Source organism: Oncorhynchus mykiss, chromosome 28, assembly GCF_013265735.2.
Source record: "Oncorhynchus mykiss isolate Arlee chromosome 28, USDA_OmykA_1.1, whole genome shotgun sequence".
In the NCBI taxonomy this organism is placed as follows: Eukaryota; Metazoa; Chordata; class Actinopteri; order Salmoniformes; family Salmonidae; genus Oncorhynchus; species Oncorhynchus mykiss.
In genome coordinates, this window is record NC_048592.1 from 30946936 (window position 1) to 31018762 (window position 71827).

The following is a 71827-nucleotide window of genomic DNA, read 5'->3' on the forward strand; positions in this document are numbered from 1 at the left end:
TGGTATGGCTTAAAGATTGCTGTACACCAGCAGAACCCATCTAACTTGAAGGAGATGGAGCAGTTTTGCCTTGAAGAATGGGCAAAAATCCCAGTGGCTAGATGTGCCAAGCTTATCGCAAAATACCCCAAGAGACTTGCAGCTGTAATTGCTGCAAAAGTTGGCTCTACAAAGTATTGACTTTGGGGGTGTGAATAGTTATGCACGCTCAAGTTTTTCTTTTTTTCACAATTTGCATCTTCAAAGTGGTAGGCATGTTGTGCAAATCAAATGATACAAACCCCCCAAAATCCATTTTAATTCCAGGTTATAAGACAACAAAATAGGAAAAATGCCAAAGGAGATGAATATATTCGCAAGTCACTGTATATACAAATTAAATACTGTATTATTAACTACAGTTAAAAAACTGTGTTGTTCTTCCAGACTGTGTCACGCCCTGACTGTAGAGAGCCTTTTTATGTCTCTATTTGGTTTGGTCAGGGTGTGATTTGGGGTGGGCATTCTATGTTTCGCTTTCTATGATTTGGTGTTTCTATGTCTTGGCCGGGTATGGTTCTCAATCAGGGACAGCTGTCTATCGTTGTCTCTGATTGGGAACCATACTTAGGTAGACCTTTTTCCCTCCTTTCTTGGTGGGAAGTTGACTTTGTTTATGGCACATAGCCTTTAGCTTCATGGTTTGTTTTGTAGTGTTTATTGTTTTGTTTTGTTCTGTGTCTTTTTTCCTAAATAAAGGAATATGTACGCTCACCACGCTGCACCTTGGTCCCCCTCCTTCAACAGCCGTGACAGACTGTTGTGTTTTTGTGAACATTACTGCAGTATTTACTTCAGTGTTTTTTGCGGATAATACTGTAGTACCCTACTTCCGGCGCCGACAGAGATGGCCGCCTCGCTTCGCGTTCCTAGGAAACTATGCAGTTTTTTGTTTTTTTACGTGTTATTTCTTACATTGGTACCCCAGGTCATCTTAGGTGTCATTACATACAGTCGAGAAGAACTACTGAACATAAGAGCAGCGTCAACTCACCATCAGTACGACCAAGAATATGACTTTCGCGAAGCGGATCCTGTGCTCTGCCTTTCACCCAGGACAACGGAATGGATCCCAGCCGGCGACCCAAAAAAACGACTTCGTAAAAGGGGGAAACGGAGCGGTCTTCTGGTCAGACTCCGGAGACGGGCACATCGTGCACCACTCCCTAGCATTCTTCTCGCCAATGTCCAGTCTCTTGACAACAAGGTTGATGAAATCCGAGCAAGGGTAGCATTCCAGAGGGACATCAGAGACTGTAACGTTCTTTGCTTCACGGAAACATGGCTCACTGGAGAGACGCTATCGGAGTCGGTGCAGCCAGCTGGTTTCTCCACGCATCGCGCAGACAGAAACAAACATCTTTCTGGTAAGAAGAGGTGCGGGGGCGTATGCTTCATGGTTAACGTGACGTGGTGTGATCATAACAACATACAGGTACTCAAGTCCTTCTGTTCACCTGATTTAGAATTCCTCACAATCAAATGTCGACCGCATTATCTACCAAGGGAATTCTCTTCGATTATAATCACAGCCGTATATATTCCCCCCCAAGCAGACACATCGATGGATCTGAACAAACTTTATTTGACTCTTTGCAAACTGGAATCCATTTATCCGGAGGCTGCATTCATTGTAGCTGGGGATTTTAACAAGGCTAATCTGAAAACAAGACTCCCTAAATTTTATCAGCATATCGATTGCGCAACCAGGGCTGGAAAAACCTTGGATCACTGCTATTCTAACTTCCGCGACGCATATAAGGCCCTGCCCCGCCCTCCTTTCGGAAAAGCTGACCACGACTCCATTTTGTTGATCCCTGCCTACAGACAGAAACTAAAACAAGAAGCTCCCGCTCTGAGGTCTGTACAACGCTGGTCCGACCAATCTGATTCCACACTCCAAGACTGCTTCCATCACGTGGACTGGGATATGTTTCGTATTGCGTCAGACAACAACATTGACGAATACGCTGATTCGGTGAGCGAGTTCATTAGAACGTGCGTTGAAAATGTCATTCCCATAGCAACGATTAAAACATTCCCAAACCAGAAACCGTGGATTGATGGCAGCATTCGCGTGAAACTGAAAGCCCGAACCACTGCTTTTAATCAGGGAAAGGTGACCGGAAACATGACCGAATACAAACAGTGTAACTATTCCCTCCGCAAGGCAATCAAACAAGCTAAGCGTCAGTATAGAGACAAAGTAGAATCTCAATTCAACGGCTCAGACACAAGAGGTATGTGGCAGGGTCTACAGTCAATCACGGATTACAAAAAGAAAACCAGCCCTGTCACGGACCAGGATGTCTTGCTCCCAGGCAGACTAAACAACTTTTTTGCCCGCTTTGAGGACAATACAGTGCCACTGACACGGCCCGCAACTAAAACATGCGGACTCTCCTTCGCAAGGCTGCAGGCCCAGACGGCATCCCCAGCCGCGCCCTCAGAGCATGCGCAGACCAGCTGGCTGGTGTGTTTACGGACATATTCAATCAATCCCTATCCCAGTCTGTTGTTCCCACATGCTTCAAGAGGGCCACCATTGTTCCTGTTCCCAAGAAAGCTAAGGTAACTGAGCTAAACGACTACCGCCCCGTAGCACTCACTTCCGTCATCATGAAGTGCTTTGAGAGACTAGTCAAGGACCATATCACCTCCACCCTACCTGACACCCTAGACCCACTCCAATTTGCTTACCGCCCAAATAGGTCCACAGACGATGCAATCTCAACCACACTGCACACTGCCCTAACCCATCTGGACAAGAGGAATACCTATGTGAGAATGCTGTTCATCGACTACAGCTCGGCATTTAACACCATAGTGCCCTCCAAGCTCGTCATCAAGCTCGAGACCCTGGGTCTCGACCCCGCCCTGTGCAACTGGGTACTGGACTTCCTGACAGGCTGCCCCCAGGTGGTGAGGGTAGGCAATAACATTTCCACCCCGCTGATCCTCAACACTGGGGCCCTACAAGGGTGCGTTCTGAGCCCTCTCCTGTACTCCCTGTTCACCCACGACTGCGTGGCCATGCACGCCTCCAACTCAATCATCAAGTTTGCGGACGACACAACAGTGGTAGGCTTGATTACCAACAACGACGAGACGGCCTACAGGGAGGAGGTGAGGGCCCTCGGAGTGTGGTGTCAGGAAAATAACCTCACACTGCACGTCAACAAAACTAAGGAGATGATTGTGGACTTCAGGAAACAGCAGAGGGAACACCCCCCTATCCACATCGATGGAACAGTAGTGGAGAGGGTAGTAAGTTTTAAGTTCCTCGGCGTACACATCACAGACAAACTGAATTGGTCCACCCACACAGACAGCATCGTGAAGAAGGCGCAGCAGCGCCTCTTCAACCTCAGGAGGCTGAAGAAATTCGGCTTGTCACCAAAAGCACTCCAGGACACCTACACCACCCGATGTCACAGGAAGGCCATAAAGATCATCAAGGACAACAACCACCCGAGCCACTGCCTGTTCACCCCGCTATCATCCAGAAGGCGAGATCAGTACAGGTGCATCAAAGCTGGGACCGAGAGACTGAAAAACAGCTTCTATCTCAAGGCCATCAGACTGTTAAACAGCCACCACTAACATTGAGCGGCTGCTGCCAACACACTGACTCAACTCCAGCCACTTTAATAATGGGAATTGATGGGAAATTATGTAAAATATATCACTAGCCACTTTAAACAATGCTACCTAATATAATGTTTACATACCCTACATTATTCATCTCATATGTATATGTATATACTGTACTCTATATCATCTACTGCATCTTTATGTAATACATGTATCACTAGCCACTTTAACTATGCCACTTTGTTTACATACTAATCTCATATGTATATACTGCACTCGATACCATCTACTGCATCTTGCCTATGCCGCTCTGTACCATCACTCATTCATATATCTTTATGTACATATTCTTTATCCCCTTACACTTGTGTCTATAAGGTAGTAGTTTTGGAATTGTTAGCTAGATTACTTGTTGGTTATTACTGCATTGTCGGAACTAGAAGCACAAGCATTTCGCTACACTCGCATTAACATCTGCTAACCATGTGTATGTGACAAATTAAATTTGATTTGATTTGATTTATTTACTACAGTATTCTACACATTTCTACATTAAATACTACACACATGATCGAGGAGTACTACAGTATTCTACAGTAAATGACAGTTTACAAAATAATTCTATAGTATGTACTTTAGTATTACATGGTAAACTAGTATTTTTTCATATGGGAATAAATGAATGAATTATATTGATTGATTCTTTTGATTCTTTTTGCTATTCCTTTTTCTAGCATTCTCTCTCATGTGAAGGTGTGAGGAAATATAATCTTCATTCCTCTTTATTCCTTCCTCCTCATTTCTCTCTCACTCTGAACAAGCCAGTACAGTGTTTACAGAAAGCCCCCTTCTAGATTGAATAGAGAGTACATGTGAGTGTTAACCTTTGGTTATGTGAGGGGCTCTGCAGGGCACATGTCTATAGAGGCGCTCTCTCCTCAAAACAAACATAGATGCCTACAGCTCCTCCTCTATCTAAAGACAATCTTCTGTTTGGATATGAGGGCTGAGTCACATCTCGACATCCACTTTTTCCATTCATCATTGAAAGGAGAGTGGTTTGTTCTTAAGCAACTGGTGATGGTGAATACAAATGGAAGAAGCTCTGTGAAATATTGAATGTGGACAGACGGTGCACTACTCTCTCCATTAAATTATATATTGCATTCAGATTGCAAGGACAATTTCTGGTCACAACCATCTTCATCAGACATCGTTGAGGAAGCCATCTCATTTGAATGGCTAAGCTTTTATATGTACCTCATTTCAACATGCAAATGATGTACAGAATTCAATATTGTCCAGGCTTCGCTTTGTACCTATCTTTTCATGCAGGTTGACATTTAATGTCGTGAGTTGCCCCGGGAACTGAGCACTTTCCACTAGATGGGCCACCTGCAAAATCATAATTGGCTATATATCGTTAAAATTCATGAAAACTACAAATATATTTTTGGTCTTAATTTAAGGTTAGTGTTAGGCAAAAGGTTAGCAGTGGGGATAAGGTTATGATTCGGGTTTAAAATCAGATTTTATGACTTTGTGGCTGTTCCAGCTAATGACTATTTTGCAGAGCTGCCTCCAGTACACGAGTCATCCCAATAAATGTCAACTAATGAAATGGGTTATACACTGCTGCTTCATCACAAGTCAATCAAGGCTGGTAAAGAGCCACACAATCACTCAAAGAACTCAGATCAAACAATGATTGAAATGTCAACCCGCCTGGTCTCTACAGCTTTAAAGGCCCAGTGCTGTTACGGTGCGTGAATGAGGACCCAAAAGCGAATCAACTTAAACAGAGCTTCTTTAATTACCAAACATAGGTAGGCTCAGATGGACCGGCAGATTCCGACAGGACAGGACAAGGTTACAGCAAACATGACGACAGTCTGGTTCAGGCATGAATGACACAAACAAACAAGAATCCGACAAGGACAGGAGCAGAAACAGAGAGAGATATTGGGACCTAATCAGAGGGAAAAAAGGGAACAGGTGGGGAACGGGGTGAATGGGTAGTTAGAGGAGACAAGGGACAGCTGGGGGAAAGCGGGGGGAGAAAAGGTAACCTAACACGACCAGCAGAGGGAGACAGGGTGAAGGGAAAGGACAGAGACAAGACAACATGACAGTACATGACAAGTGCAGTCAAAAATGTGAATTCCTGTGTTTTATATACACTACATGACCAAAAGTATGTGTATACCTGCTCATCAAACAACTCATTGCAAAATCATTGGCATTAATATGGAGTTGTTCCCCCCTTTGCTGCTATAACAGCCTCCATTTTTCGAGGAAGGCTTTCCACTAGATATTGGAACATAGCTGCGAGGACTTGCTTCCTTTCAGCCATTAGTGCATTAGTGAGGTCAGGTACTGATGTTTGGCGATTAGGCCTGGCTGTTCCAATTCATCCCAAAGGTGTTTGATGGGGTTGAGGTCAGGGCTTTGTGCAGGCCAGTCAATTTCTTCCACACCGATCTCGACAAACCATTTCTGTATGGACCTCGCTTTGTGCATGGGGCATTGCCATGCTGAAACAGGAAAGGGCCTTCCCCAAACTGTCGCCACAAAGCTGGCAGCACTGAATCGTCTAGAATCTCATTGTATGTTGTAGCATTAAGATTTCCCTTCTGTGGAACTTAGGGGCCTAGCCCGAACCATGAAAAACAGCCCCAGACCATAATTCCTCCTCTACCAAACTTTACAGTTGGCGCTATGCAATTGGGCAGGTATCGTTCTCCTGGCATCCACGAAACCCAGAGTTGTCCGTTGGACTGCGAGATGGTGAAGCGTGATATATCACTCCAGGGAACGCTTTTCCACAGCTCCAGAGTCCAATGGAGGCAAGCTTTACACCACTCCAGCTGACGCTTGGCATTGCGCATGGTGATCTTAGACTTGTGTGCAGCTGCTAGGCCATGGATGCCCATTTCATGAAGCTTCTGACGAACAGTTATTGAAGTTGCTTCCAGAGGCAATTTGGAAGTCGGTAGTGAGTGTTGCAACCGAGTTACACGCTTCAGTACTCGGCTGTCCCGTTTTGGTGAGCTTGTGTGGCCTACCTCTGAGCAGTTGTTGCTCCTAGACGTTTCCACTTCACAGTAGCAGCACTTACAGTTGACCGGGGCAGGGCAGAAATTTGAGGAATCGACTTGTTGGAAAAATGACATCCTATGACGGTGCCACACAGAGTTCTACTGCCAATGTTTGTCTTTGGAGATTTGCAATGGCCGTGTGCTCGATTTTATACACCTTTAAGCAACGGTGTGGCTGAAATAGCCAAATCCACTCATTTGAAGGGGTGTCCACATAGCTTTGGTCATGTAGTGTATTTATTTCCACACTATGAGGTTGGATAATGCCTTTTTAGTGTAAGAGCTGTTTAAAAAGACCGCCTGACATTTCAGCCTGTTTTGGTGGGATGCAGTTTTGGCCTGCCTGGTGATATCACTAGGTGGTAAATTAGTTAATAGATCAATAATACCCTTTACACACACAGAACAATAGCAGCAATAGATCATTTAAAAAAGTGCTGATTCAGAAGCATCTGTACCTTTTCAGACAGCAGAATTCGGCTCTGACACATAATGTTCTTATCATGTTTCAGGTAAGACCCAAACACAGACTGTTGAAGTAACCATGTTTATTACAGCAACAGGGGCAGGCAAACGACAAGTCAAGGCAGGCAGTGGTCGATAATCAAGAGTAGTGGGGCAACGGTACTGGACGTCAAGCAGGCTCAGGGTCAGGGCGGGCAGAAAAGGTCAAAACCGGAAGAATCAATAGGCAGGAACAGAGGGAAAAAAACACTGGTAGGCTTGACGAAACAAAAACGAACTGGTAACAGACAGAGAAACCAGGTATAAGTACCCAGGGGATAATGAGGAAAATGGGCGACACCCGAGGGAAGTGACAGATCAGGGCGTGACAGTTCTATTGTTTCCCTGACAACTTTAAACGTTGCTGATTGATGTGCTGCTGTGTTGTTTTTTTATATTAGGGTAACTAGATTAGTTTTCTTTTCTACTAAATGTATTGGTAAGTCATTGTACAGTTGAAGTCGGAAGTTTACATACACTTAGGTTGGAGTCATTAAAACTAATTTTTCTAACACTCCACAAATTTCTTGATAACAAATTATAGTCTTGTCAAGTCGGTTAGGACATCTACTTCGTGCACGACACAAGTCATTTTTCCAACAATTATTTACAGACAGATTATTTCTTAGAACTTATAATTCACTGTATCACAATTCCAGTGGGTCAGAAGTTTACATACACTATAAGTTGACTGGCTTTAGAAGCTTCTGATAGGCTAACTGACATCATTTGAGTCAATTGGAGGTGTACCTGTGGATGTATTTCAAGGCCTAGCTTCAAACTCTGTGCCTCTTTGCTTGACATCATGGGAAAATCAAAAGAAATCAGCCAAGACCTCAGAAATATTTTTGTAGACCTCCACAAGTCTGGTTCATCCTTGGGAGCAATTTCCAAATGCCTGAAGGTAGTATGCAAGTATGAACACCATGGGACCACGCAGCCGTCATACCGCTCAGGAAGGACTCGTGTTATGTCTCCTAGAGATGAACGTACTTTGGTGCAAAAAGTGCAAATCAATCCCAGAACAACAGCAAAAGACCCTGTGAAGACGCTGGAGGAAACAGGGACAAAAGTATCTATATCCACAGTAAAACAAGTCCTATATCGACATAACCTGAAAGGCCGCTCAGCAAAGAAGAAGCCACTGCTCCAAAACCGCCATAAAAAAGCCAGACTACGGTTTGCAACTGCACTTGGGGACAAAGATCGTACTTTTTGGAGAAATGTCCTCTGGTCTGATGAAACAAAAATAGAACTGTTTGGCCATAATGACCATCGTTATGTTTGGGGGGGGAAAGGGGGGGGTCGGAGAACACTAGCTCCAGAGGAGGTTTCGTGTCGGCATTTAATTATTTTTTTTAAACCTTACAGACAAACAAACGTGTCGTAGCTTAGGTGCTTTCAAGACACCACATTCCATAAATCTGAAAGGGGCATAAGAACAAGAGCTCCAAACCTCTGCCAATAAGAGCTAGTTTTCAGTTTTCCCCTCCCCGATGAATCGGACCCCTCCCAGACAGTCCTAGTAAAATGCTTTCTTGAGAAATTGCTCTTTGCTAAGAAGCTATTTTTGTTTCTTTTTGACCATTTTAATTGAAAACACTCACCGTAAGGTACTTAATTGTTACCCAGAAAGGGTTTGATATTGAGATTAAAACGTCTGCATTGGACCTTGAACACCAACCTTGTAGGCATGGCCCTAACTTGTGTGCTCTCTGTCACCTCTGGCCACATGGCAAATGGCCAGTTGAGAGGACAAAATGTCTCTCTCTTGCACACAGTATCCAGTAGACTGACTGTCTAATAGGATAATATTACTGCAGCCACGTTTGGTATCTATCTGCATCTCTGATGCTATCTATATGGATGGAAGATGTCTGTGGTTACCCTTAGTTACGCAGAGTGAACTTGACGACACTGTATGCAAGGATCTCTTTTGTCCCTTCAGGAATGCTGTCTCAGTCTCTATTCTAGCCAGACCACCTTTCTTAGAGGATGTTGGCTGGTTTAATCTGATTGCATATCTTAATTTTTCTTATCTTTGGTTTGGTCTGTGATTGGTCAAAAACTGATTTTGAAAAACTGATTTTGAATATAAACAAGTCAGAAATGGAAATGGAAACAAAATATTTTCTTCACTCTCTTGCACCAGTTATCTGCTCTGCAGAAAGGTTGTATGGACATGTCTCGACCTTCTTGACCTTTGTGCTGTTGTCTGTGCCCAATAATGTTTTACCATGTTTTGTGCTGCTACCATGTTGTTCTTCTGCCATGTTGTGCTGCTACCATGTTGACATGTTGTGTTTCTACCATGTTGTTGATATGTTGTGTTGCTACCATGCTGTGTTGTTGTCTTAGGTTTCTCTTTATGTGGTGTTGTAATGTCTTTCTTGTCATGATGTGTATTTTGTCCTATATTTCGATTTCATTTTTAATTCCTGCCCCCGTCCCTGCAGGAGGCCTTTTGTCTTTTGTTCTTAACTGACTTGCCTCGTTAAATAAAGGTTAAATAAAATAAATAAAAACATATCTCTTGTAGGCTGCTCGGCCTTCGGCATGAGTCGGCCTGTTATGTTCATTCTTTGCTTTGTAACTGTGAGATCTTCATGCCTAGAATAATGCCGTGTAAAGCTTTTTTTTTTTTTATTCTCACCTTTATTTAACCAGGTAAGCTAGTTGAGAACAAGTTCTCATTTGCAACTGCGACCTGGCCAAGATAAAGCATAGCAGTTCGACACATACAACAACACAGAGTTACACATGGAATGAACAAAACATACAGTCAATAATACAGTAGAAAAAAAAGTAAACAAAGTCTATATACAGTGAGTGCAAATAAGGTCAAATAAGGGAGTTATGGCAATAAATAGGCCATGGTGGCGAAATAATTACAATATAGCAATTAAACACTGGAATGGTAGATGTGTAGAAGATGAATGTGCAAGTAGAGATACTGAGGTGCAAAGGAACAAAATAAATAATACAGTATGGGGATGAGGTAGATAGATGGGCTGTATACAGATGGGTTATGAACAGGTGCAGTGGTCTGTGAGCTGCTCTGACAGCTGGTTCTTAAAGCTAGTGAGGGAGATGGGAATCTCCAGCTTCAGTGATTTTTGCAGCTCGTTCCAGTCAGTGGCAGCAGAGAACTGGAAGGAAAGGTGACCAAAGGAGGAATTGGCTTTGGGGTTGACCAGTGAGATTTTCCTGCTGGAGAGTGTGCTACGAGTGGGTGCTGCTATGGTGACCAGCGAGCTGAGATAGGGCGGGGCTTTACCTAGCAGAGACTTGTAGATAACCTGTAGCCAGTGGGTTTGGCGACGAGTATTAAGCGAGGGCCAGCCAACGAGAGCGTACAGGTCGCAGTGGTGGGTAGTATATGGGGCTTTGGTGACAAAACGGATGGCACTGTGATAGACTACATCCAGTTTGCTGAGTAGAGTGTTGGAGGCTATTTTATAGATGACATCGACGAAATCAAGGATCGGTGGGATGGTCAGTTTTACGAGGGTATGTTTGGCAGCATGAGTGAAGGAAGCTTTGTTGTGAAATAGGAAGCCGATTCTAGATTTAACTTTTGATTGGAGATGCTTAATGTGAGTCTGGAAGAAGAGTTTGCAGTCTAGCCAGACACCTAGGTATTTGTAGTTATCCACATATTCTAAGTTAGAGCCGTTCAGAGTAGTGATACAGGATGGGCGGGCAGGTTGAATAGCATGCATTTAGTTTTATTTGCGTTTAAGAGCAGTTGGAGGCCATGGAAGGAGAGTTGTATGGCATTGAAGCTTGTCTGGAGGTTAGTTAACACAGTGTCCAAAGAAGGGCCAGAAGTATACAGAATGGTGTTGTCTGCGTAGAGGTTGATTAGAGAATCATCAGCAGCAAGAGCGACATCATTGATGTATACAGAGAAGAGAGTCGGCCCGAGAATTGAACCCTGTGGCACCCCCATAGAGACTGCCAGAGGTCCGGACAACAGGCCCTCCGATTTGACACACTGAGCTCTATCAGAAAAGTAGTTGGTGAACCAGGCGAGGCAATCATTTGAGAAACCAAGGCTGTTGAGTCTGCCAATAAGAATGTGGTGATTGACAGAGTCGAAAGCCTTGGCCAGGTCGATGAATACAGCTGCACAGTAATGTCTCTTATCGATGGCGGTTATGATATCGTTAAGGACCTTGAGCGTGGCTGAGGTGCACCCATGACCAGCTCGGAAACCAGATTGCATAGCGGAGAAGGTACGACGTGATTCAAAATGGTCAGTAATCTGTTTGTTAACTTGGCTTTCGAAGACCTTAGAAAGACAGGGTAGGATAGATATGGGTCTGTAACAGTTTGGATCTAGAGCGTCTCCCCCTTTGAAGAGGGGGATGACCGCGGCAGCTTTCCAATCTTTGGGAATCTCAGACGATGTGAAAGAGAGTTGAACAGGCTGGTAATAGAGGTTGCAACAATTTCGGCAGATAATTTAAGAAAGAGGGTCCAGAATGTCTAGCCCGGCTGATTTGTAGGGGTCCAGATTTTGCAGTTCTTTCAGAACATCAGCTATCTGGATATGGGTGAAGGAGAAATGGTGGGGGCTTGGGCGGGTTGAGGTGGAGGGTGCCGGGCAGTTGACCGGGGTAGGGGTAGCCAGGTGGAAAGCATGGCCAGCCGTAGAGAAATGCTTATTGAAATTCAATTATAGTGGATTTGTCGGTTGTAACAGTGTTTCCTAGCCTCAGAGCAGTGGGTAGCTGGGATGAGGTTCTCTTATTCTCCATGGACTTTACAGTGTCCCAGAACGTTTTTGAGTTTGTACTGCAGGATGCAAATTTATATTTAAAAAAAGCTACCCTTAGCTTTCCTAACTGCCTGTGTATATTGGTTCCTAACTTCCCTGAAAAGTTGCGTATCATGGGAGCTATTCGATGCTAATGCAGAATGCCTCAGGATGTTTTTGTGCTGGTCAAGGGCAGACATGTCTGGAATGAACCCCATTTTTTGAATGGGGCATGCCTATTTAAGATGGTGAGGAAGGCACTTTTAAAGAATAACCCGGCATCCTCTACTGACGGGATGAGGTCAATGTCGTTCCAGGACACCCCGGCCAGGTCGATTAGAAAGGCCTGCTCGCAGAAGTGTTTTAGGGAGCGTTTGACAGTGATGAGGGGTGGTCGTTTGCTCGCAGACCCATTACGGATGCAGGCAATGAGGCAGTGATCGCTAAGATCTTGGTTGAATACAGCAGTGTATTTGGAGGGGGAGTTAGTTAGGATGATATCTATGAGGGTGCCCGTGTTTACGGATTTGGGGTTATATCTGGTAGGTTCATTGATAAATTGTGTGAGATTGAGGGCATCAATCTTAGATTGTAGGATGGCCGGGGTGTTAAGCATGTCCCAGTTTAGGTCACCTAGCAGCACGAGCTCAGAAGATAGATGGGGGGCAATCAAATCACATGGTGTCGAGGGCACAGCTGGGGGCAGAGGGTGGTCTATAGCAAGCGGCAACGGTGAGAGACTTGTTTCTGGAAAGGTTAATTTTTAGAAGTAGAAGCTCAAATTGTTTGGGTACAGACCTGGATAGTAAGAGAGAACTCTGCAGGTTATCGTTGCAGTAAATTGCAACACCGCCCCCTTTGGCAGTTCTATCTTGTCGGAAAATGTTATAGTTAGGAATGGAAATGTCAAGGTTTTTGGTGGTCTTCCTAGGCTAGGACATCCGGATTGGTGGAGTGTGCTAGGGCAGTGAATAAAACAAACTTAGGGAGGAGGCTTCTAATGTTAACATGCATGAAACCAAGGCTTTTACGGTTGCAGAAGTCAACAAATGAGAGCGCCTGGGGGATGGGAGTGAAGGTTGACACTGCAGGGCCTGGATTAACCTCTACATCACCAGAGGAACAGAGGAGGAGTAGGATAAGGTTATGGCTAAAGGCTAACAGAACTGGACGCCTAGTACGTTCAGAACAGAGAGTAAAAGAAGCAGATTTCTGGGCACGGTAGAATATATTCAAGGCATAATGTACAGACAAAGGTATAGTAGGATGTGAATACAGTGGGGGTAAACCTGTGCATATAGTGATAATGAGAGAGATATTGTCTCTAGAAATAGCATTTAAACCAGGTGATGTCACTGCGTGTGTGGGGGGTGGGACTAAATTGTTAGCTGAGGCGTGTTGAGCAGTGCTAGAGGCTCTACAGTGAAATAAAACAATAGTTACAAACCAGAACAGCAATCGACACGGCATGGTGACGTTAGGGAAAGACATGCGTAGCCGGGTGATCATAAAAGTCCAGTGCGTGGCTTCAGGCAGCTAGCGGCACGGGCTAGCAGGCTAACAGAACGGCCTTAGAGGGATGACGTGACGGAGGGAAGTCTGTTGTGGCCCCCTCGTGCAGCTACATCAGATCAGCAGGGCTCCGTGTGGTAAACCAGGCCAATTGGCTAAATATGTGTAGTGGCCGAAGAAATATGTCCGAAGGGCCTCTTAAGCCAGCAGTCCAATGTGTTTCAGATAGCTAGCAGGTCGCAGATTAGTGGCTGTGTGTTCAGGGGTCGTTAGCTGCTATAATTCCAGGTGGAAAAAAAATATTAAAAAATAATCATAATAAAAATAAAATAAAAATTCAAAAAAATAGGTTCAGAGCTTGCGGTAGGAATCCGGAGATATCGAGAAGAATAAGTCCGACTAGGTCTGGTTTGAGTCGCGCTGTACAGACTGGCGAGAGTTGTCCGGGATAAAGGTAGCTGATGACCACTGGCAAAGGATAGCTGACTGCTAGCTAGTGGCTTCGGAATGTAATTCGATGGGCCTCGTAAGCCAAGCTTGTTAATGCTTTGTAACTGAGATCTTCATGTCTAGAATAATTCTTTGTAAAGCTTGTTAATGCTTTTTAACTGAAGCATTATGCTTTGTGCTTTAATTCATTTTACAACGTTATTAAATATTTGCCTTTGACATAGACAATTCTTATTCCTTTCTTGGCTTTTCTATTACTGTAACTCAGCTATAGTAGGTTTTGATCATATTAAATGCATGATTTTATTATGGGTCGCATGTGTGAGATACTGTATATAATAAATATTACCTCACTACAACCACACCAAAATGACTTTCCCCTGTGGTTAAACCATGTAGTAATTATCTGTTCATGTTGGATTTATAAAATTAGGAAATGTAAGTACGTCAGCAGCCTTTCCTGTAATGGATGAGCAAGTGGCTAGTCTGGGGGCAAAATGGAAATTGAGTTTTTGTTTCGTAGCCTCAAGACTCACTCTTGCTGTATTCTGAAAGGGAAGCTAAGCCACCGAAATAAAAACACTGCTCTTAATGAAACAGCCACTAATGCACATTGCCATTGCAAAAGGAAAGAGCAAATTGGCCATTTAATTGAATGAGGTAAATCACTTTCAACTCATGAGCAGGAAATCCATTAAAGGTCCCTCTGAATACAGCTACAATCATTAGCACAGGCTTATTTGTGCAGCTTCTCTTCTCTCGCACATTAAGTACATTTCCAGTACGGCTTCTGGGTTGAGAAACTTCCTGACCTGAATTCTTGTTGATGTTCTTTTTTTGCTGTACTTTTACCCCTTTTTTGTGATATCCAATTGGTAGTTACAGTCTTGTCCCATTGCTGCAACTCCCCTACGGACTCCAAAACATTACCCTGCCAAGCCGCACTGCTTCTTGACACACTGCTCGCTTAACCCGGAAGCCAGCCGCACCGACGTGTCAGAGGAAACACAGTCCAGTTGGCGACCAAAGTCAGTTTGGAGGTGCCCGAAGTCAGTTTGGAGGTGCCCGAAGTCAGTTTGGAGGTGCCCGAAGTCAGTTTGGAGGTGCCCGAAGTCAGCTTGGAGGCGACCAAAGTCAGCTTGCAGGCGCACGAAGTCAGCTTGCAGGTGCCCGAAGTCAGCTTGCAGGCGCCCGAAGTCAGCTTGCAGGCGCACGGCCCGCAACAAGGAGTTTCTATAGTGCGATGGGACAAGGAAATCCCACCCGGCCAAACCCTCCCCTAACCCGGGCGACGCTGGGCCAATTGTGCGCCGCCTCGTGGGTCTCCCAGTCACTGCTAGGCTATGGCACAGACTGGGATCGAACCCGGGTCTGTAGTGACGCCTCAAGCACTGCAAATGGAGTGACCTTAGACCGCTGCGCCACTCAGGAGGCTAAAGAGGATGTTCTTGACAACAGAAATGTATTATGGTTGAAGGAGGGCAAAGGATTTAAACGTCTACTCTTCAAGTGGATATGGATATGGATACTGAAAAGCCATTAGGTTGTCCCAAGTGCTTACACATAAACTTTGCAGTACAGTCACAGGCTGTGTCCCCAATGACACCCTATTCCCTCTATACTAGTACACTACTTTTGACCAGAGCCTTATGGGGCATGGTTAAAAGTAGTGCACTATATAGGGAATAGGGTGTCATTTAGGATGAAGACACAGTCACACTGTCCCCATGCTAGATCATATTCTCCCTAGGCAAATAAACACTGTCCATTATGTGTCATAGCATGGTAACTAATGGGCTATTGTGTGTGTCATTAATATGGTATCTTGATTCTTGTGACAATGTTTAATAATTCAGATGATTAACTATGGATATGTGACTCTCAAATTATGCCATAGGTAAATAAATGCATAGTGGTATTTGGGAGGATATATTCTGAAAAAATACAGAGTGCTCCCACTGGTTGTATAGGCTATTACATAAAGCTACTTAAATGTTGTGGCGTTTGATGTACATTGTTGTTATGCTCATTGACATTACAGGATTAACATTAGCCAGGTCATGATTTCTCATGTTACCTAATATCATGACACAAAGCCTTTCCCTTTCTGGGTTGGATGCAGTCTACAACACATACCTGGCCATTCATGTGACCCAGGCACCAGTGGGAATATAATGGGCTAATAACTCATGCACTAGCAGTGCAGAGGTTCCTAGTATTTTCATTATGGGCACCCTGAATTATTTTTACAAAAACAATATGTGAAATTGATCAAATGTGAAATAGGGCTCCCTGGAGGAAAATGTTGGGAACCCCTGCCATAACCAATACCCTTCTAATTCACTACAGTAATTTTATAGAACCTAACCGGTTCCAAATGGCAAAAGTAAAATCAATACCGGTACCCTTATCTCTTCTCTCTCCTAACTGGATTTTGTCTTCCACTCTCCCAATTTCTTCTTTCTCTCTTCTTCCTCCCTCCTCATCGCTTCCTGTTTTGCTCTATCCATCTCTTTCACTCCATTTCCCCTCAGGTTCCCTAAAGACATTCATAATGAGCTGTACAGTAAACAGCTGGGGTGCAGAATGGGTGGGAAATAGGTGTGGGAGGAGGGGGAAGAGAGGGTGATTTCCCAGAATCATAATCCGTCAATACCTAGGCTATCACAATTCATGGCCCCTGTCCAATGCCCAAACACTGATAATCACTCGTGCCTGGAAATTCTCGCCAGCCTACGCACAGGCATTGTGGTTTACAGAAAGCACAGGTATGCAGAATTGATGAATGGCCTGCTGCCATATGAGCTGAGTGGTCATAAATATAATTGTGGGAGGACAGGTGGACGTATCAAACTTGGATGCTGAGCAACAAAGTAATCAGGGAAGTTGTGCTTATAACTTATTTGGTAATTTCCTGACAGTATTTTGTGCACCATCAAAATGTGAAAATAGCGTAGCCTACCGGATTATTGGATGTTATGGTGGGTGGGAATGTTAAAAAAGAAAAGACGTTCCGGTGTACGTTCGGCTATTGAATAGCCTATTCACATTGATGTTCTATTTACTGCAGTTTTGCTACTACGGTGTTGTAGGGGGGACATACATAACAGTGGACGTACAGGGCATTGTATCAGACATGCAGAGGGCCTAGAAACCTATGCAACATTAGTGGATGATGATGAGGAACAGAGAAATCAGAGGTTATTAGACAGTTTCAAGGAAAACAAAATTACGTTTCCAAATAAATTACAAAAGTTAGCATTTTCATTTTTCTGTTCCTAAATAAATATAAATCATTCCTGTTTTGAGTGCAGGAGTTTCTCATCTGCCTGAGCAACTCAGTGAGCCTGAAAAATAAAGACAAAAAAGGATGAAACAGTTCACAACATCATCTTTTTAATATTCTGTGTTGACAGCATGTGTTGCAACAATATTAGAGAACTGAAATACAGAATAACAGTACAACAGTGACTAGTAATGCTTACAGGCTCCTTCTCCTTTCCTCTGCTCCTCTCTCAGTGCTCTCCAGAGTCCATGGATGCAGCCGGTTCCTACAGTCTTCTTCCTCCCACCTGTAGCAGTGGAGCCTTAGGATATATGGTTTCCAATTTGCATAAAGTCCAGTGAAGTTCCTTGAGGGCTGTTGTGGTATCGGCTTGAGGGGGGATATACACGGCTGTGACTATATTCAAAGAGAATTATCTGGGGAGATAATAAGGTCTGCATTTGATAGTGAGGTATTCTAGGTCGGATGAACAAAAGGACTTGAGTTTGTGTATGTTATCACACCAGGAGTCATTAATCATGAAACATACACCGCCGCCCTTCTTTTTCCAGTATAGGCATACTCCTCACCATAGGGAAGCCCATGGGTTCCTTCTTGTCAAGGTCATTAAGGTAAAAAAAAAAAAAAAAACTCTTAATTGAGATCCGGTCATTCAAATATAATTCAGACGGCCCTCTCTGTCATACAGAACTCAACTTTTATCCATACAGTTCGATCACGCAGTACTGCGACATTATTCAAGCAAAATTGGAGAGAAAAAAACTAAGGGGCACTTCAGAAGAATGACATGCAAACATGTAGGATACTTTACAATAAAATGCAATAGGCCCACTGATTGATCATTTAATAGCCAAAATTGTGCAAAGTATTTTGATCATAAAATAAAATATGTTTTGCAAACAACATTTTTTTCTGCATTTCTATTGTTCTTCATTTAAAGCGCCAACCAATTGTGGTTGGGCTGGAACAAAAGCCTACACTCTCTCTCCGTGTTTAGCTCTACTGCCGTTTTGCAGAGGGATTGTCATCTCTCTTGGAGACATAGCATAGGCCTATTGTTTTTTAAAAATGTTTATAAACACATTTTCTCTAGAACAAGGCAAAACAGATGTATGTTATAGAACACGACTGTAAAGAGATAGAGATATGCAGATTAGAAATATGCTGAGCAAGCGGATTAGGTGCGTTGATTGATTTTGCTGAAAACCAGTGAAGGGGGAACGTCAAATTCAAATCGAGAAGATAATCTGTACCGGCTCACATTTAAACTAAGCATCGTCCAGAAACATAGCCATACATGTTTTTTCTTTGTAATCATGATTGGAATTTTTAAAACCAAACGAATGGCCCACTATCTACCCGGTTTTAATCGGTGGGCCGAGGTATCTCCAAAATGAACGCTTCGCAAATACTGAAATACATGAAGTATGGCTCCACAATCGCAGCAATTGGTGGGTATGGCAAATGTATGGGCGGGGTCATTTACGTCAAATGGCATTACGAGTCTTTCATTGGTTAAATCCTTTAAAGGACCCTGCTGTTACTGGTCAAAATATGTTGCGCTGCCATTGGTTTATATTACAAACACCGACAGTTTTGAAAACTGCATTTTACTTCAGAAAGCACGAACTACAACGCAAGGCATCAATCTTTGCTCTAGCTACATTTTTATTCAAAGAGGTAAATCAAGTTACTACATCGAATTCTGGAGCGACCCTGTGTGTTTGTTAATCTGTTTTTCATGCATGGTACGTTTAAAGTATATTTTAATGTTTTGTTGCATGCATCTCTAGCCAAAGGATCCACTATTTGCTTTCAATCGAAACCCAGATGGCTAGTAGGTAGCCAAATATTGATTTACTTGCAGACGTGTATTGATTAAATAATTTACAAAACAGCCGTGGCATTTAGGGTCCAGTTGATTACGTTATCTAGCTGGTGTAAGATGTGCGATTCGTTTGATCAGTGTTCATTGTTTGTTTCATGTGACTTTTACCTCTTCTAACATTAGAGCCCGCACATTGTTACAATGATGCAAGGGGACGACGGTGCCCAGCTCCAGTGCAGTGTCGTGGTGGAGCGCCTGAACTCCTCTGGCCAGGCCACCAAACGCCAAGTCATCCGGAAGGCAGCTGTTCTTCTCGGTCGCAACGAGTTCCAGGAGATAATCCTGCGCGTGCACAACGGCAAAGTGACCGAAAGTTACACGCTCAAAGAGTTCCAGCTTTTTACCCGGTTTGCTAAGGATGGCAAGTGCACCGTCAAACTGCTCCCCGAAAACGTCCAAGTGCTCATCTCTGACTGCCCGCCCCACCTACTAAACATTTTCCTGAAGACCTTGAGTATCAAACACCAGGCCTGGCAGACTAGCAAACCTATGACAGACCGAGAGAAGCTGAAAGCCTGTCTGCCCCGCAGCTTCGAGACCATCAGCCCATTACAGCAGAAGGATGTACAGAAGGCCAATGAGCTGAGGAGCAAAGTGAATGCACCAGTGCTCTCTAAAGGTCTGGTAGTGAGGACTGGTAATAAGATGACAGGAGGACCACCGGGACAGCAGGTTAAGAGACAAAGGACGGACTGTGACTCTAGCCCAGTGAGTTGAGTTCATATCCTCAGTGACTTTGTCATTGCTCCCCAAGCTGATATTCAACCTGGTTTGCACTTAACAACCCTGGTAGTGGGAATGCATTGCATGCCATTCAGCCTAGTCTATCACTGATTTGGTTTCGTTAGACATAAGATTGGTTTGATGTCCAACATTTTGTTAGTTGTTAGGCTAGTCCTTGAAGTTATTTATTATGCTCCGTCTTCAGTTGAAGGCACTCCACCCAAGCAAAAAGCCCACCCTGTCTCTACCGGCGGCACGGAAGTTGAACAAAGAACAAGCCGCTGTCCTCAGTGCTGTGTTGAGTGGGAAGAATGTTTTCTTCACCGGCAGTGCAGGTATCTACCTTCCATTCCAAGCTGAAGTCATTACTTTCATTGTATGAGTTTGATTCATACAATGACTCATACATTCAGGACCCCCACATAGTGTTTTGGGCTATTCAAGACTGTTCTGTCTTTTTGTTCAGGCACAGGGAAGTCCTTCCTGTTGAAGAGGATTGTGGGCTCTCTGCCGCCCAAAAGCACTTACGCCACGGCCAGCACGGGCGTGGCGGCGTGTCACATCGGGGGGACAACGCTACACAACTTTGCTGGTTAGTCACCACACCACCGAATAGGAGCGAGCTGTCTGTCTAGAAATGGCAGTCTCAACTCTAACAGTTGTTTCAATTGACACATTGTGATAGTCCCCGTAGTTAGCTTCACAAAATGGTTTACTGCCGGTTACCAGAACTGTACTGGGAGCCTTTAGTGGAGGGTTGGCTGAACACCCTCATCTTGCTATCTTTCACCTTCTCTATTTCCTTGTCTCATTCTCACCTTTTCCAAATTCTCTTTAACCTTGTCTTACCCCATTCTTGTCTCTGTCTCAGGTATCGGGTCAGGCTCCGCCCCTCTGGAGCAGTGTATAGAGCTGGCCCAGAGGCCCGGGGTCCTGCAGCACTGGACTAGCTGTCGCCACCTCATCATCGACGAGATCTCCATGGTTGAGGCCCAGTTTTTCGACAAGCTGGAGGCCATAGCCAGGTACTAGAATCACCACCCACTCGCACCCTATAGAATTTAGTGTTGTATTATAAAATTAAGTTGCCAGTCCCATTGTTTCAATACACAATTGTAAGAATTATGTACACGTATCAACCGACGTGTTTCTATTCGAGTTCATTGTGTGTAATTCTGCTATGATTTCTTCCATTGACATGTCGTTGCGCCAGGTGTCTGAGGAGGTCCACAGAGCCGTTTGGAGGAATCCATCTGATAGTGTGTGGGGACTTCCTCCAGCTGCCCCCGATCTCCAAGGAAAAGGACAAGGCCACGTTCTGCTTCCAGGTCAGAAAGCCTGGTGATAATGGTGACATGTCATGATAATGCTCCACTGACTCCCACCTTGAGCTTTTCTCATTACAGCATGTCAGTCTCTAGCCATGTTGGGATTCTAACACAGAAGCTTGTGTACATGTGAATAATTAATGCATTACTAGTATCCCTGGCAGATTTGGGGTAAACCTTTGAGTTATGTTTAACTTGTACAGTATTTCAAGTTGTTGTCTAAGATACCTGATATGATGAAGAGCGCACCATACATTGAAAATGCTGACCTCGTGTTGACCTCTAGTCTAGAAGCTGGCGGAAGTGCATCCATCTGAACATGGAGCTGACTGAGGTGCGCAGACAGACTGACCAGTCTTTCATCTCCCTCCTGCAGGCAGTGAGGGTGGGCAGGTACAGTACGCTGAGCAGTGGACACTAGGCAGCCATTTTGGATGTCTGTTCTGGGCTTTTTCAATGGGTGTATCTCAATAGTCTGATGCAGCTTCCTCTCCTTGTCACATGAAATGCAAGATTGGTAAAATTCATGCTTTCACAAAATGTGACTTGGAACGAGAGGAGAGAGCCACTTTATAGACCGTTAAGAAGCACCCAGTGTGCCACCAACCAACTGATATCCATGGTCTCGTGACAAAATGCCAGTTCTACAGTATACCATATAGAGTTTGAGCAATTTAGTAAAATGGAATCCTAATCATGCAATATTCTAAATCATTGTATTTTCAATGTCCATCATTAAATCCCAGAGTCACAGAGGAAGTCACTGCCAAGTTGATAAAGAGCGCTTATCACAAGATCGAGCGGGATGGTATCCTGGCAACCAGGCTTTGCACTCACAAGGACGATGTAGAGCTCACTAACGACAACAAGCTCCAGCAGCTGCCAGGTTTGGTGTTTTTCTTCTATTTTTGATCATTTTAATGACTTATTGCCTACAGTTCTTCCGTTGTTGTGAAACAAACTGTTGCCTTGAGGCAAGTGACAATTGGCCATTATTGTATGTCTCAGGCTTGAGTCAGCTCCTGACAGGGCTGGTCCAAGCCTCTAAGTGACTGAAGCGACCGCTTGGGGCCCCATGAACACTAGGAGGCCCCAGACCAAAGCATTTTATAAATAAGCCACTGACTTTTAGTCACTCACTCAGATATATTAACATGGCGTAAGTCATGTGAAAATTTTTAGAATTGCAGGAAATTATTTTGATTAACCTTTGCTGTCAAGAGCAGTGGAGACCACAGATGTTTTGCTCGCTAGGTGGGGGGGGGGCAACAATTTTGCTTAAGGCCCCAAAAATGGCTGCCTCATGACCGCACAGGACCTTGAGGGTCTCGCTTCCAAAGGTGTTTTTGGGTGCTAACACAATTAGCAGGCCATTTCAGGAATTTGGGGTCGTAAAAAAAATAACTGCAGTGATTTAAATGATTATCACAACTTCCATTAACAGGTCCCGATCATCATAAAGGCAAAAATATCTGGCATATCTAAAACCGTGACAGCCCAGATGGAGAAATTGTACAATGATTGCTCTGCGAGTACAAAGTACGAGCTCTCAAACACATGGCTTTAAGATTGTTGGCCGTTTATGAACACGCTGTCATGCATCACTGCAACGAGCCATCACATTGATTAGAAGTGGGACATGAAGTCCCACGTACTGAGAACTTGGAGGAGAGGCTCACAACCACCTGAAATGACATTAATACCTTTGTTGCTGAGTAGGTGAGGGACTGCAGTAAGATGAGTGCCATCTAGTTGGTAGGTACCCAGAACTGCTGTATATTGAACTTCATTTCCCCCTAGAGGTCATACACGAGCATATTAGAATTTTGAATTTGTCATTTTGAAAAATAAATAAAAAATCAGTTCATTTTTCGAGAAAAAAAAGGCAGTTTATAGTTAAGTGAAATTGTACATTTGGCACATATCTCAAGCGTAGACACACCACATGATTAAGTAAGCTAGAACCAATGAAAAGAAGTGGTCTTGTTTTTGATTTGTGAACCCTGCCATGTGCTGCCCTTGTTACTGGGCAACCTGTGGTGAGTGTTTGCCTGCAGCTACCATGAGTGCTCTCTGTGTTGTGCTGGTTTCAACGGTCATGGAGTCTTACTGAGATGAAAATCGAAAGTAGGGTTGTCACTTGCAAAAATATTTGGTGTGAAAACAATTTCTACCCCAAAAACAAAATCAACATCCATGTGCTGCTTTTGTTAGGAGACCACATGTCCTCTGTCTGTGACTCAAAGTTAAATACTATATTGTAGCTGTTTGCTGCCTACGGACTTTAGGTTACAGATCTGGGATCTCCTGCGTGTCATATTGTGAAGGTGGACTCCAATAGTAAGCCCTCTGTTAGCATGTCTCTCAGTGAGCTATTAAACAGGAAGAGGGTAACCAATACGGAGTTAAATAGGCTGCAAAAAGTGACGTAATATCAGGCGAACATTTGAAGAACGTGGTATCAATAATTTAGGCTCGGGATGGTATGAAAACAACTTGTTGGGGTTGCAGGACAAAAGTAAGGATTTTTTTATTTTGGCATTGGATGGGCTTTAATTCTGACAGTCAACTGGTACAGGTGTAAGATGTCAGGAGCCTGTGGCACACAGCCCTTGCCAATCGTCACCTGGTTTCCCCTCTCCTGCTGAGCAATTAGACCTTTATTTGTTTAAATTGCGTAATAACAGTCTACTGGGATCCATGTTGCCAAGGACAACCACTCAAAGGTTTTTAATAACTACAGACCAGTCACCAAGGGGTAGACACTAGTCAATCATGGTGCCAAAATGATTGTAATTGGCTAAATTCAGCTCAGTGTAACACTGGCATGTTGTGTAAGAATGACAAGCAACAGCTTTTTTTGTCACAGGAAACTAGGAAAGATCCAGGTTGACAGGACCTTGACTCTCTTAGAAATCGTGCAGGCTTAACATTTTCTTTGATCTGTTGGTATGGCAACCTTAGTATGAAAGCTAAAAATCCACTAGCTAGAATGGTGAAAGCTCACAGGAGTCCTGCAGAGTAGTCTGACCTGTACAACAGACAAGTGGTGAGGAAGGCAGGACTGCCCACCCTCTACACTCTTCCCATCCTGTCTGACTGTGCTCACCCTCTACACTCTTCCCATCCTGTCTGACTGTGCTCACCCTCTACACTCTTCCCCTCCTGTCTGACTGTGCCCACCCTCTACACTCTTCCCCTCCTGTCTGACTGTGCCCACCCTCTACACTCTTCCCCTCCTGTCTGACTGTGCCCACCCTCTACACTGTGAGTTGCAAGGCCTAGCCTCTTGCTCCCGGTTTAGAGTCCCCACTGTCAAGACTAACTGGTACAAGCACTCCTTTATTGCTACGGTCATTGCCCTTTTCAATACAGGGAAGAGGTTGGCTACTCTGCCCAACTGGTTTCATTGTCCTTGGTTGTCATAACATGGGGATGTTGGTGGTAATGACGTTGCTGCTGATTTTATTTGTCAGCATATTCTTGATGTTGACGTGATAATTTGAGAATGTTGTTGGGTAATTTTACGACTGCTTTATGTGCTGCTGCTCATGTTGCACAGTCAGACAGGATGGAACTCGGTGTAGAACATGTGTCAAACTCATTCCACGGAGTACCGCTTTGTCTGCAGTTCACTCCACCTGTTTGACTAATTCGTAAAACTCCCCTCACCTGGTTGTCTAGGTCTCAATTGAAATGATCCTGTCAGCCCATGACTGTAGTAGCCCATTGGATCTATGTGGACTTAGTTTGTCTCCATATGCTCCCCCTGATGCAAAGCCCAATGCCTTCTGGGGCAAATTTTAATTTAAAACTTTTAGACTTGAACTGTGTGTAACATTTTTAAAGGGGTCTTCTTGCTTGCAGGGTCAGTGCGGGTGTTTGAGGCTGTGGACAGCGACCCTGCACTGGTGAAGACCATAGACAGCCAGAGTCCCGTCAGCAGGCTGCTACAGCTTAAAGTGGGCGCTCAGGTCAGTGCATGGAGACTACTCCCTCAGTGGTCACAGCTGAATAGAGACACATGCATCTTTAACCTGTTGAACTAGCTTGAATCATTGATTAGATGCATAGTGGTTTTTTTTAAGTCATTTTTATTTTCCATTGTAATATGACCACTCACTGACTAAACTGATTTGATTCCTATCCCCAGGTCATGCTAACAAAGAACCTGGATGTCCAGCGTGGCCTGGTCAACGGGGCTCGAGGTGTCGTGGTGGACTTTCAGCCGGGGAAACTAGGTAGATTCAATATACTGTACACTTACACATCAATAAACAGTAGGATTGAGGTTTTAAAAGTATGTGGTTCAGGTCTTGGTTAACATACTCGGTAACATTTCAACTATCTACTAACCCTAGCTGTAATCTTAACCCTTATCCTAAATGTAACCCTTATTATAACCCTAACCTTATCAAGCAGTTGCTTATCAACAGATAGTATGACCATCTGTACAGCATCTACAGATGGAAAATCCAGACTATCCAAATAAAGTGACCCAGAAGTATACTTTAATGCCTAATAACCCTCAACTTTCATTGCGGTTATCTGTTTTAGCTGTGCATTTATGATCGACTCATTGACGGTGTTCCCTAACTCTGTATAGTAGCAGTCCATCAGTCCTTTCTGATTCCTCAGGGCTCCCACGCGTGCGTTTCCTGTGCGGCACCACTGAGGCGTTGAAGCCAGAGCGTTGGATGTTCAAGGCCGGAGGCGGGCTTTATCTGAGCCGCCAGCAGCTGCCACTCAAACTGGCCTGGGCCATCTCTATCCACAAGAGCCAGGTGAGGTGTGGCAATGACCATGTAAGACCCTACGGTGTGCTTGGCTAAACGCTCTAGAACGGAGTAGGGATTCCACATATGAGCCATTCAAAAGAAAATGCATCCTTCCATCTCTTTTTGGAGGTGACCTGATACAATTTATTTGGTTTAAGTTATGCAGTGCAACTGCTGCTTTCTCCTGTCCAATAATCTTGGATCATTGATGACGCCCTCTCTCCGACGACAAATGTGATGGACCTGCGTCCTATGTTTGATCACATTCCCAAAACGCAATCCTCTCCCTTTGGCTGCGACGACGCACCCCTACCAAACTGTTACTGCGCAGATAAATGTGATATCTGGTCAACTCCAACTAGCCATGCTTATCACCATAATGTTTTTATCTTGCCAATTAAAGTTCCACAAGGCAGAGACATTAAGGGGAGAGAAAAGGTGGCATGTGCCTGGATGAAATGGAATCTAGCCTCCGATGGATGACCATTAGCAATTCTCTCTCCCTCCTATTTCACCCCATTTCTTGCTCTGTTTTTTCTGCAGCTATCCAAGCAAAGCTAGTTTTCACTACATATCAGGCTGACTGATTTCACATCACGTGTATCAGGTCTTCCTGTCTGTAAGATTGTCTACCGCATCCTGTCTATGTCCATGCGTCTGTATTTGGGGCATGTCTCTCACCTACTGTATTTGGGGCATGTCTCTTACCTACTGTATGTCAGGGCATGACGCTGGACTGTGTGGAGATCTCCCTGGCACGTGTGTTTGAGAGGGGCCAGGCCTATGTGGCGCTGTCTCGGGCCAAGAGCCTGGAGGGGCTAAGGGTCATGGACTTTGACCCCCACGTGGTCCGTGCCGACCCCGACGTGCTGCACTTTTACAGCAAGCTGAGGAAAGAGCGGCTACTGTTGCAGGTAAGTTTCTGGCTGTATGCTTCATTTGTATTGACCGTAGGGCCTAATGTTCTTTGACCCAGTCTGGGGTCGTCTGGGTCCTCACAGTCGTCTGGGTCCTCACAGGGGTTATCTAACAAGGTCCCAGAATAGGTCAAAGGGCTTATAGACCTACAGTGACTTGTTCCACATTTTGTAGGTACAGCCTGAATTCAAAATGGATTACATACATTTCTCAACCATCTACACACAATACCCCATAATGACAGTGAAAACATGTTTTAGACATTTTTAGATAAATTAGATTTCCGTATTTCATTTTTCAAAATGTTTTATGTAAGTATTCGCACCCCTGAGTCAATACTTTGTAGAAGCACCTTTGGCAGTGATTACAGCTGTAAATCTAAAAGCTTTGCACACCTGGATTGTACAATATTTGCCTTTTTAAATTTGTTTCAAGTTCTGTCATATTGGTTATTAATTATTGCTGGACAACCATTTTCAGGTCTTGCCATAGATATTCACACAGATTTAAGTCAAGACTAACTCAGCCACTCATGAACATTCACTGTGTTCTTGGTAAGCAACTCCAGTGTATATTTGGCCTTGTGTGTTTAGGTGATTGTCCTGCTAAAAGGTGAATTATTCTGTGTCTAGTCACTAGTGGAAAGCAGACTAAACCAGGATTTTGCCTGCTCTTTTTTTTAAATCCTGAAACTCCCCAGTCCGTAACATTATACACTATATACCACTATGCTTGACGATATGGAGTGGTAATCAGAAATGTGTTGTATTCCGGACAGTTAATTGCTTTGCCACATTTTTTGCAGTATTACTTTAATGTCTTGTTGCAATAAATATTTTTATGCTGTGCAGGCTTACTATAATTTCACTCTGGCAATTAGGTTAGTATAGTGGCGTAACTACAATGTTGTTGATCCAGCCTCAGTTTTCTCCTGTCACAACCATTAAACTCTGTTTTAAAGTCACCATTGGCCTCAAGGTGAAATCCCTGAGTGGTTTCCTTCCTCTCCAGCAACTATCTTTGTAGTGACTGGGTATGTCTATACACCATCCAAAGTGTAATATCTTCAGCATGCCCAAAGGATGTGTGTGTGACAACATCCATCCATCCATCCATCCATCCATCCATGCATGAAACATCAACTACATCACACCTGCCCAGACCTGCCTGCTCACATCTCCAGCGCCCGCATCACTCTCCGCCACATGGTCTCACACTGCACCATTTATTTTCTCTCTGCCGCTGCTCACACATTTTCAGATATTCATCTTAGGGATATTCAATGGGTGCCCTTCTTTGCAAGGCCTTGGGAAAACCTCCCTGGTCTTTGTGGTGGAGTATGTTTGAAATGCTTTGCTCGACTGAGGAACCTTAGTTATCTATGTGTGGGATACAGAGCTGAAGGAGTCATTCAAGTATCATTTTAAACACTTGCACACAGTGAGTCCATGTGACTTGTTAAGCACATTTTTACTCAAATTATTTAGGCTTGCCATAACAAAAGGGTTGAATACTTATTGACTCACGACATTTCTGCTTTTCTTAATTTGTCGAAATGTCAACATAATTCCACTTTGACATTTTGTGTGTGTGTGTAGGCCAGTGACAAAATATATTTAATCAATTTTAAATTCGGGCTGTGACAACATTGTGGAAAAAGTCAAGGGGTGTGAATATTTTCTGAAGGCATTGTGTAAAAATACAAATTATTTGAAGCAATGAGAATAGCCTTTTCTCAGTGTTTTTTTGGGGGGGGACTGGTGACCTTAGCAGTTTAGTTGTGCTTTAATGGTATCCTGCTGTGTACTGCCACCCTGTGTCGAGGTGCAATGCTTTCCAGAGATTTGGCCTCTGAGGGTGGGTTAGGTCTAATAATGATCTTTGTTGGGTGTGGCCATCCACAGCTGTGTGACTGTGTGTCCAAAGCAAATGGCTTGTATAACACTCTGTATCTCTGCAGGCTTCAATGAATGAGTTTGTGGGCAAAAGTAACAAGGCGAATCGTTGATGAGAAGGAACCCCTCAACAACCCAAATCGTGCAAACTATTTTAATTGAACATTTGATTTGTGGTTTTATTTCCATCTTTCAAGTGATTGTCTCGGGCTGTCGACTTTTAAAAAAAGTGTATACACATCATGGACTTTTGTACTGCCAACAACTTTAGTTTTATCTTTTATACCTGTTATTTATTGTCATGATCTTGACCATGTGGGAATGTTTATGACTTTTTAAGCAAATAAAGTTTTAGAACTAAACTGAAAAGTTTTTAAAAGCATCATGTAAAGTTTTGTTTTCACAAGCTAAAATAAAATATCCCAGATATGTTCCATATGCACAAAGCTTATTTCTCTCAGATTTGGTGCACAAATTTGTTTACATACCTGTTTAGTAAGCATTTCTTCTTTGCCAAGGTAATCCAACCACCTGGCCGGTGTGGCATTTTAAACGGCAGGATCATTACACAGGTGCACCTTGTGCTGGGGACATTAAGGCCACTCTAAAATGTGCAGTTTTGTCACAGAACACAATGCCACAGATGTCTCAGTTTGAGGAAGTGTGCAATTGGCATGCTGACTGCAGGAATGTCTACCAGAATTGTTGCCAGAATTTAATGTTAATTTCTCTACCATCAACCACTTGTAATTTTAGAGAATTTGGCAATACATCCAACTGGACAGCTGATGAACCTGTGGACTATTTCTGTCTGTAATAAAGTCCTTTTTTTGAGGGGAAAACTCATTCTGAGTGACTGGGCTTCACTCCCTAGTGGGTGGACCTATGCCCTCCCATGGCTGTGCCCCTGCCCAGTTGTGAAATCCATCAATTAGGTCTAATCAACTTAATTTGACAGATTTCCTTCATATGAAATCATTGCATATTTATTTTCCCCAGTAGACTTTGTACAGTAACTATGACCAGTTCATTTCAAGGCTTGGCCTATATTGTAAGGTCATAAACCAAAAATACATTCGATTGAGGTATTTAGAGCATCACATTCTCGGGCTTACATACTCCTAGTACCAAGAAACGTCCTGTTTGATTTCCAAGATGACTCGGGGCTCCTTGATTGCTTCAATGTGGTTTAATAGGTCAGGTCTGTACCCAAACAATTCGAGCTTCTACTTTTAAAAATCACCTGTCCAGAAACAAGTCTCTCACCGTTGCCACTTACTATAGACCACCCTCTGCCCCCAGCTGTGCCCTGGACACCATATGTGAATTGATTGCGGTCATAACCGCCATCAATAAGAGACATTACTGTGCAGCTGTATTCATCGACCTGGCCATGGCTTTCAACTCTGTCAATCACCACATTCTTATCGGCAGACTCCACAGCCTTGGTTTCTCAAATGACTGCCTCGCCTGGTTCACCAACTACTTCTCTGATAGAGCTCAGTGTGTCAAATCGGAGGGCCTGTTGTCCGGACCTCTGGCAGTCTATGGGGTGCCACAGGGTTCAATTCTCAGGCCGACTCTTCTCTGTATACATCAATGATGTCGCTCTTGCGGCTGGTGATTCACCTCTACGTAGACGACACCATTCTGTATACTTATGACCCTTTGGACACTGTGTTAACTAGCTTCCAGACGAGCTTCAATGCCATACAACTCTCCTTCTGGGGCCTCCAACTGCTCTTAAATGCTAGTAAAACTAAATACATGCTCTTCAACCGATCACTGCCCGCCCATCCAGCATCACTGCTCTCTGGACGGTTCTGACTTAGAATATGTGGACAACTACAAATACCTAGGTGTCTAGTTAGGCTGTAAACTTTCCTTCCAGACTCCCATTAAGCATCTCCAATGTAAAATTAAATCTAGAAACGGCTTCCTATTGTCGCAACAAAGCGTCCTTCACTCATGCTGCCGAACATACCCAAAACTACCAATCCTCGACTTTGGCGATGTCATTTACAAAATAGCCTCCAACACTCTACTCAACAAATTGGATGCAGTCTATCTGTTTTGTCACCAAAGCCCCATTTACTACCCACCACTGCGACCTGTACGCTCTCCTTGGCTAGCCCTCGCTTCATACTTGTCGCAAAACCCACTGGCTCCAGGTCATCTACAAGTCTCTGCTAGGTAAAGCCCCGCCTTTTCTCAGCTCACTGGTCACCATAGCAGCACATGCTCCAGCAGGTATCTCACTGGTCATCCCCAAAGTCAATTCCTCCTAGTTCTCTGCTGCCAATGACTGGAACGAATTGCAATAATCTTTGAAGCCTCACTAGCTTTAAGCACCAGCTGTCAGAGCAGCTCACAGATCACTGCACCTGTACACAGCCCATCCAACTACCTCATCCCCATACTGGATTTATCTTGCTCCTTTGCACCTCAGTATCTCTACTTGCACATTCTTCTTCTGCACATCTACCGTTCCAGTGTTTAATTGCTATATTGTAATTACTTTGCCAGCATGGCCTATTTATTGCCTTACCTCCCCTCATTTGCACACACTGTATATTGACTTGTTTGTTTATTCCATGTGTAACTCTGTGTTGTTGTATGCGTCGAACTGCTGTGCTTTATCTTGGCCAGGTCGCAGTTGTAAATGAGAACATGTTCTCAACTAGCCTACCTGGTTAAATAAAGGTGAAAAAAAGTAAATAAAGTGTAGTCAAACCAAGCACTGACTGAATCATGAGCCATGAGCCAGTGTCATGCAACATCTGCAAGCCAGAGCTTACTAGAACCAGAGGTGTTTGAAACCAACAGTCGAATGTGAAAACTTCAGTCTTCACAGGAAGTAATTGCTTGTAGAGTTTTCCCAACTAATTCTGACACTAGTCACTCTGGGCCAGAGATGGTGACGGAGGGACACCACACTAATCTTCTCTGGACCAACACATTCATGTATAAACGTACGGTTTGAAGAAGTAGGGGGGACACAGGGTCTGCAGTGCTTGACATTTTAATGCAGTAAAACTCCTGGCCAGTCTTCATTTACTGGCCACAAAGATCTGAGAAGTTTGCATCTATCACCAATACAAGCAGCAGGTTGGCCATATACAGTCTAAAATGTACATATGTGTAATGGCTCAGGCTGCTGGTGTATACAGAACTGTATTTTGTCCAGAAAAAAAACTAACAAGATCTAATTTATTAACATTCATGGGTAGAACACAGGCTCTGGTCTCAAGCTTTCCCTGACACTGCACATCTGTAGTATTTATAACAGATTCCACAGCTGCAATAAACTACTGGAATTGACGAAGAATGGAGAAGTTCATTTGACGTTGTGGAAGAGCTTGTGCGCTACCTGTGAGAAAAAAGGAGAAATAACTAGTTCAATATGATAATGTATTGTAATTTACAGATTATTACCCCAAATAATAAATTGATCACATGTAAGCCTGACATTTTCCTGCATGCAGTAGTGTGTGTGCTCACGGGGTTCCTTAAAAAAACACTTACACAGTGGTCCCGTGCATGTAGGAAGTCGAAGAGTTCCTCTGTGCATTCCTCCTGTGTGTGTGATCTTGAGCCCACTCGGGCCGTGCAGGCCTCCAGCCTCTCCCTTGTGTGGGTGCAGTGCTCTGACGCCTCACACTTTGCCCGTATTGTTTCTAAGGGATCCTGGCAGAGACCAACACAGCTGCAGATGACTCATCAAAAAAACAGTACCTCTCAATGTATAGAAAAGTCAGGGAATCTTAATGTGTGTGTTCATATTCAAATATTAGTCATCAAAGGACAGTGTGGTAAATGTAAGTTCAACTGTCTTACCACCATGTCTTCTTCCTCCTCTTCCTCATCTCCTTCCTCCTCTGCCGGTGCCTCTTCCTCCTGGTCAGTGACAACATTAGTGGGGTGCAACATACACCTTGCATATAAACATTTAACAATTATCAATTATTAATTCTACAAAAGTCATTTCTGTTCTACACAATAAGGTTCCATCTGACAGGACTAACTTTCTGAATGAGATCTATAGGAAGTGAATGAGTTGATCTATTGTAAAAGCAAACAACAATATTAGGTTATGGGTTGAATAGCTTTCCATATATATATATATATATATATATATATATATATATATATAAAAAAAACTCATCAACTTGATTTATTCAAATGATCTAAAAACTAGTTTTCAAACCTAGGTTGAAATTTTAACTAAAACTAATTTGTTTCTAAATATAAAATCCAGGTGTAAATAACAAGTGGTAACGACGTTACACCAATCTCAATCTTCCATGTTAATTAAACGAGGGGTGTCCAGAGCTAGCTGCCAAGGACGCACGCCTGGCTAGCCATGCATTTAGCAAGTTACTGTGTGCAGCTACCGTTAGCTAGCTAACTGATAGCATTCGGGTTGCATAACTTGATATATTGGTAGGATTCGCAGAGAAAACTACATTGCAATAGGAAGATTTTGATATTGTGCAATACCTCATCATCAGGCTCCCCATTCATTATCATTTTGTTTTCGAAAACCATGATTTTAGTCCTAAAATTGGCAAGGACAACACCGGCAGAAGACACGACCTAACGTTAGAACACCAGCTTTGATTTGGAGGACGTGTTACGTCACACGCAGGAAATAGCTAGCTAGAAAGTTCGCCGGAAGAATGTTTCTTTTCGTTCACTAGATGGCAGCCCTCCAACCATCTCCATGCGCTGGGGGAACCAATGTTCTGATATATTCTGCCCGATGGCAAGACGGGTTGGAAACAGTGTCGTACACCAACATGGTTTAGAAAAATTGAAGATCTACGGTGTCTAACGGAATCGCGTGAAAGCAAAATTGTACGTATAACGTGTAGACTGGTTTAAGCAACAACAAAAAATCCACAAAACAAGTTCGCGAAAAAAAAAATCTAGCACCCGTTCACTTTGTGTGAGGAGGGTATTTTTTTCGCGCACAATTGTATACCTTCATATTTTAATCATCACCGGTGATGGAGTCAACAGAGTGAGAACTGCTTATTTACTGGCAACAAGGATGTTACCAAGTTAGTCTCTAAATTAGCCTAGGGTATGGGTCCTGGATCTGCACTATCGTCTAAGATTTATGTGCATTCTCTGTAATACACTAGGGAACGGCTTGGACATAAACCATTTTTTTGGACCTTTATTTAACTAGACAATTCAGTTAAGATAATTCTTATTTACAATGATGGCCAAACCCGGAAGACGCTGGGCCAATTATGCGCCGCCCTAAACCATCCTCCATTCAGGTTGAAAAGGCATAATTCCCTTCCTTAACTATATTTTAATGGCGAGCCACCGAAAACACAAAAAAATTGAAAATCTGTACTGTCTTAATAAAATAAAAAAAATCCACCACCATTTTCTGTTTATGGACAGTTTGGGATGTTGCACACACGGTGCAGATCTAGTGCTCACTATCTAAAAGGCACTACATGGTCAGTCTGCATTGGCTGTGCAGCCTCTGCAAAATCATGGCATTCATGCTTCGCGGAGCAGTGCAGAGCTGTTGTCAAGGAAGTCAGTTTGTTAATATTTGGGGCCGCCTTCTCTCAGCCAATCATGTCAATGCGGAGCTATATAGAGCTACAGTTTATGGATCCCTCCGCAATGCTACAGAATTTCACAGCGATGCGGAATGGAGCTCCATTTGACCTCTGCATGCCTCCAGAGACTCCGCATTTGCGTCATACAACTCGTAGATCAAGCATAAATTGGCTTTAAACTTAACATTAAAGGATCTGCATAATTTGGCTGCATTGCCATTCCGACATCTGCATTGGCCATGTGGCATTTAAGTTGATATGGCTTCTGCAGAAGTCCGGGCAGAGCAGTCCAGATTAGTTGTCGAGGAAACAGCGGTGTGTGGGTAAAATCATTGGGGAAGCCATATTGCAACCTATGTGTCTAGACATCAGGACTGCGATTACTCACCACAGACTAGCAGAATCCTCTTTTTCTTTTCATGACTCTGACGAGCCTGACGAGAAAGATACGCTGCTTCCTCGGGAACAGGCCCCGATCCCTGTGATCTGCGTGAAGAGGAGGCGAAGAAAGGGGCCAAAGGTCCGGCTGCCTTCTGAGAATTCGCAGGCGATCGAATAAACCCCCACTTCCCTCCATTCTGCTTGCAAATGTGCAATCTTTGGACAATAAAATTGACGAGTTACGCAAAAGATTAAACTACCAACGAGACATTAAAAACTGTAACATCTTATGCTTCACGGAGTCGTGGCTGAACGACAACAACATCAACATACAGCTGTCTGGTTATACGATGTACCGGCAGGATAGAACAGGGGCGTCTGGTAAGACGAGGGGCGGCGGTCTATGTATTTTTGTAAACAACAGCTGGTGCACGATATCTAAGGAAGTCTCGAGCTATTGCTCACCTGAGGTAGAGTTTCTCGTGATAAGCTGTAGACCACACTACCTACCGAGAGAGTTTTCATCTGTATTCTTTGTAGCTGTTTTACATACCACCACAGTCAGAAGCTGGCACTAAGATGGCATGGAATGAGCTGTATTCCGCCATAAGCAAACAAGAAAATGCTCACCCAGAGGCGGCGCTCCTAGTCGGGGACTTTAATCTAGGGAAAATGAAATCCGTTTTTACCAAATTTCTATCTGCATGTTAAATGTGCAACCAGAGGGAAAATAACTCTGGACCACCTATATTCCACACACAGACTCATACAAAGCTCTCCCTCATCCTCCATTTGGCAAATCTGACCATAATTCTATCCTGATTCCTGCTTACAAGTAAGAATTAAAGCAGGAAGCACCAATGACTAGATCAATAAAAAGTGGTCAGATGAAGCAGATTCTAAGGTACAGGACTGTTTTGTAGCACAGACTGGAATATGTTCTGGGATTCCTCCGATGGCATTGAGGAGTACACATCAGTCATTGGCTTCATCGATGACATCGTCCCCACAGTGACCATACGTACATACCCCAACCAGAAGCCATGGATTACAGGCAGGATCCGCACTGAGCTAAAGGCTAGAGCTGCCGCTTTCAAGGAGTGGGACTCTAACCCGGAAGCTTATAAGAAATCCCGCTATGCCCTCCGACAAACCATCAAACAGGCAAAGCGTCAATACAGGACTAAGATTGAATCGTAATACACCGGCTCCGGTGCTCGTCGGATATGGCAGGGCTTGCAAACCATTACGGACTACAAGGGAAGCACAGCCGAGAGCTGCCCAGTGACACGAGCCTACCAGACGAGCTAAACTACTTCTATGCTTGCTTCAATGCTATGGGTGGCAACAATGTCATACTCGTTTGGACCCGACAGCATCAGATGGATGACCTACACGTCGAGTGTGGCTCTGTTTTGCTTGCTTTGATTCTTTCTCCTGAGCGATACATTCAGCCTCTTGCGAATTGAAGGACAATTATGAAACACAGAGACAAAATGTAAAAAACATTGAAAGGTAAAAAATGTTATGGACATTTTTCTTGCTCATTTTTTGGGGGAGGCCTGGCTTCCCTTGGCATCCGTGAATACACGCCACTGTGAGAAAATGAGTTTGTGTTTATACAGGATCTCCTGTCCTCATCTACCGTCAACCAATCATGTCAATGCGGCGCTATACAGAGCCCTCCGCATTGTTACAAAATTTGAGAGGTGCACATTGATGTGGTACTTAGCTCAATTAGGCCTCACAATTGCGTCACCATCCATACGGCGGCACCTCCGACCACATTTTCGGATCGAGCATAAATTGGCTCTTGCTAGCTAGTTACAAGAGGATGCCATGGTTATCATCCTCATTGTATTCTGTTAACAAACCTTGTATATGTAGAGTTATTCCTGTAAATATTTAGTCAAATTCTGTGGAAATTGTTAAATGTCATCTTTGTGCATTGGGTATACATTTTAAAGTGAAAAATCTGAGTCAGCATAATTCCGTTACCATGGAAATGGCCCTATACTGAACTCGTGTCACAGGCGGAAAATTGTTTGCCATGGTAATCACTTTTTTTTACACATAAAAGAGAAGTAAAAAGACAAACATTACAAAGGAAGGGTGAACTTGCCAAAGCACAAAGTTTGATCTTTGTGAAAAAATTTGACTCCCCAGTTAAGGTTGATTTGCCACACCTGGGCAGAAGGTGCACTCAGGGCTTGTGTTGCATTGTGGATCATTCAGAAATATATGTCTCAAATTAAAATAGTTCCAAATTGGTTCCTAGTCTCTCCCCCCAGCACTCATGCAGGATCTAAAATAGATACATACTGCATAGGCTACGTTTACACATACGGCCCAATTCTGATCTTTTTTTTCCCACTAATTGTTCTTTTCACCAATCACATCGGAGCTTTTCACATTACAGCTTTTTCAGAGCTGATCTGATTGGAACAAAAAGGTGAAAAAAAGATCAGGAAAGGCTGCCTTTTTAAACACAGCCCATAGAATCTTAGCATTGATTGGTACATCATGTACCTTTCCTAATTGGCTGGGTGGAACCCCCCCCCCCAACAAATTAGAGCATAAAACAAACACATCAATTACTCCATGTATTCAACGCCTCCAAATCTTTTGTAATCTTTCAACATGCCGTCATCGCGGACCTGCATTCCCAGGGATGTAGAGACTTTGTCAGACAGCCAGTTGGAAAAGAAGCTCTGGAGAGACTGCAGGCAGCTGGATTTCCTTCCCACGATAACCCTTCATCACTCAAGTCTGTTGGTGCCAGTCAAGATATGGCTCCTCCTCACCCCAGCACCAATATCAAGTGCCCCCCCCCCCCCCCCCCCCCCCCAGTGAAGACATCTCCAGATTCCAGCCTTCCAGGTGAGATTTGCAACACTTCTGTTACAGACACGAGAGAAGAAATTGCTGAAATCTGGGCTTCAGTCTGTTTCATCACCACAATTTACTGTAGCTACATATCTCCTGTATTGTGATATTATTTGATGCCAATCTCAACATGGGGGCCCCACAAGGGGCAGCCCCCTCCTGTACTCCCTGTTCACCCACGACTTGCCACGCACGTGTCCAACTCAATCATCAAGTTTGCTGACTACACAAAAGTGGTAGGCCTGATTACCAACAATGACGAGACAGTCTACAGAGAGGAGGTGAGGGCCCAGGCGGCTTTGGCGCCGTATGGGAGGGGAAAGTTAGGACTATTCTAAGGGCCTGTGACTGACGGGCACCAAAAAATTATTAGAACATTATGTACATTTTTTTTCAAAATTAAATGACAGGTTAATCATCATTAATATAATATTTTATTTACATATTGCTAATAAAACTAATGATCTATTTTTCTTTTCTTGCTTTTGGCAAAAAGTAAACATCCAGAGAGCCTCTGATTCCATGATGAGACCTCAAGAGGAGACCGCTCAGGACAGTGCAGCAACTGTGTTTTGGAACATAGTGTTTTTTACTGCTATGGACAACATCATAAGTGACTTGGACACTAGGTTCCACACCACTGCAAAAATTGTAGAATGATTTTGTGCTGTTCTGAAAGTCGGGCAGATTAGTGAGGATAAAGTCTCTTCTGTGTGCCAACCACTGATTATGAAGTATTCCAGAGATCTGACACCTGAGTTTCAAAATGAAGCCACCTGAACACTGTATATTCTGCCACTTTCCCCCCTAACTTGTCCCCTCTTGGGCTCCTGAATGCAATTTGGAAGATGCAACTGCAAAGCATTTTTGGAAAAGTGTGCATTGCTTTACGTATATTTTGCCCACTGCCTGTGACTTGCTGGTGGCGAGAGCTTTCAGTAAGATAAAACTACTAAACTATTTGAGGTCCACTATGTCCCAGGACAGGCTTTGCAGTCTTGCCAAGCTGTCCATTGAAAGTTAGTTAGCTAGAAAGCTGGACTTCAAAGATTTGATCGGTGACATTGCTAGCAAGAAGGCTCGGCGCTGGGCTCTTGGTGAGTAAGGCTGAGCAAGGGCCAGTGATAACTGTTTAATGGCATGGCTATGGATATTGGATCACTACACACATGATGCCCACAGGCTGAGAACAAGACTGAGAACAGGCTGAGAACAAGACTGAGAACAAGATAAATCTCAAAGTAATGGCTGGATTGCCGTAAAATTAGTTGTGCACAATCAAGACCCCAAGTGGAAGAAACCTATTGATTTGGTGACCTCTTGACCTTTCCTCTAGCGCCACCATCAGGCATTTCCATTTTTACAGCTGCTTATTTTCTAGTCGGTATGTGTACTTAGTTCAAAAATCTGCTGCTAATTTTATTATTTTGTTTGTTATATCATTCTATAGATGATCATGTACATTTATTTTAATTTAAGAGGTTAATGTATATTTAAGTTATATTTATTTTAAGTTATTCATTAATGTTAAGAATTTTCCATTCAATAATTTTACCATTAAAATTACATTTTACTGTAAAAGATGGCCTTTAGCACATTTCTTATAGAGGGCATCAGTCCTGCATCAAATAGTGAATTCCACTGTATGCAGAATGTTGCATGTATGTCGGCACAGTGTTATATTTTCACAGCTCACTGTCAGTAAATGTTGTACAGTAAATATTGGAGTTGCAAGCCTGCAAAGGTAGAGTTATTTAAAGCTTTGAATGGGTTGATTGGGTTCTGGAGGTGTGTGGTTACAGCAATTGCGCAGGATTGGTGGGGCCCAATGTGATATCTTTTCATGGGGCCCAAAATCCCTGGCAGTGCCCCTGCCTGGCGAAGTGGTGCCAGGAAAACAGCCTCTCCCTCAACGTCAACAAAACGAAGGAGCTGATCGTGGACAACAGGAGACGGCAGAGAGAGCACGCCCCCATTTACATCAACATGAACTCAGTTGGCATCTCAACTTACTGTTAGAATAATATAATTTTAAACATTTGGCTAATTGACTGCTGAAGCACAACCACATTTATAAATGGCACCTTTTGTTGATTGGTAAGTTAGTCTAGTGGTCAGCTATCTAAACCTGTAGTAAGCATGGTCAAATTTCCGCAGTGGCTTGTGGGTAGGCAGAACCACAAAGCACTGCGGTCCATCATGATGACATCCATTTTTTTGTGGCCCCCACCCCCATCAAAGTTGCCCATTCTTGATCTAGAAGTAGGAGACAGTAAAAGTGCATCAAAGCTCGGACAGACTAAGAAACAGCTTCTATCTCCAAGCCATCAGACTGTTACCACTAGCCGGCCTCCGCCCAGTACCCTGCCCTGAACCTAAGTCACTAGCCGGTTACCACCCTGTACTCTACCCTGCACTTTAGGCTGCTTTGCACTATATACATAGTCATTGAACACTGATCACAATGTTTACATAATGTTTAACCCACTTTTTTTCAAGGCACACTTAACCATCATGGCTCCCACAGCATTCTGCAGCGATAAGCCATCCCATCAGCTTTGCGCTTAGTGGGACTATGTCATGAGAATTTTCAATCCCAATAATAATAACTAACAATCAATAAGCTTTGACCAATCCCCGAGGTTTGTAATACCCTGGGTTTAATAATAATTAGGCAAAGACTCAGCTTATGCAAAAGGTTCGTGCAGTTTATTCATGAGAGCGCTCTGAAGTCCATAATACAAAGACATCCATTTTATAACTCACTCCCTATTTACGCACATACCTTCACACAAACAGTAGATATCCTACGCACAAACATACACACGAACAGTAGATGAGTTGTATCTTTCCCCATAGTTCTCACCACTGTTTATCACTACCAAGCCGACAGTTCCATTCCCCCGAGATTAGAGGAACCTTGAAAGGACTCCTTGTCCTATCATAAGTTTCTCAGAGTTCTAGCCAGGTCGGGTCAAACACAGTTGAATTGTTCTCTGTATTTTCTCAGACACACACACACATTTCTCTCCCTCACATGTCTCTACCAAACCTTATTGGACTTACGTTTAGTACTTTAATAATTCATTATACATGCTACATAAACTAATAATCGCTAATAGTTATGTTTCAGGGTGGAATTCTTTAATTATTACCTTTAAGCATATAATTCCCTTATCAGACTATCATTTGTTTTTCAACAGGACAATGACCCAACACACCTCCAGGCTGTGTAACCTGCTATTTGAACAAGAAGGAAAGTGATGGAGTGCTGCATCAGATGACCTGGCCTCCACAATCACCCGTACTCAACACAGTTAAGATGGTTTGGGATGAGTTGGACCACATAGTGAATGAAAAGCAGCCAACAAGTGCTCAGCATATGTGGGAACTCCTTCAAGGCTGTAAGAAAAGCATTCCAGGTGAAGCTGGTGGAGAACAACATCTTCAAGAGGGCCAGGACGAAGGGGAGGCTGCCTCTGCTGCAGATAGAACTCCTCCTGTAAGTGTTAGGAGTTATTATTATTCATGTTATCTTTAAAATAAATTCAATTTACAATATCTTCTGTGATTTTTTTTTTTCCTAATTTCTAAATATGTTTATGATTGTATTTATGTACAGTGCCTTCAGAAAGTATTCACACTCCTTGACATTTCCACATTTCGTTGTGTTACAGTCTGAATTTCGACTTAAATCGTCTTGAAAATCTATGGCAAGACATGAAAATGGCTGTCTAGCAATGATCAACAATCAACTTGACAGAGCTTGAAGAGTTTCAAAAAGGGTAATGGGTAAATATTGTACAACCCAGAAATGCAATTCTCTTAGAGACTTACCCAGAAAGACGAACAGCTGTAATCGCTGCCAACGGTGATTCTAACATGTATTGTCTGGGGGTTAAATACTTATCTAATTAAGATATATTTGTGTTTTATTTTTCAGAAATCTTTAAAAAATGTTAGAATTTTTCTTTCTCTTTGACATTAGTATTTTAATTTTATGTAAAAATGCTTTTTAACAAATCAATTTGTAACAACAATATGAGAATACTTTCTGAAGGGACTGTATCTTTTAATGTTTTCTACAGTATGCATGGTCTAACTGTAAGTCACTCTGGGTAAGAGTGTCTGCTAAAATGTATGGCAGTTTTGTATCTCTGGGTAAGAGTGTCTGCTAAAACGTATGGCAGTTTTGTATCTCTGGGTAAGAGTGTCTGCTAAAATGTATGGCAGTTTTGTATCTCTGGGTAAGAGTGTCTGCTAAAATGTATGGCAGTTTTGTATCTCTGGGTAAGAGTGTCTGCTAAAATGTATGGCAGTTTTGTATCTCAGCGGTCCTATTTTGATCATATGATATCTGATAATACTTGATCACATATCTCTCTCCCTGATCCTCTTCCACCTGGTATCGAGGCAGTTCGTCTGCGGGGAGAGGTCGTCTACTCCACCTGCTCCCTGTCCCAGCTGCAGAACTAGTGCGTAGTGGAGCACGCCATGCACCTGGCCCGGGAGGAACATGGCATCAGCCTGCAGGTAGCTGACCTTCGACCCCTCACACACCTCTTTAAGGACACCTTCCACTTAGCTCCAGGCCTCCACCTGGGACAGCTGGTCCTGCCCACCTCACCACTAACTTTGGGCCCATCTACATGTACAAGCTGCAGAGGTTAAACTAGAACTGATGGACATGGATTCACTACAGTACCTTATCTTATTGACCCCTTCGGTTCGACCTGATTTAACCGGTTTTAAGTCATTTTTCAACAGACTTATGCATTTGTATGCAGTGCTACCTTTGACCTCTAGGTGTCAGTATTAGACAATTATACAAGTCCGAGCTCTCTGTATTGAAAACAGGGCTCGAAGTTACTAGACCCATAGATTAGCTTTAAATTATTTTGAGGATAAACTCAACCTACACTCGAAACAGTGCCCTGTCAAATAAACAGAATGTTTATTTGCTTATAGATCATTTTGCCCAGTCACTGAGGTTGAAATAAACCAATTCAAATCTGGTTGATGTGGTCCAATAGTGACCTTCATTATTTTATAATTTTCTGATGTCATTGGAACTCTTTCTTTTAAATGTAATACCATCATGACATTTTCATTCAGATTCTAAACATTTTCATAATGAACACTCAAATAATCATTGTCACATTTGAGAATCTCTCTGAGAATCTCTAGGCCTGTCGTTACAACAGTTGCATTTTCTCAATGTACTATTTAATGTCACTTAAAGGCAGCCTACAACGTATTTGTTTCTCAGATCTAACGTTGATGACCCTCTCTGTTGTTGCACCAACTGGGCAATGTAGCATGAAAGCGGTGTGGACACGGCTAACGAGCGGTGCCGCCGAGTGTCATCGACTTCCCGCTGCCATTAAGCGGGCGCCCCTGTCGCCACCAAGGGAGAAGAGAGGCTGTTTGCTCGGCGTCTCCCAGATGAACATTAAGGATGAAAGAGAGATGCTAAAATGGTATGGTCTTTTTATTCCACAGATGAGTGCAGATATTTTCACTATGTGATTGTGAGTGATTACTGTATTACCACGGTAACAGGATGTATCAGCGAATGCAAAGGGAATTAATGACACATTAACTAAAACTATTTCTGTATTGACTGCTTCAATCGGCGAGCCCAGGACGCCGCTGCCGCATCTTCTGATTACCTAAAGGTATTGTAAATATGTTTCCTATGGGTTTTACATACATTTACATGTTTTAACGCTCAGGAGACCAGAGACTATTAGGAATGACTTACTCCTCTCTTCTCTTTGTATTAGGTTGTTCCTTATTGAATTAGCCAATGGTATTCCTTTGCTGTAGGCCTAGGTATGGGAGAGGGGAATTATATCAATAGGATGTGTGTGTCTGGTCTGTTTATGAGAGGTAGGGAAGGAGAAAGGGATGGAGGGAGCGAGCAGAAGAGGAAGATTGAGAGTAAGCCAAGATAAGTGAATGAGTGTACTGGGACTTTTGTGTGTCCCTACGAGATGGTACATTTATGTTGTGGTGTGATATCAGCATACAACGTAATAACAGTTTGGGCTGAACAAGCAGAAACCTTTGAGACATAGGCCTACTGTGTTGGTGACTGCATACACAGCTATGTTTACTCCCTTTTAGTTTACACAACCATCAGACGGGATGTCAGGACAAAAGGCAACCCCCCTTTAAAGGTTATGACAGATATGTGATCCTGCCCCCAAGGCCTATGTGTTCATATAGGAACTTCTGCTGGGTGTTAAGGCCCACAGGCGAGGATCAGACGGCTGGCCCAGTCCGCTGTGAGTGAGAGGATCTCACCAGCGGGGGTCTTTGTCCCAGACACACTGTGAAGAGTGGGCCCAGCAGGCAACCAACCCGCCACAGGGCTCAAACACGACACAGCATGGCCTCCCGATCAGCGCTACACTATTTCAGTGGCTTTGAAAACTTTATTAGGTATCAACTGACTTGACATAGGCTACAGTAAATGGTCTTACTTTGACAAAACTTGGGATGGGCTGGTGAGGCTTCCTTAACACTGCTCTGTACTTGTTGGTCTTCAACTGACTTTACGGAAACAAATAGTAAACAAACTCGGGATGGAAAATCATCTCAACATAGTATGGAATAGTGTGATGTGTAACTATTTGTCCCTTGCACAGTGTCTCAACCAGGCCAGGGACTGGCAATGCACTGCTCCCAACTCACATTGCTGTTTTATTTTCTTCCTGTAAGAGGATTATCCTTGAGGAGATGGCAGGCTGAGTATTTAAAATGGCCAACAATAGAATGGGAGATGAAGTGGAACGAAAGAAGAGTGTCAACCACCTGTTGTCCTCTTCTGGCCATCACTCCTCCCCTTTGTCCTCTTGTGGCCATCACTCCTCCCCTTTGTCCTCTTCTGGCCATCACTCCTCCCCTTTGTCCTCTTCTGGCCATCACTCCTCCCCTTTGTCCTCTTGTGGCCATCACTCCTCCCCTTTGTCCTCTTGTGGCCATCACTCCTCCCCTTTGTCCTCTTGTGGCCATCACTCCTCCCCTTTGTCCTCTTGTGGCCATCACTCCTCCCCTTTGTCCTCTTGTGGCCATCACTCCTCCCCTTTGTCCTCTTGTGGCCATCACTCCTCCCCTTTGTCCTCTTGTGGCCATCACTCCTCTCCTTTGTCCTCTTCTGGCCATCACTCCTCTCCTTTGTCCTCTTCTGGCCATCACTCCTCTCCTTTGTCCTCTTGTGGCCATCATTCCTCTCCTTTGTCCTCTTCTGGCCATCATTCCTCTCCTTTGTCCTCTTCTGGCCATCACTCCTCTCCTTTGTCCTCTTCTGGACATCACTCCTCTCCTTTGTCCTCTTCTGGCCATCACTCCTCTCCTTTGTCCTCTTGTGGCCATCACTCCTCCCCTTTGTCCTCTTCTGGCCATCACTCCTCCCCTTTGTCCTCTTGTGGCCATCACTCCTCCCCTTTGTCCTCTTGTGGCCATCACTCCTCCCCTTTGTCCTCTTGTGGCCATCACTCCTCCCCTTTGTCCTCTTGTGGCCATCACTCCTCTCCTTTGTCCTCTTGTGGCCATCACTCCTCCCCTTTGTCCTCTTGTGGCCATCACTCCTCTCCTTTGTCCTCTTGTGGCCATCACTCCCCTTTGTCCTCTTGTGGCCATCACTCCTCTCCTTTGTCCTCTTGTGGCCATCACTCCTCCCCTTTGTCCTCTTGTGGCCATCACTCCTCCCCTTTGTCCTCTTGTGGCCATCACTCCTCCCCTTTGTCCTCTTGTGGCCATCACTCCTCTCCTTTGTCCTCTTGTGGCCATCACTCCTCCCCTTTGTCCTCTTGTGGCCATCACTCCTCTCCTTTGTCCTCTTCTGGCCATCACTCCTCCCCTTTGTCCTCTTGTGGCCATCACTCCTCCCCTTTGTCCTCTTGTGGCCATCACTCCTCCCCTTTGTCCTCTTGTGGCCATCACTCCCCTTTGTCCTCTTGTGGCCATCACTCCTCTCCTTTGTCCTCTTGTGGCCATCACTCCTCTCCTTTGTCCTCTTGTGGCCATCACTCCTCCCCTTTGTCCTCTTGTGGCCATCACTCCTCCCCTTTGTCCTCTTGTGGCCATCACTCCTCTCCTTTGTCCTCTTGTGGCCATCACTCCTCCCCTTTGTCCTCTTGTGGCCATCACTCCTCCCCTTTGTCCTCTCGTGGCCATCACTCCTCCCCTTTGTCCTCTTGTGGACATCACTCCTCTCCTTTGTCCTCTTGTGGCCATCACTCCTCCCCTTTGTCCTCTTGTGCCCATCACTCCTCCCCTTTGTCCTCTTGTGGCCATCACTCCTCCCCTTTGTCCTCTTCTGGCCATCACTCCTCCCCTTTTGTCCTCTGTCTCCTTTTCCTTTCTTTTTATCCAGAACTGTTTCTTTTTTTCAACAAAAATGTAGAACGACAATACATTTATTGGAGCATGGTCTTGCATACAATTTGAAATAGTACAAGGGGCGGCAGGGTAGCCTAGTGATTAGAGCGTTGGACTAGTAACCGAAAGGTTGCAAGTTCAAATCCCCGAGCTGACAAGGTCGTCGTTCTGCCCCTGAACAGGCAGTTAACCGTCATGGAAAATATGAATTTGTTCTTAACTGACTTGCCTGGTTTAATAAAGGTACAATTTTTAAAAAGGATTGGTAGTCTTCAAACTTTCAATACTTCAATGTTTAAAAGCCTGTTGAACATCAGAAGTGTGTGTGTCACTAAGCTCCCGGTGGTTTCCAGGAGCATTTTAATGTGTATCTGGGCAATGTGCTATTAGAGGGATTTCCCTGGGTTGACAGCTCGGAGAATATGTGGCGAAATTGCGATGCCAGTGGGCTAAAAGAATGTTGGAAACAGGATTCGAATCATATTCTGGCAGAGCCTGTCACACCTCAATGGGCCGGGTTTCTTACGGTGGCACTTTTCATTCTTGGCTGGGTTAAAACCTTTAACCATGGAGGCGGGAGAGAAAAAACCTTGATTGAATGGTACCCTGTGATATTTGTGCAGGAGGGCTCCAGACTAATTAAAATATCAGGGTGCATCTTTCCTCACAACGTTTTGGACATCTCTTGTCCTGAGAGTTCAGCAACCTGCAAGTTCAGCTGCATCTACACTACAGAATGCCCACATCGTCAGGTTTATCTATTGGGATTTGACCCTCCTTTAGGGTTCCAGATTCACATCTTTACCTAGTGAAGCAGTATTTGGCTAGATACGGGTCATGTTCTTACTGATTTATCTCAACTAAATGATCTGGTGAGGTATACAGGAATAGAGGCTTATTCCAGCTCGATGGATGTCGAGGGATTTTTGGGGATTGGGAGGTAGGATATTAGAGAAGAGCACCTTATCCTGCATCAAGGCTGAAAACGCTTGACCCGGCGGCATTACAATCTACGCTACATCAGTCCCCGTTGGGCCCTCAGGCACTGGTGTGTGTATCTGTGTGTCCCTACATTGATGTGTTTGGGGGTTGGATAAAGACCACTTGGTAGTGTTGTCATAGTTTGCTGGTTCAAAATCATCCCAGGGGAAAATTGCTACCCGGAATAACAAGGAAATTCAGCTTTACATATCGAGAGGCATATCTGTGTTATAGCAAGGATGCCCTTTTAAATAGGACACCTACAATGTAATAACACACAGCAAGGTTGAGAAAAGTTGTTACATTCACATTAACACTATGCTAAACTGGGTTGTTGTCCCATGTATCCACTTTTGAGGAAGTGTTTATCCATAACAGATTGCATTTTACACCGTTAGGGAGGATATATCTAACGAGGATAAATCAATTAGCAGTTGAACAATGTCACAGCCAGGCAATCAACATGCAGTTTAGTAGGCAGAGCTAGGAGGCAGTTAACATGGTGTTGGTGGGGATTGCAGCGATCCTAACCTAGAACGCTATCAGAGGGGGGAAGGTGTGTGTGTGTGTGTGAGAGAGGAGGGGGGGGGGGGTCTTGTGCATTTTGACAAACCACGCTGTTTAAGATATAATAGCAGCATAATCACCGCCCCAGGTCGCCATTCTTCAGGATAATAGGCTGCTTATTCATCGGGGATGGCTTATGTCCCCTGTGCTGTTTATTTCTCCTGATTACCTTCTTCTCTCTCGCTCTCTTTCTCTCTCGCTCTCTGACCTTTTCCTGTTTTTTATATATATTTTCGGGGTAACACTTTCCTTGACACCCAGCGTCCTAACACATTATGACACAGTCATAACCATGTCATAATATGTCAGAACAGCTGACCTAACTTGTCATAACCTGTTAATATATGGTCATAACATTCTCCTGACACATATATTTAGACCTGTTGTGACATATATTGTGTTATTTTATGACTGGTTTTGACACCTACATAAGAGTGTAAAACCCATAAAACCTAGCACACAAGGCAAAACATTCCATTACACCATAGCCTATGTGTCAACAGTATTTTTATGTTATATATTTTTATTTTATTTACCATATTCAATTATTATTGTAATTGCACACACATTGAGGTCAGACATGCACCTAGCCCAATGCTCTGCTGCTGATGACTGGGATGAATGCAGGAGCAGGTTTCAGGAGCAGGACAAAACACCCTCTTTTTGACTGACTACTGACATAAGGTCATGTACATGATAGGCCTATCTGGCTTATATGATTATGATGGTCATAACAGTGTCATGAAGTCTATTTTCTACAAGAATTCATTACAACTGATTTTTTTTTTTGTTACTTTCAAACGAAAGGAAACTTCTTGGCAGGGAAAGAAACTAATTTGAATAAATGTGGGTTTTGACACACTTATGTAGGTGTCATAACCAGCCTTAAAATAACGCAATATATGTCACAACAAGTGTAAATGTATGGGTCATGAGTGTTATGACCATAATGACAGGTTATGACCGTGTCCTAATGTGTTATGACATTGGGTGTCAAGTAAAGTGTTACCATACTGTATATTGCCTGTCTTTCCCTCTCGTTATCCCTGTCACCTTCCTTTTCCCCCTCGTTTCTCACATTCTATTCCTCTAAAAGTGAATTCCCTTCCTCCACACTGCACTCCTTCCTCCCCTGGAAGAAGACTGATTGTAAAATCCTTAGCTGTGGCTTTGTCATGTGAGAACAAGAACCAAGAGAAGGAAGCTACAGTATGTAAAGACCAAGCATGGCTTTATTTAGGATTTATTTTACAACATCACTTTTCAAACTTACATTGTTAAAGAGAGAAAATGATAATGCCTATGGTTTCCAGATTAGTCTCGCCAACATTTAAAATCTACCACGGGACCAGTTAGTATGACAGGCTGGAGAGAAACAGTAGAACTTTTACAATCACAGCCACAATGGAACTCAAATGTAGAACAGACAGTATAGCTTCAGTAGTCCAGGGAATAGAAGGTAATGGAATGGCGTGAGCCGTTTAAATACTATTGTACAACTCTGACAACTATAGGAATTGCCAACTTGGACAGTTTATGATCAATTAACAACATATGAACACCTTTACATTTGCCTTATCAGTAAACATTAATAGATAGACTTATTTTTCTTCTTAATTTACATATTACAATTATTTACATTATTGGAGTGGATGGACTTGATGGGATCCCAGCACAGAGAGAATCCCAGGTGCATAATTGACTACAATTTAAAGATTGGCCACTCCTTAAAGTGCTTAAAGAGTACAACAGAAAGTACTGGAGACTACCCCCGCCCCCCAGCCCTAAAGGCCCCCTATTCTGTTTGTGGAGGGATGCTGTTACCAAGTTACGTATAAGGGAATCATAAATAGTGTGAATGTTCATAATTGCATATGCTCCCCTCCCCTCTGCCCAGGGCAAAATGTAATTAAAAGCTTTGCACCTTTAGTCACTGAAATTATTTTCTCATTACCAAGCCAGTCTCTGTGCAACATGATTTAATACTGGGCATTAAACTGATAAATTAGTCACTTCTAATTAGGATATTGAGGAGAACATGGCTTGAGTTTATATTTATGTATGTGCTTGCGTTTTTAGAATGTGCTAGGTACCTACATGACCTAATTGAAATGGTAATGGCCCCACGGTACAAATAGTCTCTCAATGCCACCAATGCTGGCACAAATGTATTTTCCCCCTTGAAGACCCAAATTCCCTTAAAACGGCCTAAATTCATCTTTTATCTGTAAACATTACATTGCAAAGTCTTTATCACCAAGTGCAACACTAGACAGGTAAATACGTATGAAGTGTATTTGCTCTGCTTTAGCGATCCTGTGTATAGCCTGTGCAATCCCAGACGTTAGGCAACTGATAAAGCAAGAAGCAGGAGAGAACTCGGTCCAGGGTGATTTGCCATTTTGGTTTTCAAAACTCTGGCTACTAATGCCCCGAAACCATCTGGTGGAGAATATGGTTCCTGTAGGGCTACGGAGGTTACAGACAAGGGATGGGTAGGATGTAGTACCGATCTCCCAGCTAGGTCGCACGAAGATCCTGGGCTTAGTTAGGCAGCGTGTCCAGTCCCAGGGAGGCCGCATGCTGCTTGGCCCGCATCCGGAGGTTCTCGATGCTGGTGGTCTTGCTGTTTTGGCTGGGGAGCCCTCCGGAGGCCTGGAGCAGGGGACTGTTCCACACCTGCTGCGCTGCGTGGTGGGACAGGGACTGGTAGTAGGATTGGCAGGGCAGGGAGCCCAGCGGCGCCGGAGACATGTTGACATTCATGCCCAGGTAGGGCAGAGTTGGGGTGGTGCCCATGTCGAAGGAAGGGTAGAGTGCCATGTTGTTGGTGGCAGCCATGTGCTGGCGGAACTGCTCCTGCAGGCAGAAGAGGCTGAGCGGGGAGGAGGAGTAGGAGTGGCTCTGGGAGATCCCACCGCTGACACCACTGGAAGAGGGCGTCACAGACCGGGAGACCATAGGGGATTCTGGGAAAGGGGAAAAAGCATGAGTCAATAACATTAAACTACGTTTTACTGGTGGGCAGGGAGGCAGACATATGTAGAACTAACAAAGAACCAGCAAAGCTGTTGTGCCACTTCTTCATTTGCCAGTATGACAAATGAACTGATGTTGGGCAACAATGTGAGCTTTTCATATGTTTACTCTTTATTGACCATGCTAAAGGAATTCTCTGATTGATAATGCCCCCCCAGCTACAGTATATTAGAGCTGTACAAGTGCCAGTCACAAGAGCTTGTCCTTTACCAGGTTTGGGGCTAAGTCGTTTGCAGGGTGGAGAGACGTTGCCGGGTGTGATCACCCTTTCACTCTTTAACTCCTCCCTCTGTGGGTTAGACTCCTCCTCCTTATCGGTGGCATTGTCCTCTGTGGCCGACTCGCTGCCTGACTGCTCCGCCGAGGTCACGTTCAACTCCACGCTAATTTCCGGCACCAACAGAAGGGGCGGACCCTCAACCTCTAAGGAGGAAGAGGATGGGGGGAGCTGGTTCTCTGGAGTGATGGTGGTGGGAGCCTCCTCCTCGTCACCTCCCTCTAGGTTGGCCTCCTTCTGTTTCTGGAGCTGTTCCTTCTGCAGGCTACGCTGCTTCTTGCGGAATTTGGCCCGGCGGTTCTTGAACCACACCTGTTTGAAAGGTTGCCATATTGGGAGACAGTCAGAAGCATACTCAGTGTGCAAGAGATTAAGCCAAATGGTTGTGGATGTACATGTGTGTTACATTGGTGTAGGTCTGCCTACTGTTTATCTTTAAGACAAGCCAAGAAGAATTGCAAATTACTAAAGTCTTTTTTTTCTGCAATGTTTAGCCAGTGGTAAATATATTTCATGAATTATAATTCAGGTACAATAACCAATATTGTTTGTGTTTCAATCTACAGGTACCATGCATTCGGAATGTTAATTAATTAGTTACCTGCACGCGGGCCTCGGGGAGGTTCGTGCACATGGCCAGGCGCTCGCGCATCACAACATCGGGGTAGTGGGTCTTCTGGAAGGTCTTCTCCAGTGCCTCGAGCTGCTGTGCGGTGAACGCGGTGCGACTCCGGCGCTGTTTGCGGTGCTGGGACCCGTAGCGAGCCTCCAGAATGATGTCTTGAAATGTGCAGCCGTTGGAAGAGAAGAAACACGGCAAGTTTAATTAATTGGATAGTACCCTATCCTATAGGGGGATATGTCAGAAAGTGATCATCAAAGGTGATGCCTAGTGTGTGTAAAAGTTTATTTGTTGGACTAAATTACCAGCCAGTCTCTCCGCGAGGGTGAGCGCGTGCACAGAAGGTCGGTAGTCTGGCGCGTGTTGCGCCTGTTGCGCGGCCTGCTGGTGCAGGTTGTACATTGCGCTCAGGGAGTTCATCGCGTGGAGAGAGTAGCCGTTCACTCCATAGTGCTGCATGACGGGCACTACCTGTTGGAAAACAAGCATAGATCATGTTAGCATTTGCTTGAATGTTTCCATTTGGCTATCTGTCCGGAGAGTTTGACAGGCTATTGTTCCATGCATAAACGTTCCCATTTTAGATACGCGCGTAATGAACGGTCTAAATTCACTGTTGGTTTAATGATCTGACAGTTCAGGATATGTTGTGTGTAGACAGTGGTGCACTTGCAGTTTATGCATATTGCAGTTCATAATTTGATCACCTCATATAAAGTTGTAGTTTTGCAGACCTTTGTGTTTATCTGTGCAACCAAGGTTGGTTAATCCTTGACAAACCATGACTTAAGTTGTTCATGTTAAAGTTATCAGAGTCGTGTGGTGCTTGTAATAGCCAACGACGTGGTCATTTGAATCGCATACAGACGCATTTCATTTCGTTAAGGTAGACGTATGGCTCAGGGGCAATACATTTTAATATCTGGACAAAAACGTTAACCATTCATATCCAATTATCGCTTGGTTCAAGCCATTCATTATACACAATTATTTTAATTGGGGTAGGGTGTAAGTGGCACTCGTTCACGTAGTAAAGCGTAACGGATGCCTTATGAAGGAATTTATTTACTTACTTTCCCTGTGATCGCAGCAAAAGCGCAAATCCCCTTTGAAAGCGCCGCGTTGAGAGATCATTGCGTTGATGAAACGCTTTGGAGATGATATAACAAGATTTGTTCCACGCCGGGATGGCAACCTGAAGTCAAAGAGGTCCCGTGTGGCTCCGTTTGTAGAGCATGGCACATGCAATGCCAGGGTTGTGGGTTTTATTCCCACGGGGGACCAGTACATGCAAGTAAGAAAAGGACTACTGTAAATCGCTCTGATTAATTAAGAGCGTCTGCTAAATGACAAATGTATTATATTGAACGGTAATGATAGGCTGTTCTGTCAATACCAATGCTTTAGCTAGGCCTACTGAATTATCTCATTCGGTTAGCCTATGAATTTTAGTAGCCACTTTAGTTCTTTTTAACTAGGCCTACTATTTGTTGGACCATGTTGGTTTATATTTAGGCTACGTTGTTAACCCGTGTTGCCTCCTTACGTGAAATTCGCTAATCAAACTTTTCTTGTGGCAGGTAGCCTAGAGTGTTGGGCCAATAACCGAAAGGTTGCTAGATCGAATCCCGAGCTGACAAGGTACAAATCTGTCGTTCTGCCCCTGTCGTTCTGCCGTCATTGTAAATAAGAATGTGTTCTTAACTGACTTGCCTAGTTAAATAAAGGTTAGAAAATGTGTTTTATAATAAGTCTAATTAAAAGTATATCCTTCATTTTATTGGACAGAACAACTTTACAGAAAATGAATCAAAGCCTTCCCACTGGGCTCGCTGGTTGAAACAACGCTGTTTCCACGTCATTTCAATGAAATTATGTTGAACCAACGTGGAATATACGTTGAATTGACGTCTGTGGCCAGTGGGTTATATGTAGGTCTCCGAGGCAAAATATCTCATCCTGCATTTTTGTAGGTTATTATTTTCCCCTTTAAAATTTTCATAGATAAAATGAAATGCTTCAGGACACGATTAGATAGATACATGTTAGTGTCGAGGTCTTTGACAAGAAGAGACATCTTCGAGGCTCAAGCGGTTATGATTATAACAGAGAGAAAATATATAAATATTCCCATGCATGGCAGGTATCAGGAGATTTGGAAGGGGGAGAGGTTTCCTAAAGTCTTAAATTGCCTCACTGTAGCATTTTGACATGCTAGGCCTCTAATGTTTTCATCTTCGCTGGTGTCTGTGCTCCTTTAGGTCTATTTTCATTGGCCAGTTCAGGATGGGCGAAACAGAATCCTCAGATCCTCAAAAAGTTCTACAGCTGCACCATCGAGAGCATGACTGGTTGCATCACCACCTGGTATGGCAACAGCTCGGCATCCGACCACAAGGCGCTACAGAGGGTAGTGCGTATGGCCCAGTACATCACTGGGGCCAAGCTTCCTGCCATTCAGGATCTCTATAACAGGCGTCAGAGGAAGGCCCTAAAAATGGCTAAAGACTCCAGCCATTAGCCTCCTATTGTTATTTTATTGTGTTACTATTTTTTAACTTTAGTTCATTTAGTAAATATTTTCATAACTCTTATTCTTCTTAACTGCATTGTTGGTTAAGAGCTTGAAAGTAGGCATTTCACGGTAAGGTATACTGTTGTATTCGGCGCATGTGACAAATACGATTTGATTTGGGGAAGTTCACTATGGGTTACTGGGGGCAAAGAATATGTACAATATGAATGTTTTGATTTAAATTAAACCAAAAAGGGTATATGTCCATGCGTCATTCGGCTGATTGAAAATGTACGTCGGCCTATTCAAGTCATTCAAATAGTTAGTCGTTTTCGAAATATCATGGTGCTCAATTGCTCATTGACTGTATCTTGATTCTATCACCACAACCTAGAAGATAAGCTTGATATAAGAGCGCATTGAGACTCATATTTATTCTAGTCAATTTATACATATTAAATTGTACATAAGAACATTATACAACAGAATGAACTGCCTCAAGTCTTGCCCAAGGCTAAAGGAGGCTGTGATAATTCAAATTCAGTCAAGAATTTAATCCACACGCAATTCATTTTTTTTTAAGTGACGCTGCACTTAATGCAGTCTGTGATAAGGATCAAATTGATGTATTTAATTGAATATTAACTGTAATTGCTAACATGCTTGAGAAGTAAGCCTTTGCTTGAAGTTCATTGACTTCATTACCCTTGACAATACTTAATTCAATGTCACTTAATCCCTTAATGATGTTAATTTATGATATAGTAAGACCTTAAATGATATAGTTGTAACCTACACAACAATGTAATAGGCCTGGTAAACTGTTATTTTCTATTATTGTTATTTTATAATGTTAGACCTATCGATATTACATTATGAATGATTTTGACAGTTGTATTATTACAACGTTTATTTCAATATTTGATTGCGTTCAAATAGAGATCTCTTTTAGGCCAAAGCACCATCACTACAGAATGTATCTGTTTTTTATCATTGCGTTTTGCTTTTCATGTATTGTTGTTTATAATAACGTGTATTTGAATGTGGATGTGTATATTGTTTTTTGATGTGCATTGTTGTGCTAAACAGGGCTCATCTGGAGGAAAGGAGACGTTGGTCTCAGCATTGACTCCGTAAAAATAAAATAAATAAAAATGTGTTTGAGTAACAATTAAATCAAGTGAAGGAATCAAACACTCCATCCAAATAAATAGGAATTTGCCATTTTTCCCCTTTTTGCATTATGAAACTTTTTGTAACAACTCCTAATCTCAGCAATAAAATCTGACCTATAACACCGTGAAGCTGCTGTCCATGTTCTGTGTGTAAATGAGGGAGCTGTGTGCATGAGGGAGCTGTGTGTATGAATGACGCCCGCAGTGCCTATTTCCAACCTATTACACTGCAGTGCCTGATGAATGTGATCACAGGGCAAGAGGGAATAGGTTAATTCGCCTGGACAGAAGGACGGTGCTTCGCTAAACATTTACTTTGGTCCCCCGAGTATTTGAGTTGAATGGGCCCGCTTTCCTCCCTCCCCTCTCTCTCGGTCTCTTATCCCATCGCCCCGCGGGGCAACGTTTTGGCTGAGATGTATGGCTTCTCCGTGGGTAAAATATGCATGTTGATCCCCATTTGGCTCCCCGTCTAATGGAAGTGCAAATAGGTTTCGACTGCGAGGCTCTCCATTTATCAGCAACGCTGACACCGACGGACATACAGTGCGGTTCAACAGCGTGCGTGCGTGTGTGTGCGTCCATGTGCACGTGCATGAGTAGAGCGAAAGATACCGAGGCTACTTACTCATACTAATTCTTATTTTGTACTTTCACGTTTTTCATGCATTTTATTGTTATTGATATTTGTACTGTTATGATAGGCCTACCATATTTACCACACAAACCTACTTATTCTGTCTAGCTGCCATTGTTGTCTATTCATGTGCCTATCCCTTCTCCGGGTTGTACGTTTTTGAGTGCCCCAGGCAGCACTGTTCAAAGCTTCGGTTATTAAAACAGCATTATGAAATTTGGCATGTACATTGCAACCCTTTGATCTGACTAAATTAGGAAACATTTTATTGCTAAAAACCCTTCGGCCGGAGGTGTATGGCAAGCGACAATCTGCCCTTTGGGGTGTCAGAGTCATATTTTGTATTCCAGACTGTTCATATCCGCGAGAAAAGTGTTTGATTAGCGAATTTAACGTGAGGAGGCGGAGGCAACACGGGTTTAACAACGTAGCCATAACCACTAGTCCTGACAAACTATTCGTTAATTTACAATTAGTTTAAACAATTTAATTGCAATTTCATATGGACACAATGGCATGGGTCTGTGCAATTTGTGTTGTTTTTTGTATTTGACTTATTTGATATTGTTTTTGATTTTATAGTTCCATGAAATGGTATATGCAGAGCTTCCTTTAAAAAGCGACACCAGTCTCAATGGCGACTCCCTGCTAAACGAAAGATAAAATAAAACACTTTTTTGTTTGTTTAATCTGAACCTATAGATCTGAGGGTTGAAAATGTACTTCATCATCCTGAATGTTAATAATTATGAAAGGGAAATGACATGAAATGTAGCTGTTATGCCTATATCAGTTACAATACCAGGCCATGAAATCCTCATGCGCTCAACAAATTATTGCGTCATAATTCCCAGATGGAAATGACTGAAGTACTTCCACAAAACCCTGTATATCTACATATTAATTTGATTTATTTTTTTATGTACCATTTTTTTTGCAAGATCTCTCATTCCCTTTTGGATGTCCTCATTTTAATTCTACAAAAATGTACTTGAATCGTTACCAATTGAATAGGCCTACTTTATCACTTATGTCAAGTCCTTCACATCTGCAGCCAAAACAATTTTACTGTGCTCGCTATACTGTAAATGCTTGCTCGATATTTGATCGACAACGTCTTGTAAAACATAATATCATATCGTGCAATTACCATTAGGTTTATTATACGATTAAAGTGTGCACCAATAATGTAAATATTGTTCCACCACATGTGTATCAACACTGTTGTAACCAACCTGTCAATGCTGTTAACAAGTTGACCCAGTCCCAGAGATGTCCTAAAAGTTCTTACCTCTTGCTTAGTCAGCCGAGTTGTCTTTGGATGTTGTGCTGCTTGGAAGTGTATCCCGATTCTGAAGTGATTTTCTTAAGATTCGTATTATTGCTATGGCTCCTTGTTAATAATGTCCACCTTTCTCGTGCTCTTCATGCGATTGGGAACGAACGACTACAAGTCCATATAGTTCTGTGTGAAACGCGTGCTCTGCTACTTTACGCGTGTCTGAATCCTGTGCGTCTCGCGCTAAACATTGTAGGCTGCCATCTACTGGGCCATGAGCTGATGAGGGATTTTAAAGCGTGCTCTGTGAGGTCATGTTAGCTTTCTAGTGGTCCTTGAAGCTGTCAATCAAATAAAGAGGCTCTTTCTCCACCATTAGTAGCGGACGTTTGGCCAATGACCATACCTATATTCGAAATCATCAACTTCAGAACATGATGTATGCGGATTCCCATATGCAATCAACATGTATTTGTTTCGCATTTGCGTTTGAATTGATAAACATTCAGTCAATTCATGGATTAAGAAGAGTATCATCTCCTTTAAATTCTGGAAAGCAAGACGTAAAAACAAGTATACTTCGATTTTTCTTGCCTTTGAGGGAATTGGATCAGTGAATTGAGTAGCCCCTAATTGGGAGATGGATGACATTTCCAGAATTTAAACGCTGTTCAATTATCTTTAAAAAGATAAAACAATATTCAATACTTATTTTCTAATATTTTTGATAATTTTATAATAATGAATTGTATTGATTTATAAATTGACAAAGGAGCCTGTTTTAACTTCAGTGTGGTAACGTCAGTGTTTCCTATGACCAGTGACAGACATTGTGGTTGCAGGGTCTAACATTATTTTGTGTTTTTTTTTTATCAAATATTTCTGAATGTATTTTTTCTGAGAAATGAAATGTATATTCCTCAGAATACTTTGGCATTAGTGATGTACATGGATCTCTTTGGGTTTTGGAAAACTTCATACGGTTTTGGGTTTTGGAAAACCTCATACGTTGGTTTTATTTGTATTTCGGCTTTCCTCATGCCATTGGAGGAGAGAGCGCGGTGCAAAGACTTTTGGAGAGATTGCAAAAAGATGCCAGGCTAGTGCCTTTAGAATCTCACCCGGCCTTGAAGGATTTGGGCTAGGATAGGGAAGACAAGACGCCATCTCAGCCTCCAAAAACCCCTGTCTTCAAATGACTGCGGGTAAGAGGATTAAAACAATAATGCCCTCCTCTTCTTGAAGGGGTCGCAGAGAAGATTCTTCTCCCGGAGCAAAACCGTTTAGGTGGGAATTAAGGGCAGCGCAAAGTAGCCTTTTAACGTAAAGCTTGCATATTTTATAAAATATTATTTGGGAATGCGGGCCAGGGACAAAATCCTAGCCGTAGTTTTATCTCTGACCATGTTTCTCATCCACATACATTTGAATTGCAAACAAAATATCCTATGGAGTAGAGAATATTGCATTTTCACCCTCTATATAACACATGCCCCCTTTGAAATATGCATTGCACTCAAATGCATGAATATGTATGGACTAGTATAGTATAGACTGTTCTGCAACTGTCTTTGGGAAACATACTTCTGTCCGAGAGAGAGAGCGAGTGTGTGTGTGTGTGTGTGTGTGAGAGAGAGAGAGAGAGAGAGAGAGAGGGAGAGAGAGAAAGAGAGAGAGAGAGAGTGAGTGAGAGGTATTTTGCAGGTACCCAAAGACGGGTAGACATTACGCACGAATTACACACTGTAAACAATGTTATACAATTACTATTCCAATTAAGGCACTGCTGTCAGTATCTACAGTCTGAAACTAAACCACATGAAATATGATTTTTCATGGGATGAATCCTAATGCGTTTTTTTTGTTTTTCTATATGAAAGTTAGAGAAACTGGTAGCAATAGCACATTTGTGCAGTAAACAGGATTACGATTTTCCAAGAAAATTGGTATAACGTAGTTTTTACACATGATCTTTCGACAATAGGTAATATATATTGTCTATATTCCAATTAGGTGGTATAGGTCTATTGTTGCTCCTTATGGTCCAAATAGAGAATTCTGATTCTGAAGTTGCACGCTTAGAAGTTGGTCCTCATCTTTGCTTTAAATTAGGCTGTTTTGGGGTTCAATTATGTGCTCGGGTTTGTACAACTGTAAAAGTGAAACTTTTGACTATTTACTTAGTTAACTAAATGATGCATAGGCTACTTGGCTAAATGAGCGTGATTGAAATGAATATAATTCCAACGTTATAACATTCAATCACCACAACAATAATTACCTTTTTTATTTATGTTTTTACCAGTATTAATAATAATAATAATTATTATTATGGTTATTATGCTATGTCTTTGTGTATATCTGCAGATATATACCGTGCATACATAGACTATTACAGTTATGGTATAGTCATTTCAACTGTAAAAAGTTTGGCTCAACTGTCAATCTGCCCCGCAAACAAACTCTTGTCCCTCTCTGGTTTCTGTTGCCTTCGTCTATCACTCGGTTTCTTCTTGAGGTCTGAGAAAGAAAGAGGATTAACTTGTGAACCAATGGAAATAAGAACTTAAACGGGAGGTAAATCTGGGCAGTGTCTCTTTGTGAGGACCGTTTCTAAAGCAATTAAAGCGAGAACGAGTTCTTCTCAGCGCCTCTTCTCCAAAGCTGCTTTGCGCTGGGCTTAGTGCGACTACTGTCCGGCGCATCTGAAAGGTTTAAACGCCCAAGTGTCACAAGAGCTTCCCAATAAGAATACCTCTCGAGCCCTGCCAAGTGTCCTCACCTCTCCGAATTATGACCCCACGGTCCTGGGACTGGAGCTATCCCAAGGTCCATCCTGGGTTTTTGGCGGCTTGTCACTTGTTATTTTAGACCCTTGAGTTTACGATTTATCTTACTCTCGCCTTTACATCATGCAAATAATTTTGATGTGAGTTGCTTTTAGACCTAATCGTCTATACATGTATTAATTGCCTATGTCCTGTTCATTGATCTCCATATTATGTCTAGTCATGTAAGTGTTTCGCCAATTGAAACATTTATGTTATATGATGGCAGCCTATAAAACGTTGATAATGGCGCGGTTATGGCGGTTATGGGAACATTATTTCCATTTTGGATGATTGCCTGCAATTCTATTTACATGAAAACGAATGAAATAGTAGGCTACTTTTTTTTTGGGGGGGGGGGGGGGGGGGGGGGGGGTGTATTACTGACAGTGAATACTGCTCGCTAATAGCTAATTAATAGTCCTAATGGTGTTTCTGCAACTTCATGAATACATTAGGCCTGCAATCCAGCCAGCGTTAGCCTCCGCGGCTCCATTCAAGGGTATTTCAGCATCTGTTCATCCCATGGCAATTAATCATTTTGATGTGTAGTTTAGAATCGACTACTTCCACGAGACCTTTTTTTTGACAAGAATAACAAAGCAATTTGCCAGGAGCTATCTCTTAGACACGTTATTAGCAAACCATCTTAACCCCATGTACTTACTCCCTTATTTCCCTAATTAGATACCTGCGTTGAAGAACACCTCAATTTTTCGTTTTATGGTCAACACCACTCCTCCGAATCCTGGTGATATCCTTTTATTGGCGACAAGATCTCAGGATCTCCTCAACAAATCCCACACTAAAAGTTTTCAACCTGTCAGTTCTCTCTAAAAGCTGTATAATTCCCCCTCTTTCACTCTTCACTCAATCCCTTTCTCTTTTTTCTCACCCTCCCTTATTTTCACCCTTGTCTCTCTATCCTTCTGGCTCACCCCTTTCTCTACCCTAGGTTCTTTCTATTTGTACCTTTTACCCCATTTTTTCTCTCTCTCTTTTTTCTTCTCACCCTCTCCTTCTTCTCTCTCGCCCTTCTCTCTCACCCTTCTCTCTCTCTCTCTCTCTCTCTCTCTCTCTCTCTCTCTTTCTCTCTCTCCCTGTCTCTCTCTCTCTCTCTCTCTTTCTCTCTCTCTCTCTCTCTCTCTCTCTCTCTCTCTCTCTCTCTTTCTATTTCTCTCTGTCTGTCTGTCTCTCTCTCTCTTTCTCTCTCTCTGTCTGTCTGTCTGTCTGTCTGTCTCTCTCTCTCTCTCTCTCTCTCTCTCTCTCTCTCTCTCTCTCTCTCTCTCTCTCTCTCTCTTTCTCTCTCTCTGTCTGTCTCTCTCTCTGGCCCGGATCTCTCAGCACAAGGGGCCCCATTGTAAAATCCTAATCCAGAGGCAACACAGCTTTAGCAACATGGAGGGATAAAAGGCCCATCAAGCCCACAACTTTATGGGGGCAAATCTCTTCCTAATCCCTCCCTTTATCTAAACAAAAGCCCCTCTGCCATAATCCACCTTCTCTTCGAAAAAAGAAAAGGGGCAAAAAAAAACAGAGAGGGGTGAAAAAAAATCTCACACCCTCTGGGGTTGAACAGGGAGCTAAGACCCAAAGGAATGAATTTCATGGAGAAACTAACCATTACTGACAAGCTTTTATCATCAGTTATGAAATTGCCCCCTGGTAACCACAAAATAAAGTTATTGCATGCTTATTGTCATTTACGGTTTGCATTGCACTTGAGAGATGGTTGCATTTTTCTGTATCAGGTTATATAGGCACTAAAATGAGCCTGGCTCTCCCACAGGGTCAAGAAAGCTGTTTCCAGTATGTACTCACAGCCTGGGTATGCCATTTTGAGTCAACAGTATTTCTGACACAAAGTGTGCGAGGCGTTACGAGTTTGAATGACATGGGTTCCTATGTACTGTCACAACAAAAAGGGCCTCCCTGTTAGTGTTAAAAGTATTCACTTCAGAGTCACCAAAGGTGTTGGAAATGTCAGAAACATCTAGTCAATGTTAAACAATGGTTTCTTTTTAGGTCATATCAGCTGCTGTAGCCTTATACTCACAGTTAGTTTTATAGAATGAGAGGGCTCAGTACGGAGGATGATTGGAGAGCCCAGGACTCAACCTCATCACTGACTGGGTGATTAGTACTGAATCAGCAGCTTATAATGGGAAGGCCAGCAGGGAGGAGAAGTGGTGGTGGTGGGCTACAGGGTGGGAATACCAGCATCCCCAGACAGAGCACCTATTCATTTGTGGCCTCCCATGTAAAGTAATGTAGCCATTTTGAGCAGCCAACTGCAGTACTGAGGGTTTATGTTATTGGGTTGGATAGAAACGGTATGTTCTGACCAGTGCAGAAAGAGTTGAACCTACAACAGCCTTTTAGAGCCAATTATAACATATCAGTAAATATAAGATTATGCATATTTATTTAGTACCCATATGGGGGCTTAATTAGACCAGGTTCTGTTACATACCTTTAGCCCAATAACAAACAGTGGATGAATTGACATTAGAAGGCAATGCCATATATCCACCCTATATATATGTTTGGGATACCAAGTGGCGCAGGGGTCTAAGGCACTGCGTCTCAGCGCTAGAGGCACTACTACAGACCCTGGTTCAATTCCAGGCTGTATCGCAACTGCCCGTGATTGGGAGTCCCATAGGGTGGCACACAATTGACCCAGCATCGCCCGGTTAGGGTTTGGCCCGGGATAGACCGTCATTGTAAATAAAAATGTGTTCTTAAACTGACTTGCCTGGTTAAATAAATAAATAAATAGGGAATTAATGCTAGGTCTGCCCTCATCCCCACTCTGCTAATATGCATAGCCAGATAAGGCTGTGATCTTAATTTGTCCAAAATTCCTCCCCCATTTAAAGAGATGGGTTCAGTATAAGGGCCAATCTCCTGACGATGACAATTCCCACCAAAGCCCTCTGCTCCCCTGAGGCAAAATCCCTCCCTGTCGATCGCCTAAAACATATGTCTTTACTTTCCCAAATCCCTTTGTATCTGCTCCTCTTTGGAATATCAACCCGTAATCTGGGTTAGCTCATGTGGGGAGGGTTTAGTGAGGGCTGTGGAGGATAGGGTGTCATCTAGTTGGTATTACCTGTTGCACTAGATAGTGAGGCAATTTAGGCAAGGGACTGATCATTCTGCACTGGGAATGTAGGCTTAGTTAAAAAAAAACTGTATTTAACCAGGTGGGCTAGATATCTTGAAGGAGATCTAGCAAGAAGATCAACATGAAAATATACAATAATTGTCGTAGTGCTGAATAGACCAGTTCTGTGTATTGTACTTGATGCAACTTTCGAACGTAGCAAAGTGGGTTTTGTTTTGACTAGTATCTTATACAGATAAAACAAACACTTAGATGTTTTGTCTGGGACTCCTGTGTTCATACTGTTCAGCCCACCTGTTGTTCCCACTATTCATCACTCTGGTTATGACCTGCATACAGGTAGTCACAGTGCATCCATTTGGTTAAAACCTCAGATTGCAGTTGATTTGGCTAAACTGTCAGCTTTAAAATTATATTGAGGAATACATCTGACGAAAGCTTGCAAGGTAAAAATACACTTGACGATGGGACATTTCAGCAGACCTTAGCAGCGTTGTACGTTTATAGAAGAGTCACATTTAGAAGCTTTCCCTGTGATGCCTTCATTAACAGTCAGACAATTACCGTCTCCCTTTGACTCTCTTCGCACTTAAACAGAGCTAACGCTAAGCTAATGAAGCGAGAAGCGAGGACAATTTAGCCATTAGAGCCAATTAAGCCAATCCAATGCAATCCAACTCTTAGGGAGATGTTGAGAAGAGTCACAATGGCATCATCAACCACCCAACCAGACTGGTGGATTTAATTACTTTTCCCCTTAGCGGTAAAGTGTTAATACTTCTGTCATTTTGGCTCATCAAATCATAGCTTCTCGCCACACAGGGATTAAACCTGGCCTTAGGAGCAAATGTTTCCCAGTGAAGCTGCCTGATGCTCTGCAGCGCCACAATAAGTACAAATCCTCTTCTTCACAGCATATTATGGGAATGAACATAAGGGATTGGGTTATTGTTGTCCTATAATCTGGGTTTAAACTCCTTGTTTTACAAATGGCCCTTTTAAAAGCTATTTGCCTTGTATCGAATAAAAACCTCATCCTGTGTTAACCTACTGTCTCGTTGTTTTCTGGATTGTGGCTTTCGATTCTTATTTCATTCACTGTGTTTTAGACACCATGGCCTGATATGCGACTCGTAAGACTGTCATAGCTGTGTTACGGGAGTGCTATGACAGTGGTCAGGTCAGACTCTGTAAAGGCTTGCTTCAGAAGCTAGCTCTGTAGGGATACAAGGTTTTGGCACCAATCCAGAAGAATTTGTAGTGGTCGCAGAATAGTGGATAGTATAGAACTTGTCATGCAATCCAAATAGCACAGTATCCAATATATTATAATTCTCAAATGCCTTTTTATTTTTATTTTATTTTATTTAGCCTTTATTTAACTAGGCAAGTCAGTTAAGAACAAATTATTATTTATATACAGTACCAGTCAAAAGTTTGGACACACCTACTCATTCCAGAGTTTTTCATAATTAAAAAAATGTTCTACATTGTAGAATAATAGTGAAGACATCAAACTATGAAATAACACATATGGAATCATGTAGTCACCAAAAAAGTATTAAACAAATCAAAATAGATTTCATATTTGAGATTCTTCAAAGTAGCCACCCTCAACCAGCTTCATGAGGTAGTCACCTGGAATGCATTTCAATTAACAGGTGTACCTTGTTAAAAGTTAATTTGTGGAATTTCTTTCCTTCTTAATGCATTTGAGCCAGTCAGTTGTGTTGTAGGGGTGGTATACAGAAGATAACCCTATTTGTTAAAAGACAAAGTCCATATTATGGCAAGAAGAACTCAAATAAGCAAAGAGAAACGACAGTCCGTCATTACTTTAAGACATGAAGGTCAGTCAATCAGGAACATTTTGTCAAGTGCAGTCGCAATAACCATCAACCGCTATGAGGAAACTGGCTCTCATGAGGACTGCCACAGGAAAGGAAGTCCCAGAGTTACCTTTGCTGGAGAGGATGACTTCATTAGAGTTAACTGCACCTCAGATTGCAGCCCAAATAAATGCTTCACAGAGTTCAAGTAACAGACACATCTCAACATCAACTGTTCAGAGGAGACTGTGTGAATCAGGCCTTCATGGTCGAATTGCTGAAAAGAAACCACTACTAAAAGACACCAATACAAATAATGGACTTGCTTGGGCCAAGAAACACAAGCAATGGACATTAGACCAGTGGAAATCTGTCCTTTGGTCTGATGAGTCCAAATTAGAGATTTTTGGTTCCAACCGCTGTGTCTTTGTGAAACGCAGAGTAGGTGAACGGATGATCTCTGCATGTGTGGTTCCCACTGTGAAGCATGGAGAATGAGGTGTGATGGTGTGGGAGTGCTTTGCTGGTGGCACTGTCTGTGATTTATTTAGAATTCAAGGCATACTTAACCAGCAAGACTACCACAGCATTCGGCAGCGATACGCCATCCTATCTGGTTTGCGCTTAGTGGGACATTTGTTATTCAACAGGACAATGACCCAAAACACAACTCCAGGCTGTGTAAGGGTTATTTGACCAATAGGGAGAGTGGTGGTGCTGCATCAGATGTTCTGGCCTCCAGAATCATCCGAACTCAACCCAAATGAGATGGTTTTGGATGAGTTGGACTGCAGATTGAAGGAGAAGCAGACAACAAGTGCTCAGCATATGGGGGAATGCCTTCAAACTGTTGGAAAAGCATTCTTCATGAAGCTGGTTGAGAGAATGCCAAGATTGTGCAAAGCTGTCGTCAAGGCACAGGGTGGCTACTTTGAAGAATCTAAAATCTAAAATATATTTTGATTTGTTTAATACTTTTTTGGTGACTATAGGATTCCATGTGTTATTTCATAGTTTTGATGTCTTCACTATAATTATACAATGTAGAAAGTAGTAAAAATATAGAAAAACCCTTAAATTAGTTGGTGTCCAAACTTTTGACTGGTACTGTATGTCCTTGCCCTCAAAGGCTGAGGGTAATATTCTGCTTCAGAAGCAGGCTCTTTGTAAAAGTAAAGTATGCCCTATATTCTAACGCTCTAATCGCCTGGCTACCTGCCACCCTATTAGCTGAGCAGGTACCTGGAAAAGGCCACCTGGAGCTGGTGAGATTTAGCAAAAGAACCCAAAATAAGGAACTCGGGGGACCAACTTTCAAAGATACCAGCAAGGCTACCACAGCATTCGGCAGCGATACGTCTGCGATACGTCTGAAACTTTAAAAGATACAGGTTAAAAGTTCCTCAGAACCTTAACCTGTCTGTTGAGCCCAATTGCATCCATTGATTGTTTTTGTTTGGCAGTGGTGCTTTTCTTCCTAGAGCTATTGATGCAGACTTCTGCCATATCGTGGTAATCAAGATCTTTTGAAACCCTATCAAGCCAAAGAAAGTCTTTATCAGTTTCCCATTAGGGTAAATTATGTTAAGAGATTGACCGGCCCAAGAGTTCTCATAGAACATTGAAATCTGACTGATAAAAGAACTAAGCAACGGTGACTGGTAGTGTTCCGTCTCTCGTCGGAAAGCATGGACCAAAGCGCAGCATGGTAAATGTTCATGATATTTATTGATCAAAACACTCAAAACAAAATAACAAAGAGAACCCCGAACAGTTCTGTAAGGCAAATAAACTATACAGAAAACAACTACCCACTAAACACTGGTGGGGAAAGGCTACCTATGTATGATTCCCAATCAGAGACAACGATAGACAGCTGCCTCTGATTGGGAACCACACTCGGCCAAAAACAAAGAAATAGAAAACATAGAAATAAAGAAACTAGAATGCCCACCCTAGTCACACCCTGGCCTAACCAAAATATGTACACAATACCCCATTATGTTTTTACATGTTTTTAGAAATGTTTGCACATTTATTGAAAATGAAATACAGAAATATCTAATTTACATACACTACCGTTCAAAAGTTTGGGGTCACTTAGAAATGTCCTCGTTTTTGAAAGAAAAGCACATTTTTTTGTCCATTAAAATAACATATAATTGATCAGAAATACAGTGTAGACATTGTTAATGTTGTAAATGACTATTGTAGCTGGAAACGGCTGATTTTTAATGGAATATCTACATAGGCGTACAGAGGCCCATTATCAGCAACCATCACACCTGTGTTCCAATGGCACGTTGTGTTAGCTAATCCAAGTTTGTCATTTTCAAAGGCTAATTGGTAATTAGAAAACCCTTTTGCAATTATGTTAACAGCTGAAAACTGTTGTACTGATTAAAGAAGCAATTAAACTGTCCTTCTTTAGAGTAGTCGAGTATCTGGAGCATCAGCATTTGTGGGTTCGATTACAGGCTCAAAATGGCCAGAAACAAAGACCTTTCTTCTGAAACTCATCAGTCTATTCTTGTTCTGAGAAATGAAGGCTATTCCATGCGAGAAATTGCCAAGAAACTGAAGATCTGGTACAACACTGCTCCTACCTATCTCTCTGATTTGGTCCTGCCATACATACCTACACCTACGCTACGGTTACAAGACGCAGGCCTCCTAATTGTCCCTAGAAATTCTAAGCAAACTGCTGGAGGCAGGGCTTTCTCCTATAGAGCTCCATTTTTACGGAATGGTCTGCCTACCCATGTAAGAGACGCAAACTCGGTCTCAACCTTTAAGTCTTTACTGAAGACTCATCTCTTCAGTGGGTCATATGATTGAGTGTAGTCTGGCCCAGGAGTGGGAAGGTGAACGGAAAGGCTCTGCAGCAACGAACCGCCCTTGCTGTCTCTGCCTGGCCGGTTCCCCTCTTTCCACTGGGATTCTCTGCCTCTAACCCTATTACAGGGGCTGAGTCACTGGCTTACTGGGGCTCTTTCATACCGTCCCTGGGATGGGTGCGTCACTTGAGTGGGTTGAGTCACTGATGTGATCTTCCTGTCTGGGTTGGCGCCCCCCCCCCCCCCCCCCCCCCCCCCCCCCCCCCCTTAGGTTGTGCCGTGGTGCCACAGTGTCTCCTGACCCCTCCTGTCTCAGCCTCCAGTATTTATGCTGCAGTAGTTTATGTGTCGGGGGGCTAGGGTCAGTTTGTTATATCTGGAGTACTTCTCCTGTTCTATTCGGTGTCCTGTGTGCATTTAAGTGTGCTCTCTCTAATTCTCTGTTTCTCTCTTTCTCTCTCGGAGGACCTGAGCCCTAGGACCATGCCTCAGGACTACCTGACATGATGACTCCTTGCTGTCCCCAGTCCACCTGGCCGTGCTGCTGCTCCAGTTTCAACTGTTCTGCCTTATTATTATTGGACCATGCTGGTCATTTATGAACATTTGAAGATCTTGGCCATGTTCTGTTATAATCTCCACCCGGCACAGCCAGAAGAGGACTGGCCACCCCACATAGCCTGGTTCCTCTCTAGGTTTCTTCCTAGGTTTTGGCCTTTCTAGGGAGTTTTTCCTAGCCACTGTGCTTCTACACCTGCATTGCTTGCTGTTTGGGGTTTTAGGCTGTGTTTCTGTACAGCACTGAGATATTAGCTGATGTACGAAGGGCTATATAAATAGATTTGATTTGATTTGTATACTACTCCCACCACAGAACAGCGCAAACTGGCCCTAACCAGAATAGAAAGAGGAGTGGGAGGCCCCGGTGCACGAGGGCAAGAGGGCAAGTACATTAGAGTGTTTAGTTTGAGAAACAGGCAAATCACAGGTCCTCAACTGGCAGCTTCATTAAATAGTACCTGCGAAACACCAGTCTCAATGTCAACAGTGAAGAGGCGACTCCGGGATGCTGGCATTCTAGGCAGAGTTGCAAAGAAAAAAACATGGGCAAAAGAACACAGACACTGGAACTCTGCCTAGAAGGCCAGCATCCCAGAGTTGCCTCTTCACTGTTGACATTGAGACTGGTGTTTTGCAGGTACTATTTAACAAAGCTGTCAGTTGAGGACTTGTGAGGCGTTTAACCCAACCCCTCTGAATCAGAGAGGTGACATCCACAGCACCTGGGGAGCAGTGGGTTAACTGTCTTGTTCAGGGGCAGAACTACCGATTTTTTTTTAACCTTGTCAGCTCGGGGATTCGATCCAGCAATCTTTCGTTTACTGGCCCTACGCTCTAACCACTAGGCTACCTGCCACCCCATCCAAAGTTGAATTACCATGCTCAAAGGAATATTCAATGTCTGCTTTTTTTTTACCCATCTACTAATAGGTGCCCTTCTTTGCCCTGCCTGGTCTTTGTGGTTGAATCTGTGTTTGAAATTCACTGCTTGACTGAGGGACCTACAGATAATTATGTATGTATGGGTACAGAGATGAGGTAGAATTTCCCAAATCATGTTAAACACTATTATTCTACACAGAGTGAGTCCATGGAACTTTTTATTTGACTTATTAAGCACATTTGTATTACTGAAATGATTTAGGCTTGCCATAACAAAGGGTTTGAATTATTATTGACTCAAGGCCTTTCAGCTTTTCATTTTTTATAAATGTATAACATTTCGAAAAAAGCTTTGACATTATGGGGTGTTGTGTGTAGGCCAGTAATATAAAATCTCAATTTAATAAATAAAACATTCAGGCTGTAACACAATTACATGTGGAATAAGTCAACGGGTGTGAATACTTTCTGAAGGCTGTAGATCCCAGTGCTTTCGTCTTCTTTTATAAATGTCATGCTTGAATTTGTGCAGCATTGGAACTTACATTTAGTCCAATAGACTGTCACAATAGACCCCAGGGTCCCCCTTTTTAACAAACGGTAAGACATATGCCGTCATGGCAGTTGCCCACAATTACTGAGCATCCAACCCATCTTCCATACCAATTAACAATAACCAAAGGTTCCCTGGAACTCCAAGACACACAAACCTCATCCTCTCCCAGATGCCTCTTTTTTTGTGGGGCAGATTGGGTGAGACCTGGCAGCAGGTCTGGTTCCACTTGGTTGTGCTCTGGGACCCTCCTCACTTGTTCTGTAGTGTCTCTGAGGCCTCCTCACTCCCTCCTCTGCCATCCCTCTCCAACATCTCTCAAAGGAGTCTTGCTGAGTCCAACTGCCCGTGTAAAGAGGTGGGCAGGTCCGTATCAGCGGGGAGTGTGGGGAGACTGTGTGTGTGTGAAAGCATGCGTATGCAGTGATCCCCCAGCATTCTTCCCCAGCAGGGAGGGTTAGGGTCAGGGTAGGAGGAGGAGGTACAGAGCTAATGGACATGTTTGTTTACCTATTTATCCTTGACATGATCAATTGATCAGCAGGCTAATTCACTGCCACCATGGGGTCATTCAATTTCCATTTAAATTGCAAATGGCTTCTCCCCAGCCCCACTCCCTTCCATTGTTACAGAAGCACATGCACCACCTCTGTAGCACACACACCTGCTTCAAGTTTTATGAATAAACATAGAAGCCAAGAAAATAATATAATGGTAAAACCAGTTTTTAGCCTATTCATTATTTTAGCCTATTAATTAAGAGTTATGGAATGATTCATTTACTATCATGAAGTTTCACTTCATATTCACAGATGGTGGAATTGTCTCTCAATTTAACTGTATGTGTCCCTGTTCTTTCATGAGTGAGTTACATGTGTGGGGTTTCCCCACTCCATGATCATGTCATTATGTTAAGAGGGGAGAACCCCTTCTCACCTTCTCCCCCCTCCTCTCTCTCTCTCTCTCTCTCTCTGTGGGAGTACATCAGTGATAATTACTCGTATCATGAAGATGGCAGTCATTTAACTGTGGCTATTAACACTCACCCTTATCCACACACACACACACACACACACGTACGCACACACACACACACGTACGCACACACACACACACACACACACACACACACACACACACACACACACACACACACACACACACACACACACACACACACACACACACACACACACACACACACACACACACACACACACACACACACACACACACATACACACACACACACACACACACTCAACCTGAGATGATTCCTGAATAGAAAAGCCTGGTGATTGAGCAGGACTGGGGAGATTACAGTGGGAATTAAACAGTGGGAAAAGAGCGGCCAAATTGAGCAGCAGAGGGGGATCGCTAAGTGCTGCAATCTCAGGAGAGCTGTCGGCAGAGCTGTGTGGTTACAGCAGTACTACTACAGAGGGAACTGGAGGTTAGTGCATATGAATGGATGGATAGATTATGGATGGATGGATTATGGCTGGATGGATTATGGATGGATGGATTATGGATGGATGGATTATGGCTGGATGGATTATGGATGGATGGATTATGGATGGCTGGATTAGGAATGGATGGATAGATTATGGATGGATTATGGATGATGCCTGGATGGATGGATTATGGATGGATGGATTATGGATTATGGATGGACGGATTATGGATGGTTTTGATTGATTTATGGATGGATTATGGATGGATGATGGCTGGATGGATGAATTATGGATTATGGATGGATGGATTATGGATGGATGATAGCTGGATGGATGGATTATGGATGGATGGATGGATTATGGATGGTTTTGATTGATTTATGCATGGATGGATTATGAATGGATGGATAGATTATGGATGGATGGATTAGGAATGGATGGATAGATTATGGATGGATGGATGATGCCTGGATGGATGGATTATGGATGGATTATGGATTATGGGTGGACGGATTATGGATGGTTTTGATTGATTTATGGATGGATTATGGATGGATGATGGCTAGATGGATGAATTATGGATTATGGATGGATGGTAGCTGGATGGATGGATTATGGATGGTTTTGATTGATTTATGGATGGATG

At 43.2% G+C, this 71827-nt stretch overlaps 3 protein-coding genes across 5 annotated transcripts; 1 reads left to right on the plus strand and 2 right to left on the minus strand.

Annotated features, from left to right (window-relative positions):
- Window positions 1-18777: 18777 nt before the first annotated feature.
- pif1 (PIF1 5'-to-3' DNA helicase homolog (S. cerevisiae)) lies at window positions 18778-29147 on the plus strand. 2 transcript variants are annotated; one of them, XM_021589858.2, is made up of 13 exons: window positions 18778-18925; window positions 19257-19841; window positions 20062-20191; window positions 20323-20448; window positions 20728-20881; window positions 21070-21184; window positions 21471-21577; window positions 21931-22070; window positions 25052-25158; window positions 25338-25425; window positions 25823-25968; window positions 26685-26876; window positions 28841-29147. In XM_021589858.2, exons 1-13 carry the CDS (start codon window positions 18800-18802, stop codon window positions 28886-28888), a joined length of 2064 nt encoding a protein of 687 aa, XP_021445533.2. In that variant the 5' UTR covers window positions 18778-18799; the 3' UTR covers window positions 28889-29147. The 2 variants fall into 2 exon arrangements, with proteins under 2 accessions (XP_021445533.2, XP_021445534.1); XM_021589859.2 differs by having other exon boundaries at window positions 18838-18993.
- Window positions 29148-31783: 2636 nt separating this feature from the next.
- LOC110508937 (cytochrome b-c1 complex subunit 6, mitochondrial) lies at window positions 31784-33517 on the minus strand. Of its 2 annotated transcripts, none has more exons than XM_021589860.2 (4): window positions 33276-33517; window positions 32613-32672; window positions 32301-32462; window positions 31784-32145 (listed from the first exon to the last, which is right to left on the minus strand). In XM_021589860.2, exons 1-4 carry the CDS (start codon window positions 33321-33323, stop codon window positions 32113-32115), a joined length of 303 nt encoding a protein of 100 aa, XP_021445535.1. In that variant the 5' UTR covers window positions 33324-33517; the 3' UTR covers window positions 31784-32112. The 2 variants fall into 2 exon arrangements, with proteins under 2 accessions (XP_021445535.1, XP_036822356.1); XM_036966461.1 differs by having other exon boundaries at window positions 32048-32145; window positions 32301-32452; window positions 33276-33378.
- Window positions 33518-48159: 14642 nt separating this feature from the next.
- Window positions 48160-57354, minus strand: LOC110508938 (diencephalon/mesencephalon homeobox protein 1-A-like). Its single transcript, XM_021589861.2, has 5 exons — window positions 57120-57354; window positions 51807-51972; window positions 51481-51659; window positions 50813-51191; window positions 48160-50532 (listed from the first exon to the last, which is right to left on the minus strand). Exons 2-5 carry the CDS (start codon window positions 51958-51960, stop codon window positions 50108-50110), a joined length of 1137 nt encoding a protein of 378 aa, XP_021445536.2. The 5' UTR covers window positions 51961-51972; window positions 57120-57354; the 3' UTR covers window positions 48160-50107.
- Between the last annotated feature and the right edge of the window lie 14473 nt (window positions 57355-71827).

Bases quoted from the DNA above. Each gene is read 5' to 3' on its own strand.
- LOC110508938 (XM_021589861.2), bottom strand. From the start codon at position 51,960: ATGCAGCACTATGGAGTGAACGGCTACTCTCTCCACGCGATGAACTCC. The intron at 51,660-51,806 runs GTAATTTAGTCC...GCACATTTCAAG, and splicing joins CCTCGCGGAGAGACTGGCTG to ACATCATTCTGGAGGCTCGC. The intron at 51,192-51,480 runs GTAACTAATTAA...CCTTTCAAACAG, and splicing joins TCCCCGAGGCCCGCGTGCAG to GTGTGGTTCAAGAACCGCCG.
- pif1 (XM_021589858.2), top strand. From the start codon at position 18,800: ATGTTGCGCTGCCATTGGTTTATATTACAAACACCGACAGTTTTGAAA. The intron at 25,159-25,337 runs GTCAGTGCATGG...TCCTATCCCCAG, and splicing joins AGCTTAAAGTGGGCGCTCAG to GTCATGCTAACAAAGAACCT. The intron at 25,969-26,684 runs GTGAGGTGTGGC...ACTGTATGTCAG, and splicing joins TCTCTATCCACAAGAGCCAG to GGCATGACGCTGGACTGTGT.
- LOC110508937 (XM_021589860.2), bottom strand. From the start codon at position 33,323: ATGGTTTTCGAAAACAAAATGATAATGAATGGGGAGCCTGATGATGAG. The intron at 32,673-33,275 runs GTATTGCACAAT...GTCACTGACCAG, and splicing joins ATGGGGAGCCTGATGATGAG to GAGGAAGAGGCACCGGCAGA. The intron at 32,146-32,300 runs GTAAGTGTTTTT...TTTTTCTCACAG, and splicing joins TACATGCACGGGACCACTGT to GTAGCGCACAAGCTCTTCCA.